The sequence below is a fragment of the Coregonus clupeaformis genome, chromosome 34, assembly GCF_020615455.1.
Source record: "Coregonus clupeaformis isolate EN_2021a chromosome 34, ASM2061545v1, whole genome shotgun sequence".
Lineage (NCBI taxonomy): Eukaryota > Metazoa > Chordata > Actinopteri > Salmoniformes > Salmonidae > Coregonus > Coregonus clupeaformis.
Window position 1 is genome coordinate 29,011,745 of NC_059225.1, and position 72,089 is coordinate 29,083,833.

General features: G+C 42.4%; 2 protein-coding genes across 2 annotated transcripts; both read right to left on the reverse strand.

Moving 5' to 3' along the window:
• Window positions 1–5,245: 5,245 nt before the first annotated feature.
• On the reverse strand, window positions 5,246–40,502 carry LOC121549551 (coagulation factor XIII A chain-like). Its single transcript, XM_041861351.2, has 14 exons — window positions 40,349–40,502; window positions 36,444–36,626; window positions 34,628–34,876; window positions 27,855–27,967; window positions 27,591–27,698; window positions 26,947–27,118; window positions 17,305–17,452; window positions 16,727–16,836; window positions 15,291–15,379; window positions 14,954–15,116; window positions 9,987–10,280; window positions 7,818–7,978; window positions 7,223–7,359; window positions 5,246–6,701 (listed from the first exon to the last, which is right to left on the reverse strand). Exons 1-14 carry the CDS (start codon window positions 40,500–40,502, stop codon window positions 6,560–6,562), a joined length of 2,223 nt encoding a protein of 740 aa, XP_041717285.2. The 3' UTR covers window positions 5,246–6,559.
• Window positions 13,199–14,342, reverse strand: LOC123482493 (nuclear apoptosis-inducing factor 1-like). Its single transcript, XM_045210536.1, has 2 exons — window positions 13,675–14,342; window positions 13,199–13,482 (listed from the first exon to the last, which is right to left on the reverse strand). Exons 1-2 carry the CDS (start codon window positions 14,078–14,080, stop codon window positions 13,349–13,351), a joined length of 540 nt encoding a protein of 179 aa, XP_045066471.1. The 5' UTR covers window positions 14,081–14,342; the 3' UTR covers window positions 13,199–13,348.
• Window positions 40,503–72,089: the final 31,587 nt, after the last annotated feature.

The following is a 72,089-nucleotide window of genomic DNA, read 5'->3' on the forward strand; positions in this document are numbered from 1 at the left end:
CTTGTCACGATAAAATAAAGGAGAAAATTGGTCTCCAAAAACAAGCTGACAGCAAACATACAAAATACTAACTACGACTGAAAACAACAATGAAACAGGGAGAACACTTCTCAAGTACCTGTACATACGTCTCGCGATCAGACACTGATTAGTACTGTTTGGCATCGAGAAACTAGCAGAGAAAACAGAGCAGGGGAACACAGGGAAGTGAGGGCATAAATACACAGGTGAACAGGTAGACACAGGTGACACCAATAGGATAATGATTAGTTCAGACTGTGAGTGAGGAGGTGCCTAAGGTTGTCGGAGGATGACACCTAGTGGGTCGCTCCTGAACTGCGACCCCCTCCTGTAACATAATATTGAGTTGGTTACCCCTTTGCTGCTATAGCAGCCTCCACTCTTCTGGGAAGGCTTCCACTGGATGTTGGAACATTGCTGCGTGGACATCCATTCAGCCACAACAGCATTAGTGAGGTCGGGCAATGATATTGGACGATTAGGCCTGGCTCACGGTCGGCGTTCCAATTCATTCCAATGGTGTTCGATGGGGTTGAGGTCAGGGCTCTGTGCAGGCCAGTCAAGATCTTCCACACTGATCTCGACAAACCATTTCTGTACAGACCTCGCTTTGAGCACGGGGGCATTGTCATGCTGAAACGGGAAAGGGCCTTCCCCAAACTGTTGCCACAAAGTTGGAAGCACAAAATCATCTAGAATGTCATTGTATGCTTTAGCGTTAAGATTTCCCTTGACTTTAACTAAGGGGCCTAGCCTAAACCATGAAAAACAACTTGACAGTTGGCAGTATGCATTGGGGCATGTAGCGTTCTCCTGGCATCCGCCAAACACAGATCCGTCCGTCGGACTGCCAGATGGTGAAGCATGATTCATCACTCCAGAGAACGCATTTCCACTGCTCCAGAGTCCAATGACGGCAAGCTTTACACCACTCCAGCCGACGCTTTGCATTGCGCATGGTGATTTTAGGCTTGTGTGCGGCTGCTCGGCCATGGAAATCCATTTCATGAAGCTCCCCTGACGAACAGTTCTTGTGCTGACATTGCTTCCAGAGCCAGTTCAGAACTTGGTCGTGAGTGTTGCAAACGAGGACAGATGATTTTTACGCGCTACGCGCTTCAGCACTCGCCGGTCCCATTCTGTGAGCTTATGTGGCCTACCACTTCACAGCTAAGCCGCTGTTGCTCCTAGACATATCCACTTCACAATAACAGTTGACCGGAGAAGCTCTAGCAGGGCAGACATTTGATGAACTGACTTGTTGGAAAGATGGCATCATATGACAGTGCCATGTTGAAATTCACTGAGCTCTTCAGTAAGGCCATTCAACTGCAAATGTTTGTCTATGGAGATTGCATGGCTGTGTGCTCGATTTTATACATCTGTCAGCAACGGGTGTGGCTGAAATAGCCGAATCCACTAATTTGAAGGGATGTCCACATACTTTTGTGTATATAGTTGAGTTAATCCAGAGATTCTTACCTTTGCCTCGATTTGGCAGTACCGTCCGGATCATCATGGCATTTGTAGTTCTTTAGGATAGCCACATTAGCAGCTAATTAGCATTTCATTTTTGGGTGCTAAATACAAGGGAATATATTGATAAACATCACCTTGTCCTAGAGAGATTTACACGGTTATCAAAATGTCACCCCATGGTAAGCCTACACGAAACAAAGCCCTTATTTTAAGGGTTTCTAAAATCCCTCATCGGAAAAATGAATGGTGGTAAAACGATTGGAATCATTTCCCCTTTTGACCGCTAGGTTTTATGGGTATTATGACTCATACTGTGGTACTCTATTCATTTTCAGTCCTGTGGCCTTCACCAAGTGAGATCCTAAGTGAATATGTTGTCATTCAAATTAAATTCTTTAAGACGATCCATATTTTATAACACCTTTTTAGGGTCTAGTTTAACCCTAATACAGTGGCCTGAATCTCATAGTTTACAGTCCACATCAGGCCTGCAAGTCACATTATGCTGGCTTGTAAAGTGATGCATAATTTCTATTGGAATCCAGCCAGAGTGGGGATATCCAACATTTAGAATTTGTATTCACCCGCAACCTGCATTCAGAATGACTGCCAGGGTTGGGAAGACTAGGATATGAGACTACCTTAAACATCTAAATTGAAACAACCACATCAGTTACGGGTGAAATAAGTCTAAGTAACGGATTGGAATAGTTTAGAAAGAGGTATTTTATTTATATTTGAGTAGCAAAATATGAATTAATCTATGTACAATATGCAAAAACATAGATATTGAAACAGACAATTACTTTTTTTTTTACCTGCAATAGAGCATGCTTGGAAATATGATAAAATATGACAATGATAGGTGTGGGTTTTGGTTCAACTCTGGTCATTAACACTAACACAGGGGTTATTTTGCACCACAGAGTGTTAATTTAACTCTTGAATCAACACTAGAAATTGTACACGGAAAAATCAACCCTAGTTAACACTAACCAATTTGTATGTGCTATGAAAGGGACACGTCTGCAGGCTTCCATACATTTCAAGAACCTTTTAGAATTTGGAAAAACCGTAGATGCCACGTCAAGAACTCCAAAGTTAACTCAAAGGTTCTTTATCGGGCTAGAGTTCTCGAAGGAACCTTAAGAGCTGAGGAAGAACCATTTAAGAACCTAATACAGTCACCGCAACAACCCAACCTGGCTCTTTTTTTTAAGAAAACGACCCAACTAAGTGACCCAGTACCTGCAACCCAACAATTGGGTCATCCAAACAACCCAGCATTTTTTTTGGGAGTATTTTACTGTATTTATATTTTAATGCAGTCATCTTGGTTTCATTTGAATGATCTTTTATCTTTCTCCTGTTTTTAACAATTGCAAAGACATTGGCAACTATGTATTTGTAGTCTTCTGTGTATAAAGTGATGTGGAAGGGCAAAAAACGTGGCTGTTCTATGAGTAGTCTGAGGAAGTCGGTAAATAACAAGTGTTTTCAAGTCCAACTTTAGTAACAATGGTTTTGGGAAACAGCTCTGAGATTTAACGATGCTCTTACAAAAAGTTACAAAAAGTTCTAACGATGAACTTCGCCTTAAGATGCTTTTGGGAACCTGGGCTCTGGTCATTTTCTGGTCAGTTTCTTCCCTGGTCCTACCTGGTTATGCTCCGGTCTTCAAGTCTCCAAGATTAAGATGACATTTACCATGTAAGAACATTTCAACGTTAAAACAGTGTTGATAAGTATTGCTTGCGGATTCCAATAATTTCATGAAAGTTTCCCAATGTGCTCTGAGGCCTTGGTTCTCTGCCTCTTTCCTAATGGATGAATTGAGCATTGCTTGGCCTACCCAAAGGAACAGTGTGGAGGAGTATGTATCATCATGTGACATCTGCCATGAAGAGCTCAGTAAACCTGACATGGATACTGTATCACCTGGAAACATAGATAAATTAACTGTGCCTGGAACATCCGAGACTGATGAGCACTGTCTAATAGGATCTCATCCCAGCCTGCTATAATGTTACTGATTTAAGACGGAAGTTAAAGTCAGCTATTATTTCACTTATTTTATAGAATAGTTGCATTTTTAGAGCTTCCTCAAATTCATTTACAGTGGTTAATATGGAACCAATGTCTTGTAGATGGTCTGAATGTTTTCTAGCACTATACGCAATACCGTTTTTTTTTTATAAAAAGGTTGGAGTGTTTGTAAGGTGTTTTAGAAATAATTTTTGAATGAATCGGGACCAGTGAACATAACAATGATATTGGCAGTTACAGTGGCCTGTTTACTTTAACCCACCCCATCCGGAAATGTTTTAAAATATTAAATGATTACAAAAAATGTAATGGTGTGACAACAGTATTGTTTTTGAAAATGATTTTATTGTTAATCAAAAGCAGTGCACAGCTGAAATGTTATAAACAGTTAATGGCAGTGAATTTAAATATTTGGTTTGACGCAAAGCCTAAAATTATGTTTTTCCAATATTACTGCTCATGCAAAAACAGTCAAACAAAATAACTGAGGAACAGTGCCCTAAGATAGCTTTTAAATTGTGAAATTATATACAGTGTACATTTTTTTATATTCTGCATTTCAATCTGATGACAAATGATTTACTTAAGGTTAATAGTTTTTTTTTTTTTCATGTTGTTTCCCAAATACGCATAGCTTCTTTAAATGCAGTACCTTTTCTGCTTGATTAAATCTACTGCACATAACACTGGACTGTTGATTAGATTGGAGGTCATGATTATGTGAGAAATCACAGTCAGCAAAGGTTTGTAAGATCGAACAACAGAAACTGAATCTGAGTCAGCTCATTCGAAACCAAATTCAATACCTGAGATAAGGTCTTTATTCATTTCATTAGAATGAATAAAAAACAATTTTGAAGTTTTCTATACATCATATTCATATGGATAGTAACTTTTGAACCTTTTTGTCCCTGAGAATCTTGAAGGGATAACTTTCATGAAATGCCTATGTCAATAACTGCAAGTTTACATGAGTCAACATATATGCAGATTTCTGTGACATAACAAAAACTTCAACTTGCAGTTCTACTGATTATGAATGTGCCATGTATAGCTAATTAATGTGTTATGAAGTCCTTATGTAGGGGCCTTCAACTTTAAGTGTTACCAATGCCTGAAAATAGATTGATTTAATAGATATTTGGCATTGCAAAAATACATTATAAGATAAACTAATGCGCTTGTTGTGGTTTGGCCCTCCGTCTTCTGTCCAATTCCAAATCAACTCCTAGCCCCTAGCCCTAGGCATTTCTGGAAAAAAATTTATCCGTGTAAGCAATCCCTTACATGGGCACGTGATCTTATGTGAACTTAATGTGATAACAAGTGACAACATGCAAAAGCAACATGTGAAAACATAAAACTACACGTGAAAACATGATCTCATGTGAAATGTGACAACACAGGGATTCAAAATTTCAACAAATGATACCATGAAACTACAAATTTGAACACAATTTGCAGTATTTATGCATAGTCACTTTAACTCTACCCACATGTACATATTACTTCAACTACCTCAACTAGCCGGTGCCCCCGCACATTGACTCTGCACCAGTACCCCCCTGTATATATAGCTTCCCTACTGTTATTTTATTTTACTTCTGCTCTTTTTTTCTCAACACTTTTTTTGTTGTTGTTTTATTTTTACTTTTTTTGTTAAAAAGAAATACACTGTTGGTTAAGGGCTGTAAATAAGCATTTCACTGTAATGTCTGCACCTGTTGTATTCGGCGCATGTGGCCAATAAAATTTGATTTGATTTGACTTGATTTCCACGCCACAAAATGTCACATGTGAAACAGAAAATTTTATTTTCAGATGTGAAGGTTTTTCACATGTGAAAATGCAATTCCACATGTGCGAGTTAGATTTTCATGTGAACGTTTTTCACAAGTGAAAGTGAAAATTAGATTTTCACATGAGAAAGTTTTTCATGTGAAAAATAAATTCCACGTGAGAGTTAGATTTTGCAAATTTCAAATGTGAATCTGCAAATCACATGTGAGGTGAAAACATATGAACATGATTACATTTGACATGATTACTAAGAACTGACTTTTCAATATGACCTCAACTTGGATTAGAATTCACAACCTCTGGATTTGGGCTACACTGACTTTTCTGCTGCTCGGCAAAGTCTGTAGAGTTCCTCTACTCATTCATTACCTATAATACATCTCTCCATTTAGCAAAAGAGTGCCATCTGCACTTCTAGATTAGTTAATCCGACTATTCTTTCCTCATTTATTTCATATACTTATTTCAGCAATTTGAGAACTTTTCTGTATAGTTGTCTAATGTTGTCGGGGCATTTTATTCTGTTTTAATGTTACTCCTGAATCAATATGATGAATATAAAAGTTTTTCTTGAGTGTATTTTTAACAAAGCTTGAATTTACTTTACTTAAACCCAAAGCGTAGGTTAAATCTGTCATTGACACAGACATGGTGGAGTAGCAGGAAAGTCGGGATGTCGTGAACCAGGAGGTTGTGGGTTCAAATTCCAGATGAGGACATGTTGAATAATACTTACTGTATAAATAAACATACACAATGTAATCATGTATGTCAAAGTGATTCAAATATATATGTTGAAAACAATATAGTATGTTAAAAGTACTGTTTGTGTATCTATTTAAACAACTTAATTTTGTTTGTAGGGCATCACCTGTGAAATCTCTTTAGAATATTCACATGTGAAATATCATCACATGTGAAGTGTTCCAAAAACACATGGTTTCACATGATTTCACAAGTGAAAATCCACATGTGAATCTTCATGTGAAATATAATCAGATCTGAAGTGTGATCATGTGATTTTCCACGTGAAATCAAGTGTTTTTTCCGTAAGGGATATGGTATTAGCTGAATCTAGCCCTCTCATAGGCTAGGTGGAATTTCTTATCCACCAATCAAATCCTTTCAGATCTACACAACAGCCTCTGTTTGTCCATGGTTTTCCAGTCGATGGCAGGTGATTAACAGGTGGGAGGGGTTCCCTGGACAATGATCAGGCCTGGATGCAGATGGCCCAATTGCCTTGCACATTCCCAAGGACCGAGCAGTCCAGGACAGCATAGATCATTGTATTCACAGACCTCGTAGGGACAAATGACTCCATCCAGGTGATGGAGGCGCCGGTAGCGATCTCACTACAAACACACACAAACACACACACACACACACACACACACACAGATTGGCATTTTTTTTATTATTTTTTTTACCTTTATTTAACCAGGTAAGCCAGTTGCGACCTGGCCAAGATAAAGCAAAGCAGTGTAATAAAAACAACACAGAGTTACATATGGGGTAAAAAACATAAAGTCAAAAATACAACAGAAAATATATATACAGTGTGTGCAAATGTAGCAAGTTATGGAGGTAAGGCAATAAATAGGCTATAGTGCAGAATAATTACAATAGTATTAACACTGGAATGCTAGATGTGCAAGAGATTATGTGCAAATAGAGATACTGGGGTGCAAAAGAGCAAAATAAATAACAATATAGGGATGAGGTAGTTGGGTGGGCTAATTTCAGATGGGCTGTGTACAGGTGCAGTGATCGGTAAGGTGCTCTGACAACTGACAACTACACTAAATACTAAATATACTAATGTAAGTGTGAGCATCATCATGATGTGAGATCTTGGAGTTGTAAATCCTGTTACCTGTACAACTTTTCCCGGTATGCCATAAAATTAGGCCCTTGCATGGCCATCCTCACGTCACGCAGGCTGAATGGGAGCGGGTTGGTGAACTCCACCTTGACAACTACCTCCTGGTTCACCTGCGCTGGTCCACTCATCTGTTCAAATAGAGATAGTCCATTCACAACAATCAAATGTCATATAATAAATGATAATAATCTAGGGATGATCAACTTTTTGGAATGTCTGCTTGATCAAAGGCGAGGAGAGATGCAGCTTTCTAGCAACACAAGTAAGGCTTTAATTGGGTACACTACTACATTGGCTCTTGGACCATCACAATATATTTCAGAACACTTTTACAGAACACTTCAAGGGATAGTTCACCCAAATCACAAAATTACATATTGTTTTCCTTACAATGTCAGCAGTATATGGACAACGTAAAAGAGCAATTTATGCTTTGGTTTTGTTTAAATGGCCACTGTCACCAATTTACTGCTGACAGGGTAAGGAAACCAAAAGGTAATTTTTTTTTTATTTGGGCGAACTATCCCTTTAAGAGAATAAGGAAATACATCCTTATAAAGAGGACTAATGGAACTTCCAGACCCACCGAAAAGACCAGCTCGGGGCCTTCCAGGTTCACTATCTGCATGGCCGTCATGTCCTGGTTGTTCTCCATGCTCTTGGCCGTCACCACGAAGCGCAGATTGGACAAGCAACCCAGCTGGGGCATGTACTTCTGGGCAAGCACACCCACCTGTACTCTCGACGCTGTGGGTCACAGGGAGAAAGAGTTTTGACAATAAACCCGAACCGGACAAATTCAATCAACAACAGGCGTACATGTTTGGCAGCACATAACTTTTATAATAATTACCTGATAATTAATATTTTGATTATTTGGGATTCACCGTTGTTTACCATTTGGTACCAGGTTGTTACCTGTAAAGTCTTTTGAAGTACGTACTACAGAGTATGCCATCGTTGCCTCACAATCTCTTACAATACAATACATACAGTGGCTTGCGAAAGTATTCACCCCCCTTGGCATTTTTCCTATTTGGTTGCCTGGTACTAAATATGATTAAAATTGATTTTGGGGGGGATTGTATCATTTGATTTACGCAACATGCCTACCACTTTGAAGATGCAATTTTTTTTTCTTGTGACTCTACAAAGTCAAAACTTTGTAGAGACACCTTTTGCAGCAATTAGAGCTGCAAGTCTCTTGGGGTATGTCTTTATAAGCTTGGCACATCTAGCCACTGGGATTTCTGCCCATTCTTCAAGGCAAAACTGCTCCAGCTCCTTCAAGTTGGATGTGTTCCGCTGGTGTACAGAAATCTTTAAGTCATACCACGGTTCCTCTATTTGATTGAAGTCTGGACTTTGACTAGGCCATTCCAAGACATTTAAGTATTTCCCCTTAAACCACTTGAGTGTTGCTTTAAAAGTATGCTTAGGGTCATTTTCCTGCTGGAAGGTGAACCTCCGTCCCAGTCTCAAATCTCTGGAAGACTGAAACAGGTTTCCCTCAAGAATTTCCCTGTATTTAGCGCCATCCATCATTCCTTCAATTCTGACCAGTTTCCCAGTCACTGCCGATGAAAAACATCCCCACAGCATGATGCTGCCACCACCATGCTTCACTGTGGGGATGGTGTTCTCAGGGTGATGAGAGGTGTTGGGTTTGCGCCAGACATAGCATTTTCCTTGATGGCCAAAAAGCTCAATTTTAGTCTCATCTGACCAGAGTACCTTCTTCCATATGTTTGGGGAGTCTCCCACATGCCTTTCGGCGAACACCAAACATGTTTGCTTATTTCTTTCTTTAAGTGATGGCTTTTTCTAGCCACAATTCCGTAAAACCCAGATCTGTGGAGTGTACGGCCTAAAGTGGTCTTATGGACAGATACTCCAATCTCCGCTGTGGTTATCATTGGTCTCTTTGTTGCCTCTCTGCCTGGTCCGTGAGTTTTGGTGAGTTTTGGTGGGCGGCCCTCTCTTGGCAGGTTTGTTGTGGTGCCGTATTCTTTCCATTTTTTTATAATGGATTTAATGGTGCTCCGTGGGATATTCAAAGTTTTGTATATTTGTTTATAACCCAACCCTGATCTGTACTTCTCCACAACTTTGTCCCTGACTTGTTTGGAAAGCTCCTTGGTCTTCATGGTGCCGCTTGCTTGGTGGTGCCCCTTGCTTAATGGTGTTGCAGACTCTGGGGCCTTTCAGAACAGATCATGTGACACTTAGATTGCACACAGGTGGACTTTATTTAACTAATTATGTGACTTCTGAAGGTAATTGGTTGCACCAGATCTTATTTAGGGGCTTCATAGCAAAGGGGGTGAATACATATGCACGCACCACTTTTCCGTTATTTATTTTTTAGACTTTTTTGAAACAAGTAATTTTTTTCATTTCACTTCACCAATTTCTACTATTTTGTGTATGTGCATTACATGATATACAAATAAAAATCCATTTAAATTACAGGTTGTGATGCAAAAAAATAGGAAAAACGCCAAGGGGGATGAATACTTTTGCAAGGCACTGTACACACATACTGTACCTGCTGAAACAGGACGGTACCATAAAGCTGTAAAAGGACTGTAAAGTAAAGCATTTTCTATAAGCAGTTGAGTATTTTATTTCAGAGGAGTGGTCTGAAAGCTTTGCAGGACTATCGTACAAAGTTGTGATACATGGAGACATTCTCAAGCCTATAAAGACATACAGTACAGTACGTATGTAAAGAGTCACCCCGGTTTCCACTCACTATCCATGGGGTTCAGAGTGACGTCAAAGCTCTCCTGCTTGAACTGAGCTCTTTGGATGTTGGTGTAGTACACCGTGGAGCCCACCAGGAAGCCATGGATGGTGCGTGTGTCTTCACTAAGGTTCCTGAAGACCACAGCCATCTGGAAGTCATGGCCAATCATCACCGGCTCCACTGGTGTCTCCAGCGTCATCTCCACGTTAGCCTCTGGGATCTCCTGCTCGTCGTCGTCTTGCATACGTAGCTTGTAGGTTCTCTCGGCTTTCTTCATGGTCTCTTTATCCTTATCGCTGCCTGTGCATGTGTGGGGAGTTGGAGGGGAATAGAGTTAACATGGGACTGGTGGCCTAGGGTGGTCTAGTGATCTAAACCGCTCTCTTCGGAACACATATATCGCTGCAGCAACGGTTTGAATCCGGCCCACTGCTAATTTAGCAACTATCTCTTCTATCTTTTCTCTCTCTCTATTACATAAAATAGACAGAAGATTACGAGAGTGGGACTGCCCCACTCCTTAAAAAAACAACCATGGGACTGATATTTAACTTCACCTATAGGAAAACATATATACAGTGGGGAGAACAAGTTTTTGATACACTGCCGATTTTGCAGGTCTTCCTACTTACAAAGCATGTAGAGGTCTGTAATTTTTATCATAGGTACACTTCAACTGTGGGAGACGGAATCTAAAACAAAAATCCAGAAAATCACATTGTATGATTTTTAAGTAATTAATTTACATTTTATTGCATGACATAAGTATTTGATCACCTACCAACCAGTAAGAATTCCGGCTCTCACAGACCTGTTAGTTTTTCTTTAAGAAGCCCTCCTGTTCTCCACTCATTACCTGTATTAACTGCACCTGTTTGAACTCGTTACCTGTATAAAAGACACCTGTCCACACACTCAATCAAACAGACTCCAACCTCTCCACAATGGCCAAGACAAGAGAGCTGTGTAAGGACATCAGGGATAAAATTGTAGACCTGCACAAGGCTGGGATGGGCTACAGCACAATAGGCAAGCAGCTTGGTGAGAAGGCAACAACTGTTGGCGCAATTATTAGAAAATGGAAGAAGTTCAAGATGACGGTCAATCACCCTCAGTCTGGGGCTCCACGCAAGATCTCACCTCGTGGGGCATCAATGATCATGAGGAAGGTGAGGGATCAGCCCAGAACTACACGGCAGGACCTGGTCAATGACTTGAAGTGAGCTGGGACCACAGTCTCAAAGAAAACCATTAGTAACACACTACGCCGTCATGGATTAAAATCCTGCAGCGCACGCAAGGTCCCCCTGCTCAAGCCAGCGCATGTCCAGGCCCGTCTGAAGTTTGCCAATGACCATCTGGATGATCCAGAGGAGGAATGGGAGAAGGTCATGTGGTCTGATGAGACAAAAATAGAGCTTTTTGGTCTAAACTCCACTCGCCGAGTTTGGAGGAAGAAGAAGGATGAGTACAACCCCAAGAACACCATCCCAACCGTGAAGCATGGAGGTGGAAATATCATTCTTTGGGGATGCTTTTGTGCAAAGGGGACAGGACGACTGCACCGTATTGAGGGGAGGATGGATGGGGCCATGTATTGCGAGATCTTGACCAACAACCTCGTTCCCTCAGTAAGAGCATTGAAGATGGGTCGTGGCTGGGTCTTCCAGCATGACAACGCCCGAAACACACAGCCAGGGCAACTAAGGAGTGGCTCCGTAAGAAGCATCTCAAGGTCCTGGGGCCTCATGTATCAATCTTGCGTACGCACGAAAACACGGCGTACGCCAGCTTTCACGTTCACGGTCAGATGTACTAACAGTGAAATTAACGTAAGAATGTGCGTTCTTCCACGTAAACTTCAGGCCTGGCGTACGTACATTTTTGTGATGTTTGTCCGTTGGCGACTCATAGAGGCAATAAAGTGAAGTGGCAAACATTACACTACGAACTGTTCTATCGCACCTGCCAGATATTGCTTATAATTTGTAATTGATAAATGATTTGCCATATTATTGTCACACGAGTCTTATTAGAATATTCTATTAATTATGCAATTAAGTAAGAACATATATAAAGGATGTGAAAATTGATACAACCCGTCTAGCAATGGCAGCTTTGGCTTTATTAGAAGACATTTTCAATGGACAAATCCGGAGAGAACGAGTTTTTAGGGACCACGGTGATTTTCTGGCCCACGACGATGACTGGCTCATCAGCCGTTTCAGATTTCCAAGGGCTATACTCTTGGAGCTCTGCGCTGAGTTGGGTCCGAATTTGGAAAGAGAGACAGTGAGGAGCCACGCATTACCCGTTCCTTTACAGGTGCTTACTACACTTGGTTTCCTAGCAACCGGTTCTTTCCAAAGAGAACTGGCAGACCGCTCAGGAATAAGCCAGTCGTGTTTGAGCCGTGCAATGCCACCTGTATGGGACGGCATCATCCGCTTGTCTACCAGGTATATAACGTTCCCATACGATGCAGGTGACCAGCCAAACATCAAAGCGCAATTTGCAGCGATTGCCGGTTTTCCTAATGTAATCGGAGCGATCGACTGCACACATATTGCTATAAAGGCGCCATCTGAAGACACATTTGCATATGTGAATCGGAAACATTTCCATTCAATAAATGTGCAGATTATATGTGATGCACAAATGTGCCTAACAAATATTGTGGCAAGGTGGCCTGGGTCAACCCATGATTCATATATCCTTACAAACAGCATGGTTGGGATGAGACTCCAAGCTGGCAGGGTGCGCGATGGGTGGCTACTTGGTAAGTTATGCATTTAAATGTATGGTTCTATCTAAAAGTAAAATGTTTGTGTCTGTAATTATTATTACTGCCCATCAGGAGACAGTGGTTATCCACTAAAGACGTGGCTGTTAACCCCCCTCACCAACCCACAAACTGACCGAGAGCGCAGATACAATGATGCCCATTCCCGCACTCGGTCAGTTGTGGAGCGGGCGATTGGGCAGCTGAAATGTCGGTGGCGCTGCCTTGACAGGACCGGGGGGATGCTGTTATACCACCCTGACAAGGTTTGCCGCATCATACTGGCCTGTGGAGTGCTGCACAATGTCGCGCACAGGCATGGCATACCCCTTGGTGAGGTGGGGGCACCGCCAGATGACCCTGACCCAGGACCAGTATATGTGCAGCACAATCAACAAGCCATTCAGGCCCGTCAACGTGTAATTGCGACAATATAAATGGTACTCAGACACAAAGTTCATTTTTTTGACCAATTCTTTTAATGAATGGCTTATTTCTGTGAGTGCGTCAGTGACATTTTTAAGGTGACTGTTCATTTCTTCAATGGCCCTAACAATTTGTTGTTGTGACTCCAGAACAGCATGCGTCAAGACACGGCCAGATGGACGGGCTTCAGCACTGGGGGAACATTAGAGACACGGGAGACGCTGGACTGAATGGGCTCTGGCTGCTCAGGTGGTGCGGACTCTGAGTGCGTGCCAGTGGACGTTCCTGCGGTTCCTAAGTCCAATTAAACACAGGCACATCTTAACAGTAATTTGAGTCTGTTCCTTATTAATGGGTACACGCATTTGCAATAAAAGCAGTGGATACGTGAAATCTCTGGTGTACCTTTTGCTATATTGCATGCATTTTAAAATTAAACGGTGGCTGGCTATGTATATCAAAGTTAAGGAAATAAATCTGAGTCACCTTGCTGGCAGTCCTGTAGTATATCCGAGTCTCCTACATCAGCGGATACGATTCCAGAGATTAACGTGTCTCCTACAATAGAGGCAACTCTCTGATCAAAGGGTGCAAGTTCATCGGTCCCTGTACCACCGCCTGTTCTGCCCACACTTTGTCGGTGCGCAGCAGTTCTCCGCTTAACTTCCACCTTTATGTCTGACCATTTCTTCTTCAGTTCATTTACGGTGCGACTCTCAGATCCCACCGCGTTGACGGCATCAGACAAACTCGCCCACTCTTTTTTCTTTCTTTTGTTATTAATTCCAGAGGACAGATTTCCAAATAAAATATTTTTTCTTGTTTCTACCTCTGATAGTAGCACCTCTAATTCGTTTTCAGTGAAATTTCGTTTCTTGCTTGCTTTAGCCATGTTCTTGCAGGTTTCTTTTGCCAAATTGGACTAATTACCATATTTAAATTGATTTAATTGAGGGAGGAGACAGGGTGTGGTGTGGTGCTCGTGCATGTGCGCTCAATTTCGCGTTGATTGGGATGTACAAAGAGAATGTATGTGGAATGCTGCGTACGCAGAGATTCATACATCAGATTTTTTTGGTGCGTACGCACATTTATGGCTTTGTCCGTACGCAATGTTTTAGTATGAATTCAACGCAAGTCTTTGTACATGAGGCCCCAGGAGTGGCCTAGCCAGTCTCCAGACCTGAACCCAATAGAACATCTTTGGAGGGAGCTGAAAGTCCATATTGCCCAGCGACAGCCCCGAAACCTGAAGGATCTGGAGAAGGTCTGTATGGAGGAGTGGGCCAAAATCCCTGCTGCAGTGTGTGCAAACCTGGTCAAGACCTACAGGAAACGTATGATCTCTGTAATTGCAAACAAAGGTTTCTCTACCAAATATTAAGTTCTGCTTTTCTGATAAATAATCAAATGCAAATTAATTACTTAAAAATCATACAATGGGATTTTCTGGATTTTTGTTTTAGATTCTGTCTCTCACAGTTGAAGTGTACCTATGATAAAAATTACAGACCTCTACATGCTTTGTAAGTATGAATACTTGTTCTCCCCACTGTATACAGTGTTACTGCATCGATACAGCAGTAATTGAAAAGTAATTTCAAAAACAGTAATAGCATAGTCATTTCTATACTTAATTCTTGTTGCATTAGTTTAATGAGAAAATGTACAAACTGCCAATAACAAACACATTTTTATGAAAATGTAACTTTAAATGTGCAGTTGCACCTTTGCCAGCCCCCTCCCTTGTCCAGGTGCCACATACCTTCTGGGTATTTGTATGTCTGTGTAATGTCCATTGGCTCATAATTGTTTCCACCAACGGACTTCGTCACTACTTTCTTGCCGATATAGGTTGTGTCCACTTGTTGTAACTCGGTTCTCCCAGTTCGTGTGTCTAGCTTGTGGTGGTGAACGTTGCTATTCACCTGAGGTTAAAATAAAATTAATAAATGCGAATATTGTGATTGATTCTAAATAAATAAAATGTATTGCGAGTGTGCGTAATAAAAAAGTTATAAAGCATAAGTGTGCATACACCATGAAGGCATTATGGTGTAACAGTGTTACTGGTTAAGCTCAACGAAATCATATTGTTTTACCTCAGCAAACACAAACGGGGCATCAAATTGATAGCCGAGCATTCCTTTCTTGATGGCTTTGACAGAGCAAGGTCCACAGCGGTAATATCCTGCAAAAACAATGTCAACAACCCATGCATGACACTGTCTGTTTGACGTTTAAAGGGATAGTTCATTTTTTTTTTTATATAATAGCTTATTTTCGAATTCCCTAGGGTGCTGTTGTTTCATCCAACTCGTTTTTTTATTCGTTAGCTGGTTATTTAGCATTATCTACAATGTATTGAGTGGCATTTTTGTAGAATATAGCAATGCTATTGGAAACGGATTTTATTAGTTATAAGGCCATTGCTACATTCTCCAAAAAGCCAGGAGATTCTGGACGTTATTAAATAACCTAACAAACATTTTCAAGATGCAATCAATGCTTTTCAGAGCCATTTTCTTCATTTTATTAATTTTAAGAAACGGCTATACAGTTACGGTAAATATATTGGCACCCTTGCACTTTTATAAATAATATCCAATTTCCTCTAAAATAAGTTGAAATTGAAAAAAACTTTTGCTGAAATGGCATGGAAAAAAAGTATTAGCAAACAAGAGCTAATATTGCACAGCTTTTGGCCAAGATAACTGCCTATCAAAAGCGTATTGTAGCTATCAATGAGCTTGCTGCACCTTTTACTGGAAGTATGACCCACTTTTCAGCTGCAAGCTATTCAAATTCTGCAATGTTTAACGGGTGCCTTTGACCAACTGCTGTTTTCAGATCTCGCCATAGGTTTGATGGGTTCAGACTCAACTCCACTCCAGAACAGTCCAGCGTTTCTTCTTGAACCATTTCTGGGTGCTTTGTGATGTGTTTGGGGTTGTTGTCCTGCTGAAAGACCCACAACCTTCGACGGAGACTCAGTTTTTGGACACTGGGTTGAAGAGGGCAGTCCATAAGGAAATCAAGGATCTGGTAAGATTCTGTATGGAGGAATGGTCTAAGATCCCTCCCAATCTGTACTCCAATCTCATAAAACATTTCAGAAAAAGGCTCAGTGTTGTTATCCTAACAAGGGTAGGATGCTGGACTACTGAAAACAGTGGTTTAATCATTTTGACCCCTATGTTTTTTATTTATTTGTATTACTAAATAAAATAAAATCTCTTTCTCTGAGCAACTGTATTTGTATAAAATAATATAATTTCCCAATTTTTGGAGTATACAATATACCTCTGTATTTTTATTATTTATTTTATACAGACTTTTTTGCTCATCTTTATCAAGGGTGCCAATAATTATGGACCCCACTGTATCTTAAATGGATGCGTTTTCATAAATGTGACAATGCAATTTTGAAGCCCATTCTACAAAATGTGCATAAAGAAGTGAAAATGATGTCTCCCTCTCCCATCGTATAGCTATAATGTGTGTGGGCCCTACTTAATTATCTTATTTTCTCTCTTACCATCACTGGTTTCCTGAGGGGTGGCATCCACCACCTGCCAGCCACCTAAGTCATGGATTGCGGGGAGGTCAGGTCTGGACATGTAAGCCTCGTTCCAGCAGTGGTAGTTCCTGTGGAGAAAATGCCCACCTCTCACAAACACTATCTGGCATCCTGCACCCATCAGGAACAATATCTGGCATACTGCACCGCTCAGGTACACTATTTGGTGTCCTGCACCACTCAGGAACAATATCTGGCATCCTGAACCACTCAAGTACACAATCTTTCACCCTGCACCACTCAGGAACACTATCTGGCCTCCTGCACTACTCATTCACATTATCTGGCATCCTGTACCACTCAAGTGTACTATCTGGCATCCTGCACCACTCAGGTACACTATCTGGCATCCTGCACAACCATTTTCTTCCATTTGGAACACGACCCACCATGCTACATGACTAACACGACCCACCATGCTACTTGACTAAACTGTTTTTACAGTAGGTACAGTGAAAGATATACTGTAAATATGGAAGATATAGAAACCTACATTCTGGGATTCAATACAAATGAATAAGCAGAAATATAAATACCAGATAGAGTCCCTGGTAAGGCGTTCGTTCAGTTCAAGTCGATTTCCCACAGAGTTGAAGATGAGATCCGTGATTATGTTCCCTGTGTTGTCGTGGGCGGAGTTGAAGTTGGTGATCACCCTGGCAGGGATGCCCAGACACCTCAGCACTGGGGCAGGGGAGGGGAAACCATTAAAGAGTCTAGGCAATACTTAAAAATAAGCATACACTACTGGTAGTGTATATCAATTAACATGCAGTCGTTAACTGGAATACATTTGTAAGTAATACATTCAATGTATTCAATCAATTGATGATAGTAGATTTCCGGATATCACTTTCAGAAGTGTGTTTGATTTGCACAGCAGCGGGCCTTGTGTGAGGAAACTGCTTCCTATTTTTTTCTGTCAGTGGGAAATGGGCTTTGGGGTTTGTTCACCTTAATTGCACATTTTCCACATCTTATGCATACCTAGAAAGTGGCCTATGTGCCAGACTAGTCAGAAAGCAGTATTGAGCTACGGCTTAGCATTAGCATCTATGGGTGCAAAACAGTGGAGATGGTAGGACTCCTGTTAGCATGTTCTAATCTAGATAGCACACATGCTAATCATCTCAAAATAACTAATATCCCTCTAAGGGACTGACTCCAAGAAAACAAATGGCCTCTATAGGATGCAAACATAGCACTATTGTAATCAGTTAGTTTGTATTAAGGAATTTACATCTTCTTTAATATTTATCTGTGTCCATTCACACAGTCAGCTAGATGAGATTTGAGATTGGGAGTGCTCAGCTGTGGTGTGATAGTCACGTATGGTGCGAGATCTGACACACATTCTAAGTTGAAGCTAGCATAGCCCGAGGCAAGGTTTTTGCTCTCTGTGCATTATGTAAGCAGTTGCATCTCAACTATTATTTTCCTTTTGAGGAATCACGTGCCTATACAAAGGGGACTTATACGCCTTTGTCTACCTCCGTTCAAGGAATGATGCAACCAGGGATGCAGTGGAGGGTAAACGCACGTAAATGCCATTTACGCACCTTTTTATTAGTGAAATAGCGTTTACTCACCTTTATAGTTTGTTAATAATCGTTTACCCACTTATTATTGCGTTGCCAGCATTGATCAATGCCCAGAACGCTAATATTCTTTGAGTTCTAATTGCACCTGCCTCTCTGCGAACGAGTGGAATCATGTTTCAGGTATCCTCGTTATGTTCACCTGCTCCCCCCTGCCGTGTCAACTAACATCCTTTAAACAAAAAAACCTGACTCTCGGAGAGTGAGTGTACAACTGGTCTGGTAAATAGTCGCTGGTATTTCAGTCAGGTGGCTAGCTAGCTAGCTATACTGAACAAAAATGTAAACGCAACAGGAAACAATTTCAACGATTTTACAGTTACAGTTCATATAAGGAAATCAGTCAATTGAAATAAATAAATTAGGCCCAAATCTATGGATTTCACATGACAGGGGCGCAGCCATGGGTGGGCCTGGTAGGGCATAGGCCCACCCACTCCACTCGGGCTGGGCCTCAACCACTGGTGAGCCAGGCCCAGCCAATCAGAATGACTTTTTCCCCACAAAAGGGCTTTATTGCATACAGAAATACTCCTCAGTTTCCTCAGCTGTCTGGGTGGCTGATCTCAGACGATCCCACAGGGAAAGAAGGCAGATGTGGAGGTCCTGGACTGGCAGGGTTACACGTGGTCTGCAATTGTGAGGCCGGTTGGACGTTTTGCCAAATTCTCTAAAACGATGATGGCTTATGGTAGAGAAATTAACATTAAATTCTCTAGCAACAGCTCTGGTGGACATTTCTGCAGTCAGCATGCCAATTGCACACTCTCCTCAAAACTTGTAGACTTCTGTAACATTGTATTGTGTGACAAAACTGCACATTTTAGAGTGGTCTTTTATTGCCCCCAGCACAAGGTGCACCTGTGTAATGATCATGCTGTTTAATCAGCTTCTAGATATGCCACACCTGTCAGGTGGATGGATTATCTTTGCAAAGGAGAAATGCTCACTAAGAGGGATGCAAACAAATGTGTGCATCAAATTTGCGAGAAATAAGCTTTTTGTGCATATGGAACATTTCTGGGATCTTTTACTAGACTTTACATGTTGTGTTTATATTTTTGCTCAGTATAGTTCGCTCAAGGCTCTGGCTACTGTTAGCCAGCTAGCTAGCTATAACTAGCTGGCTAGAAAGATGGAGTTAGAAGCTAACGTTCAATGGAGCCTGACCTCAGCAGGAGCAGTTGACTGAAATTAAGCTAGCTATAATCTTAGCAAAAGATAGGATACTATAAATTCTGATAGCAAAATAACTTTGCTTTACAGAGAGTAGTGAGACAGAGAGTGGTGAGGCAGGCTGCAATACAGGAAGAAAAGGAGACACAGAGAGAGACGACGCAAGAAGAGAGAGGTTAGTAGTACAGTTGTTCCAAACCTGGGGTCAACTGCAATTTAAATGAGTCCCCTGAAAGAATCTGTAATCTTATCAAACACATGAATAACTTGTTTCTCTTCAAATGGGTATAGATTATGGAATACAACATTTTGGAGTCAACTAAGGGCCTTTTACACTGTTAGAATGCACTTTAATATTATTATGTGTTGGGAGTGGGACAGCCTGTGGGACCTAACATTTTGTGAAATATAAAGACAATTTAAATATAAATACAATGTAATATTATTCTGTATATAAAAATCTATTTTTAAAACTGAGAGTAGTGAGACAGACAGTGGTGAGGCAGACAGTGGTGAGTCTGAAGCAGGCTGCAATGGAGGAGGAGGCAGAGGAGACAGCGAGAGAGAGAGGAAGCAAGGAGAGAGAGAGTTAATACTTAGGTAGTACACTTAATATATAGAATATAGCAAGTGTACAAAGAGGCACTCTGGGCACTGTTGTATTAATAGTTTGACAGCTGACTAGACATTATCTTGGACAGTTCTGCACTACAGAAAGACCAGACAGACAAAGAAACAGACAGACAGAGAAAGACATTGTTGCCTAGCCTACTGGCTTCATCTACTTTCAATTATTTATATGCTTAAAAAAATTAAGCATGCACAATTAATTGAGCAAACAAATGTGATATTGTTATAAGATTATGAAATTAAAATGCAAATATTGATCGTTGATGGTTTCATGTGTGAAAATTACTTATAATTATAAATGGTTTATTCCCTTTTCTATAGACCTGTATTAAAAATGCTATCAAACAATACAATTCTAAAAATGTCACATTTTGGTTTATATCGGTGGTTGTTGGTCTTATCTCGATTGCCCACTGGAGTTTATACTAGGATGTTAAACGGTTCTTTGATGATTCTTTGGAAGGCTAGAAGGATTATACATAGAACCATATACGGTGCCTTCAGAAAGTGTTCACACCCTTGACTTTTTCCACATTTTGTTGTGTTATAGCCAAAATTTAAAATGGATTATATTGAGAATGTTTTTGTCACTTGCCTAAACACAATACCCCATAATGTAAAAGTTGTATGAACTGTTTACAAATTAGTAAAAAACTGAAAAGCTGAAATGTCTTGAGTCAATAAGTCTTCAACCCTTTTGTTATGGTAAAATCACTGGTGAAGCCAAGCCTATAACAAGGCATATTACAACCTTTGTGTTGTGATAATTGTGTTGTTTGCGCTATAACCTGTTAATTCAAATGCCTTGGCCGAGACATTAAGAAGACACAGTGGCAGAAAAAATTCAACCACACCTTTGTTTTATCACAAAACCAGATAGCACCCTCTGTCCAGTGAAGTCCACAAAGCATATTGCATGTACAGGAACAGAGAGTTAAATTACTTACGCGAGCAAGTTAATGTTTCCGACATTTTCGGACCACTAAACAACTATTGATTTAGAACCACAGAGAGTTACCGCAAGTTGCAAAGAAAACAGGAGCTGCCTCCACTATTCCAGCACCATTTCAACTTCAACATTTCAACATCATCAAATCACCTCTGCTTAGTCTAATACAGTGACAACTAAAAGATACCAAAAACAATTTAGTCCAATCAACGTAAGCTAACTATGATGTGGCTGTCCATGGTTCTGATTTCTGTGTGTGTGCGTGCACGTTCTTGCAAGTAGAAAAACATGTTGACTCACCCTACTTGTAGAGAAAGGCCAATGCCATCCTCCTCTCTTTCATGTTGACAAAACGGTCTATCACTCTATCATACAGTACAGGCTTACATTTTTTGTGGTCCTAGGCAACCTGGCTGAAATGCTTGCTCGCTAGCCTAACTTCCATTCATGGGCAACGTTAGCTAGTTAACATTATCCTTCTACATCTAGCTACATATTGAACTTCCATTCTCTCAGGCCAGGGGCACAACAATGTATGACTTAATGGTTAGATCAGAATCGTCATTATAATCATAGGCCAGTACGGAGAAATAAGTAAAACCACAAATCCAAATCCCTATTTCCATCCATGGCAAATTTAGGAAAGGGCCAATTTTAGCTAGCTGGCTAGCTAGCCACCGGAGGACAACACCACAACGAGATGCAAAAATTCAAGTTTTTCTGTCAATGAGGTATGCTCTCAATGGGATTTGATAGGAGTGATGCCAAATTCAAGCTGGTTTCCCTTGACACTTTTTTTTGGGTGCGCCAGGACCATTCACAGTTGAGCTCGCTCAGTTTAGCTCAACGCTGATTGGCAAATGTTTTATACTTTTTTTGTCAAGGGAGCCAGATGCTCACTGGCTTCCCTTTCCTTCGATGCTATGGGCAGCAACAATGTCATACTTGTTTGAACCAGAAAGCATCAGATAGATGGCCTACACGTATGTCACGCCCTGGCTCTGGGGACTCTTGTATGTTGAGCCAGGGTGTTAGTTTCTTTGTGTAGTGTCTATGTTTCGTTTTCTATGTTCTGTTCTAGGTTATGTGTTTCTATGTTGGCCGGGGTGGTTCTCAATCAGAGGCAACGAGAATCAGCTGTTGCTTGTTGTCTCTGATTGGGAACCATACTTAGGCAGCCTGTTGTGCACTTGTGTTTTGTGGGATCTTGTTCCGTGTTGGTTTGTGTTGTTAACCGAGGACTTCACGTTTCATTTGGTTGTTTTGTATTTTGTATCGTGTTGCCAGTACACTATTAAAAAGATGTACGCATATCACGTTGCGCCTTGGTCCAATCATTATGACGATCGTGACAGAAGAGCCCACCTTAACAGGACCAAGCAGCGTGTCCAGGAGCAAACGCCGGAGGTAACGTTAGTGGATGTCCTCCTCGGTTGGGGGCAGATCACGGAGGAGGAGGCCGTCCGTTACCGGAGGGCGATGAAGGGGGAGACCCAGGCAGGAGAGGAGAAGCGGCGCCAACCGGGCCGTCGTCGGACAGGCGAGAGGCAACCCCAATACATTTTTTGGGGGGGGCACACGGCATGGACGACGGGGCTGCTGGAGGCAGCTACTGGGCGAGTTTGTGGATTAGGAGAGGAGACCACCGGGTTTGGGGGGCTGGAAGGGAGGTTGGCGGAGCCTAAAGGTAGAGCAGAGCCAACTCCCCGTACTCAGGCTAGGCAGCGTGAGACTGGGCAGGTTCCGAGGTATGCGGAGCTGCGTACTGTGCCGCGAGTGGTCCGGCACAGTCCGGTACGTCCTGTGCGAGCACCACGCACGTGTCGTGCTAAGGTGGGCATGCAGCCAGGACGCTCGTCCTGGCTGCTAAGGTGGGCATGCAGCCAGGACACTCGTCCTCAACGCTCGTGGCCTCCAGTACCCCTCCTCGGTCCCGGATATCCTGCGCCAGTGTCACGTGCTGTAGTGCCAGTACGAGTACACAGCCCTGTACGTCCTGTGCTGAAGCCTCACACAGAGTGTGTAAAAGTAGGCATTCAGCCAGGACGGGTTGTGTCAGCTCTTCGCTCCAGACCTCCAGTCCGTCTCCACAGCCCAGTCCGGCCTGTTCCTGTTCCCCGCACCAAGCCTATGGTGCGTGTCGCCAGCCCGGCCCGGCCTAATCCTGCTCCCCGCACCAAGCCTATGGTACGCGTCGCCAGCCCGGCCCGGCCTGTTCCTGCTCCCCGCACCAAGCCTATGGTGCTGGTCGCCAGCCCGGCCCGGCCTGTTCCTGCTCCCCGCACCAAGCCTTTGGTGCGCGTCGCCAGCCCGGCCCGGCCTGTTCCTGCCCCCTCGCACCAAGCCAATGGTGCGCGTCGCCAGCCCGGTCCGACCTGTTCCTGCCCCTCGCACCAAGCCTATGGTGCGCGTCGCCAGCCCGGCCCAGCCTGTTCCTGCCCCTCGCACCAAGCCAATGGTGCGCGTCGCCAGCCCGGCCCGGCCTGTTCCTGCTCCCTGTACCAAGCCTATGGTGCGCGTCGCCAGCCCGGCCCGGCCTGTTCCTGCTCCCTGTACCAAGCCTATGGTGCGCGTCGCCAGCCCGGCCCGGCCTGTTCCTTCCCCTCGCACCAAGCCAATGGTGCGCGTCGCCAGCCCGGCCCGGCCTCTACCTGCTCCCCGCACCAAGCCAATGGTGCGCGTCGCCAGCCCGGCCCGGCCTCTACCTGCTCCCCGCACCAAGCCAATGGTGCGCGTCGCCAGCCCGGCCCGGCCTGTTCCTGCTCCCCGCACCAAGCCTGTGGTGCGCGTCGTCAGCCCGGTCCGGCCCGTTCCTGCTCCCCGCACCAAGCCAGTTGTGCGCGACGTCAGCCCGGTCCGGCCCGTTCCTGCTCCCCGTACCAAGCCAGTGGTGCGCAACGTCAGCCCGGTCCGGCCCGTTCCTGCTCCCCGCACCAAGCCTGTGGTGCGCGTCGCCAGCCCGGTCTGGCCTGTTCCTGCCCCTCGCACCAAGCCAATGGTGCGCGTCGCCAGCCCGGCCCGGCCTGTTCCTGCTCCCCGCACCAAGCCAATGGTGCGGGTCGCCAGCCCGGCCCGGCCTGTTCCTGCTCCCCGCACCAAGCCTTTGGTGCGCGTCGCCAGCCCGGCCCGGCCTGTTCCTGCCCCTCGCACCAAGCCAATGGTGCGCGTCGCCAGCCCGGTCCGACCTGTTCCTGCCCCTCGCACCAAGCCTATGGTGCGCGTCGCCAGCCCGGCCCAGCCTGTTCCTGCCCCTCGCACCAAGCCAATGGTGCGCGTCGCCAGCCCGGCCCGGCCTCTACCTGCTCCCCGCACCAAGCCAATGGTGCGCGTCGCCAGCCCGGCCCGGCCTGTTCCTGCTCCCCGCACCAAGCCTGTGGTGCGCATCGCCAGCCCGGTCCGGCCCGTACCTGCTCCCCGCACCAAGCCTGTGGTGCGCGTCGTCAGTCCGGCACAGCCCGTGCCTGCTTCACTGGTGCCTGGTCAGGTACCGGTCAGCTGCTCCACACCGGAGCCTAAGCAATCCGCTCCACCGATGTCCAGTCCAGCTCCAGCCAGCGGAGCCAGACCAGACCAGGGGCGCTACTGGGGGGTTGTTAGAGGGTGGTGGTCACGCCCGGAGCCTGATCTGCCTCCGAGGTGGAATGCCCACCCGGCCCCTCCCCTGTTGGGTTTATGTTGGCGCGGTCGCAGTCCGCGCCTTAGGGGGGGGTACTGTCACGCCCTGGCTCTGGGGACTCTTGTATGTTGAGCCAGGGTGTTAGTTTCTTTGTGTAGTGTCTATGTTTCGTTTTCTATGTTCTATTCTAGGTTATGTGTTTCTATGTTGGCCGGGGTGGTTCTCAATCAGAGGCAACGAGAATCAGCTGTTGCTTGTTGTCTCTGATTGGGAACTATACTTAGGCAGCCTGTTGTGCACTTGTGTTTTGTGGGATCTTGTTCCGTGTTGGTTTGTGTTGTTAACCGAGGACTTCACGTTGCGTTTGGTTGTTTTGTATTTTGTATCGTGTTGCCAGTACACTATTAAAAAGATGTACGCATATCACGCTGCGCCTTGGTCCAATCATTATGACGATCGTGACAACGTAGAGAGACAGAGGGGCGCTATTTCGCTCGCCCGGATGCCTTTCTCCTGTGAGATACATTCAGCCTCTTGCGAATTAAAAGGAAAATTATGAAACACAGAGACGAAAGATACCTTATTTTTTATTTTTTATAAATTTTTAGCAGAAGCCTGGCTTCCCTTGGCATCCATGAATACACGCCACTGCTCCTAAATAAGTTCATCAGTAAAGATGTACTTGACAAGTCACATAATAAGTTGCATGGACTCACTCTGTGTGCAATAATAGTGTTTAACATGATTTTTGAATGAATACCTCTCTGTACCCCATACATTCAATTATCTGTAAGGTCCCTCAGTCAAGCAGTGGATTTCAAACACAGATTCAACCACAAAGATCAGGGAGGTTTTCCAATGCCTCGCAAAGAAGGGACCTATTGGTAGATAGGTAAAAAATGAATGAATATCCCTTTGAGTATGGTGGAGTTATTAATTACACTTTGGATGGGGTGTCAATGCACCCAGTCACTGCAAAGATACAGGCGTCCTTCCTAACTCAGTTGCCGGAGAGGAAGGAAACCGCACAGGGATTTCACCATGAGGCCAATGGCTGTGATAGGAGAAAACTGAGGATGGCTCAATAACATTGTAGTTACTCCTCAATACTAACCTAATGTGAAAAGAAGGAAGCCTGTACGATTACCTTTTTGTCCTGAATAAAAATGTTATGTTAAGTGAAAATCCAATACAACACATTACTGGGTACCTCTCTCCATATTTAAAGGCATAGTTGTGGCTGCATCATGTTATGGGTTTGCTTGTAATCGTTAAGGACTGGGGAGTTTTTCAGGATAAAAAATAAACAGAATGGAGCTAAGCACAGGCAAAATCCTAGAGGAAAACCTGATACAGTCTGCTTTCTACCAGACACTGGGAGATGAATTCACCTTTCAGCAGGACAATAACCTAAAACACAAGGCCAAATCTACACTGGAGTTGCTTACCAAGAATACAATGAATGTTCCTGAGTGGCCGAGTTAAAGTTTTGACTTAAATCTGCTTGAAAATCTATAGCAAGACTTGAAAATGGTTGTCTAGCAATGATCAACAACGAATTTGACAGAGCCTGAATAATTTTTTTAAGAATAATGGGCAAATATACAGAAAGACTCACAGCTATAATCGCTGCCAAATGTGATTCTGACATGTATTAACTCAGGGGTGTGAATACCTCTGTAAATGCGATATTTGCAAACATTTCTAAAAACATGTTTTCACTTTGTCATTATGGGGTATTGTGTGTAGATGGGTGAAAAATATATAATATTTAATCCATTTTGAATTCAGGCTGTAACACAACAAAATGTGGAATAAGTCAAGGATCATGAATACCTTTCTGAAGGCACTGTATAATATTTCCCAGCATGATCTATTGCAGGGAGAAATGTTGGACAGGTAACTAGTAATTGTAACTGATTACATTTAGAAAGTAAGTAAATAAGTATTTTACATTTACATTTTAGTCATTTAAGTGCATTGTAAGTGATAAATGCGCTGCAGATTGATTTATCTCCACTGAACATAAAGGCAACCTTTCTTTGTTGAAAACCGCGGTTTATAACCGGATAGGCCTGTGTTCTATTGACCATCAATCCCTCAGTGCAAAACACAGGTGATTTGGGAGACACATTACTTTTATTGTGGGGTTGGCATATTAAGGTTAACTGAAATTGAAAATTTAAAGGGTATTTGATGGGGCACTCACAGGTGTTCAATGTCCCGGCGTAGACCCAGCACTGGGCATAGCTGACAGGCCCTTGGTTGGCGTACTGGAGCAGGATCTGGTCGCTGCCAATCCAGAAGGTTGGTGCAGTGCCAAGGGAGTAGTCATCACTCCAGTTGCCCACCAAGACCCCTTGGTCATCTTGGGAATTCATCTGGTTCCACAAGGAATGGAAAGATATTGACCAAAAAACCCCAAAGAGATCAGTACTCCAGGCATAAGGATATGTTAGTTTGGAATTAAATGTTCAGAGTAAGTTGATAAAAGCACGCAAACGGATATTGAGTGCTTAAATAAGCCCAGATACCACATCCCAAACAGGTAATATTTTCCTAACTTCATATCACTATCAACTTTTACCAGTTGAATGTAGACACAACTATACCTTTTTATTTTTCTGAAATATTATATAAATATATGCAAATGAGGCAATATCTCATTAAATACGCATATGTACCGTATCTACTGCAAATCACATTCTGTGAATGCAGACTGAAGTACAGGTTAAATGCTTGGTATGTCTTGTGGTTGTGAAAAGCACTTGGCTCTTCTTAGTGCTTATAATATACTAGGGCTCGTTTTGGAATTTGTGTAGTGTGCTTATGTTATCTGCAAATATCACTCACCATTGCAGCTCCTATCCTGCAGACTTTGACAACATCGCCTCTGTTTACTAGAGGCATGTGTGAGTTATCCAAGATTTGGAAACAAGCATCGAGAATCCCTTCCCCAAACTACAAGAGAGAAATAGAGTCTCCAGCCTCAAAAAAAGGAACAATAAAGACACAACTGTAAATGTGTGTGTAAAGTATACAGTATATTACAGTATCGGATCAGTGTGTGTGTGTGTGTGTGTGTGTGGGGCATGTGTATGTAGTCTTTTACTGTACCTGACCATAAAACCATTGCCTTCCACCACCTGATTCCACCTGGTATATGCAGCCATTTTCGTTCATCACATACTCCTGCCTGTCTTGCTCGTTGGGAATGTACACTTCATCTTCTACAGAAAACAGAAATCAATTGCAGCCTCATTACCAGAATCTGGTCATCTGTTGCTTTAGATGTGACTTTATTCTTCAATCGTCCAAAGAATTTACCTGAAGCATTGTAAATATGAGCATTGAATGTTCATCATTGATTATTTAATGCCAAACATGTGTCTATAAATTCGTCTGTGTCACGTGATCTAATTGAGATGGTGGTCACATGTCCTGGAATAAAGTCTAGTCCTGTTGAACACCGTATACTGTCTTGTTTCCAAGTCTAAGCTACAGTAGCTGATGTTCCACTATCCGAACCCTCCAAACAGTGCGTTAGATTGGGAGCAGCTGTGTTTTTTTGCGTTTTTAACATCTGTGGAACCTATGTCTTCTGAAGTTATTGCTGGACTTAAGTGACGTGACCGCACTAGCAAAGATTTTTATAACTAACCCAATATAGACCAGAGCCTGTCGTTTCCAATGGGAGCAAATTAATCATAGTGGGCAGAACAAGCAAGGAGGTGGGTAGAGCCAAGCATGAGCTAGTGAGATCCTACCGGCGCAGTCTAGCATTTATTTGCATATTTCCGTTAGAAAACGCCGACTCTGTGAAGTGCGCGTGTGCAATAACTCAATCCGCCCTTGCACTCCTTCCAAACAACTCAATTCTTAGAAACTTTTGCGAAGTGTCAATCTACAAAACACAGTCCACTCGGTTTCTTACAGATTCTAGTTTTGGAATCAGAAAACAGTATGGAGATCAAATGTTTCATCAATGAGAAAATTAGCAGAATGTCGGCCAAAATCCATCTCTCTCCATCTTCTCCCACTGCCGGCCACAGGGCTTCCGCTCATCACCATATTTGGTAGTGAGTGGAAACGCCAACCGGATGCTTCACATTTATACATCTGGTGAACTATCTGGCTCATTGTTCTATCTGTGGCTCTAGGCTGCATTCAAGCTAGCCAGGCCCACTACTAGCACTGTGGAGCTAGCATACGAAGATGAGCGTGGGCAGCTTTCTCTGCACTATCATCTCCCTCACTGCTAGCTGTCGGACGGGCACACAGTGAGTACTAGACTGTCCACATCTCTGAAACATCATTACCAACTAAGTACATTTTACCCAGACTTTTACACATATTGGACCTTTCATTTGCTTTGTGGACGTAATGGGAATGGGGATTCTCCCGACATTCTGGACGGGCTCGAGCCTTGGAATCTACAACTTGGATGCGACAACAATTCTAACTACGTGGCTGCATGGAGGCGCGCTCAAGTGGGAGAACTCTGCGATTACAGATGGCGCCGGAGAAGATGGCTGCCGTTTTACAGCCCTCTAACCAATTGTACTATTATGTGTGTTTTTCGCGTTATTTGTAATTTATTCTGTACATAATATTTCTGCCACCGTCTCTTATAACCAAAAAGAGCTTCTGGATATCAGGACAGCGATTACTCACCTCGTATTGGACAAAGATTATTTCTTCAACGAGTCAGACGCTAAAGATATCCTACAGACACCCAACAAGGCCCATATCCCCGTCATTCGCATGAGAAAGAGACTGAGATATCGTGGATGTAGGTCGGGGTGCCTTGTAAGGATCCGACGGTGAGCGAGTAAAATGCCTCTTCCATCAATCCTATTAGCCAATGTTCAATCATTTGAAAACAAATTGGATGACCTAAGATTAAGGTTATCCTACCAACGGGACATTAAAAACTGTAATATCTTATGTTTCACCGAGTCGTGGCTGAACGACGACAGGGATAACATACAGCTGGCGGGATATACGCTACATCGGCAGGATGGAACAGCTGACTCCGGTAAGACAAGGGGTGGCGGTCTGTGTATATTTGTAAACAACAGCTGGTGCATAAAATCTAATACTAAGGAAGTCTCAAGGTTTTGCTCGCCGGAGGCAGAGAATCTCATGATAAGCTGTAGACCACACTATTTACCAAGAGAGTTTTCATCTGTAGTTTTCGTAGCTGTCCATTTACCATCACAAACCGATGCTGGCACTAAGATTGCACTCAATGAGCTGTATAAGGCCATAAGTGAACAGGAAAACGCTCATCCAGAGGCAGCGCTCCTAGTGGCCGGGGACTTTAATGCAGAGAAACTTAAATCTGTTCTACCTCATTTCTACCAGCATGTTAAATGTGCAACCAGAGGGAAAAAAAACTCTAGACCACCTTTACTCCACACACAGAGACGCATACAAAGCTCTCCCTCGCCCTCCATTTGGCAAATCTGACCATAACTCTATCCTCCTGATTCCTGCTTATAAGCAAAAACTAAAGCAGGAAGCACCAGTGACTCGGTTAATAAAAAAGTGGTATGATGACGCAGATGCTAAGCTACAGGACTGTTTTGCTAGCACAGACTGGAATATGTTCCAGGATTCTTCAGATAGCATTGAGGAGTACACCACATCGGTCACTGGCTTCATCAATAAGTGCATCGATGACGTCGTCCCCACAGTGACCGTACATACATACCCCAACCAGAAGCCATGGATTCCAGGCAACATCCGCGCTTTCAAGGAGCGGGACTCTAACCCGGACGCTTATAAGAAATCCCGCTATGCCCTCCGACGAACCATCAAACAGGCAAAGAGTCAATACAGGACTAAGATTGAATCGTACTACACCGGCTCTGACACTCGTCGGATGTGGCAGGGCTTGAAAACTATTGCAGACTACAAAGGGAAGCACAGCCGCGAGCTGCCCAGTGACACAAGCCTACCAGACGAGCTAAATCACTTCTATGCTCGCTTCGAGGCAAGCAAAACTGAAGCATGCATGAGAGCATCAGCTGTTCCAGATGACTATGTGATCACGCTCTCCGTAGCCGACGTGAGTAAGACTTTTAAGCAGGTCAACATTCACAAGACCGCAGGGCCATACGGATTACCAGGATGTGTACTCCGAGCATGCGCTGACCAACTGGCAAGTGTCTTCACTGACATTTTCAACATGTCCCTGACTGAGTCTGTAATACCAACATGTTTCAAGCAGACCACCATAGTCCCTGTGCTCAAGGACACTAAGATAACCTGCCTTAATGACGACCGACCCGTAGCACTCACGTCTGTAGCCATGAAATGCTTCGAAAGGTTGGTCATGGCTCACATCAACACCATTGTCCCAGAAACCCTAGACCCACTCCAATATGCATACCGCCCCAACAGATCCACAGAAGATGCAATCTCTATTGCACTCCACATTGCCCTTTTCCACCTGGACAAGAGGAACACCTTCGTGAGAATGCTAAAATTTTGACTACAGCTCAGCGTTCAACTCCATAGTGCCCGCAAAGCTCATCACTAAGCTAAGGATCCTGGGACTATACACATCCCTCTGCAACTGGATCCTGGACTTCCTGAAGGGCCGCCCCCAGGTGGTGCTCAACACAGGGGCCCCTCAGTGGTGCTTGCTCAGTCCCCTCCTGTACCTGTTCACCCATGACTGCATGGACAGGCACGACTCCAACACCATCATTAAGTTTGCCGACGACACAACAGTGGTAGGCCTGATCACTGACAACGATGAGACAGCCTATAGGGAGGAGGTCAGAGACCTGGCCGTGAGGTGCCAGGATAACAACCTCTCCCTCAATGTGATCAAGACAAAGGAGATGATTGTGGACTACAGGAAAAAAGAGAGGACTGAGCATGCCCCCATTCTCATTGACGGGGCTGTAGTGGAACAGGTTGAGAGACTGAAAAGATTTGGCATGGGTCCTCAGATCCTCAAAAAGTTATACAGCTGCACCATCGAGAGCATCCTGACTGGTTGCATCACCACCTGGTATGATAACTGCTCGGCCTCCGACCGCAAGGCACTACAGAGGGTAGTGCGTACGGCCCAGTACATCACTGGGGCCAAGCTTCCTGCTATCCAGGACCTCTACACCAGGCGGTGTCAGAGGAAGGCCCTAAAAATTGTCAAGGACTCCAGCCACCCTAGTCATAGACTGTTCTCTCTGATACCGCACTGCAAGCGGAGCGCCAAGTCTAGGTCCAAAAGGCTTCTTAACAGCTTCTATCCCCAAGCTGTAAGACTCCTGAACAGCTAATCATGGCTACCCAGACTATTTGCACATGCTTCACAGTAGGTATGGTGTTCTTTGGATGCAACTCAGCATTCTTTGTCCTCCAAACACGACGAGTTGAGTTTTTACCTAAATGTTATATTTTGGTTTAATCTGACCATATGACATTCTCCCAATCCTCTTCTGGATCATCCAAATGCACTCTAGCAAACTTCAGACGGGCCTGGACATGTACTGGCTTAAGCAGGGGGACACGTCTCGCACTGCAGGATTTGAGTCCCTGGCGGCGTAGTGTGTTACTGATGGTAGGCTTTGTTACTTTGGTCCCAGCTCTCTGCAGGTCATTCACTAGGTCCCCCGTGTGGTTCTGGGATTTTTGCTCACCGTTCTTGTGATCATTTTGACCCCACGGGGTGAGATCTTGCGTGGAGCCCCAGATCGAGGGAGATTATCAGTGTTCTTGAATGTCTTCCATTTCCTAATAATTGCTCCCACAGTTGATTTCTTCAAACCAAGCTGCTTACCTATTGCAGATTCAGTCTTCCCAGCCTGGTGCAGGTCTACAATTTTGTTTCTTTAATCTTGGCCATAGTGGAGTTTGGAGTGTGACTGTTTGAGGTTGTGGACAGGTGTCTTTTATACTGATAACAAGTTCAAACAGGTGCCATTAATACAGGTAATGAGTGGAGGACAGAGGAGCCTCTTAAAGAAGAAGTTACAGGTCTGTGAGAGCCAGAAATCTTGCTTGTTTGTAGGTGACCAAATACTTATTTTCCACCATAATTTGCAAATAAATTCATTAAAAATCCTACAATGTGATTTTCTGGAATTTTTTCTCTCAATTTGTCTGTCATAGTTGACGTGTACCTATGATGAAAATTACAGGCCTCTCTCATCTTTTTAATTGGGAGAACATGCTCAATTGGTGGCTGACTAAATACTTTTTTCCCCCACTGTAGTCAGTGTTCATTTTAATAATGTCCCTTACACAAAAACCACATTAATTTTTTCGTGATTGCATGTGAAGTTAATGTGATAACATTTGACAACATATAAAATATTTCCTATTTGATTTATTAGGATCCCCATTAGCCGACGCCAATGGCGACAGATAGTCTTACTGGGGTCTGACACATAACGGCAAATACATTAACTTGTAGTGTGTGTGTGCATGTATCAGAAGAAACGTGATAAAATGAAACTACATGTGAAAACATGATCTCATGTGAAATAAATAAACAAAATTTCAACACAGTTTTTCACATGCGAAATTGAAAAACAAAAGTGCAAATTCGATTTTCACATGTGAGGTGAAAACATGTTATTCTCCACACATATGAGAAGATGGTGTTAACACGTGAACTCTAAATTGAATAAATGTGAACATATGGTTAAAAAAAACTGAAAATGTTGCATAAAAAAAAGAGATACCATATGTGAAACTGCAAATGAAAAACCTACACATTTTTACATGTGAATTCTCCTTATGTGAAAAGGTGGTGCATTTTTTTTTTTTTTTTTTGCAGTTTCACATATGGTCTTTTTTTACATGTGAAAAGTTCAGCTAAGTAAAAATGTGATTTCTCCTGTAGAAATACGATTTTCAAATGTGAAACTGCACATTTCACAAGTAGTTTTTATAAGGGATTGAAATTATATGGGGGTTTTAAAGTAAGTGGTACGCTGTTCTGCTAAAATAGTATAAAACATATAATTCCATTTGACATGATCACTTAGTACTGACTTTTCAATATGACCCCACCTGGAATTTGAACTCAATCTCTGGATTTGGGATATGCTGATCGTTCTGCTGCAACACAAAGTCTGTAGCATTCCTCTACACATTTATTACCTATAATACTGTACATCTCTCCACTTGGCAAAAGAGTGCCATCTGCACTTCTATTTTAGTTAACTGTTAATCTGACTATTCTCTCATCATTTATTTCATTTACTTATTTCAGCAAGCTAAGGGGTTTTCTGTATAGTTGTCTAATGTTGGTGGGGCATATTACTCTGTTTTAATGTTACTCCTGAATCACTATGATAAATGTACTCATTTTTCTTGAGCGTATTTTTAACAAAGCTTAGGTTTACTTTACTTAAGTCCAAAGTGTAGGAATACAGGTGAAATCATTAATTGACATAGACATGTTGGCGTAGCAGGAAGATCGGACTACTGTGAACCAAAAGGTTGTGAATTCAAACCCCAAGCGAGGATGTGGTGAATTACAATTAATGTATAAACATACAGAATGGAATGATGTCTGTCAAAGTGTGTCAAATACACTATATATACAAAAGTATGTGGACACTCCTTCAAAATGTTAAACTACATGTGAAAGGTTATGTGATCGTATGAAAATTCACATGTGAAACTTTATGTGAAATATCATCATATGTGAAGTGTTCCAAAAACACATGGTTTCACATGATTTCACATTTGAAAATCCACACGTGAAACTTCATGTGAAATATCATCACATGCTTCATGTGAAATATCATCACATGTGAAGTATTCCAAAAACACATGGTTTGACATGATTTACCTTAAGCCATCCTCAGAGGAGAACCAACTTGGTCCTGGGTAAAAAAATAACAACAAAAAATTCCACTCACTGAACGCCCAGGCGTTGAACAGGAGGTAGAAGTCAGTTCTGGGGTCCTTTGGTGTCCTGGAGATTCCATTGGAACCGATGACCGCCACATTCGTGTAGTACTTTCCGATGATGGCGCTCGCGGAAGGGGTGATGCCCACCACGCACTTGTCCCCTAGTTTCTGTATCATGCGGCCGGTCCACTTCCCATTTCTTGAGCTATCAAAGGATATGATGATCTTTGTACCATTCAACACGTTGGTATCGATACCTGAGGGAGAAGGTGACATGACAGGGGAAACGTCAACACATGCAGACACTCATGTTTCCACTGGTATTATCTTAGTATTTAATATGACGTTATGTGTTAACAATTTATACTTTCTGGTACTTTCTTAAAATAATTAACCCCAGTCGGTAACAAATGGTACCAAGTCGTTACTTGTTTTAATGAGTCTTGAAGAAACAAAGCAAGTAAATCATAAGTTATTACTCTGTTATTATTATGTTACCGTGTTTAAAAAAAGAATAATACCTGGTAATTTTCTGTACTGTAAACTAAAGTGCTACCAAAAAAACAGTTTAGATGTTGAGTGAACAGTTCTGCTCAATATCACAACAACATTACAGAAGATAGGCGCTAGTTTGTGCACCACGACTGCAATAAAGATTACCTGGAATGCAACAAACCATCAGCCATCACCAAAAAGTACTACATTGTTATATTTGAGTAAAAGTAAAGGTACCTTAATAGAAAAGGACTCAAGTAAAAGTGAAAGTCACCCAGTAAAATACTACTTGAATAAAAGTCTAAAAGTATCTGGTTTTAAATGTACTTAAGTACAGCCAGTGGCACACGTCCAACACTCAGACATAATTTACAAAAGTACAGATACCTGAAAAAGTAGTACTTCAAAGTATTTTTACTTAGTTACTTCACACCACTGCAAACCATTAACTGCAGATGGATTGCTAGGCTGCTTCTAGTAAGCTGCTGTAGATGCACATACAGTCCTTAGTGGGCATATTTCAGTTTTGTAACTGACACTAAAACCTAGGGCTCGATTCAATCCGTATCGCAGAAGTTCCGCGGTATAGCGCCTTCGCGGTGAGTGCATTCACAGTAAACGCTGCATATGTCGGCTCAATCGGAAATTATCTTTACATTTCAATCGCGCTATACCATGGAACTTCCGCCATATGGATTGAATCGAGCACATAGAGCGGCAACTCTTTTCATCAATTCCCCTCTGAGTATGATGTAAGCATACAGTATAATGTGTGTGTCTTCTAACACTGGTAATTACATGCGGCTAATGATCTGATGGTAAACCGTCAATGGACTATTTGGTTTCCAGCGCTTGATCATGCTAATTGGAAGTATTTGATTTGCTGTTTGACACATGGGCTGACACTCATCAAAGAGCACTCTGTCATTGTACGCCCCCTCCTCAGAGAGAGAGATCCTGGACACGTCCATATTTTACACCCTTCTTCCGAAGTGTGATTACTATCAATAGATGTTACAGACATTTAGATGGAACACGTCAATTGTCTGTTTTCGTTTCAACCTGGCACTTTTATCAATTAGTGGTTCTAATTGGCTACAGAGGCTAAACACAGATGACGGAGAGGAGACTAGGGGAGGAACAATTGTATTATTGAGATGCACCTTCGCCTCTGAAACACCAACTCCTCTCATTAAAACTATTACCAAATGGTGAACACTGTAATTCATAGATCACCCTCAGTGAATTCAAACAATACATGTAATGCCATTTTTACCCAGCAGAAAGGAATTTATAGTACATTGGTGGAAATGTGTAAAAACTTCTTACCAATGTAAAACTCAATCTGGAATTTGTCGCTGGGTTTTACAGGCTGGTTGAAATGGAGGTTCATCTTAAACTCCTGGGCCCTACGGATGATTAGAATGTTGTTTTTGCCTTCGTACAAGTGACAGTGGTGGTCCCTCTTGTTCTCATTTTGCATCATGTCCACACTCACACATTTTAAGGCGGCTGCAAATAAGGAGATCACAGACAAAACAATTATGTTTAAATATCCAGGTAGTAAATTAAAAAATGGTTTGGATGAAACGACAACACAAAGATGAAAATGTTTTAAAAAACATCAAAGAAGTGAACTATCCCTTTAAATCTCACAGCAATTTACTTTGTATGGGTAACTCACTCCCATCCATCACTATTGTGTAGCAGCCCACCTGGTTGAGGCATGGCAGCCATTTTGCTCTAGAGCACTCTCCACACATGAGCTGTGATTGGACCAATTTAAGGGATGATAAGATTGCTTTGAATCTTAAAGCTGGTATACATTGTCATCAATGAATAGCGTCTGAGTCATTGTTCATTTTCTGAAATAATTCTATGCAACCAACCACACTTTCCCCAGGGTAATCAAATGGAAGCCTCACTGTACCAGCGACTTTGTTTTGGACAGAGATGGACGTGTCCTGAGACGCGCTTTTGCTTTAGCAGAGACCTAGGGGGAGTGTGTCTGAGGGGAATGTCTCCATTGGATTGGCAGCGGCATGCCCAGCCATGTTGGTGCCCAGGTTGAGCAGACAAACAACCGGTCGTTGTGTATTTCAAACTCCTGGCCTCAGCAAGACTGAACGTTCAAAAGTTCCATTATTTCCCTCAGGAGAAACAGTGCCGTTTCTCACAGCAACAGGGCCAACGTTCAGGCACACCACATTGTGCCAAAATGGACAGCTGCGTTTTAAATATTTATTTAACACAGAGAAATTAAATGTTTTGCTTTTGGGGACGTCAGGTCTGAGTGTGAAGTCAAAATGGGAACAAGGATTTCTGCTGACCTCGACCGAGCAGAGTTGGCACACAACAAACCTGTGGGCCTACACAGCAAATTCTCCAGTGTAATTTTTTAAATAATTGAACACTGGGAGTGTTAAATCAACACAGAAAGTGTTGAGTCTGTGGACCCATATTGACACCGGAGCAGTGTTAAATGAACACACTGCTTAGTCTAAAGCCTTATTCAAATATTTCCCAGAGTGCCTTGCCTTTTGAGTAAATTGTACAGTTACCACCCATGACTGTATTTGTTAGTGACAGAGACATTGTTGTTGCGTTCATCCAGTTTCAGTCATGTGGGTGTTATAAGTGAGATTCCAAGAGAATATGTTATCATTAAAAAATATATATATAAACTGAACAAAAATATAAACACAACATGTTTCATGAGCTGAAATAAAATATTTCAGAAATGTTCCATACACACAAAAAGTGTATTTCTCTCAGATTTTGTTCACAAATTTGTTTACATCCCTGTTAGTGAGCATTTCCTTCGCCAAGATAATCCATCCACCTGACAGGTGTGGCATATCAAAAAGCTGATTAAATAGCAGGATCATTACACAGGTGCACCTTATGCTGGGGACAATAAAAGTGCACTTTTGTCACACAACACAATGCCACAGATGTCTCAAGTTTTGAGGAAGCATGCAATTGGCATGCTGACTGCAGGTATGTCCACCAGAGCTGTTGTCAGAATATTGAATGTTCATTTCTCTACCATAAATCACCTCCAACATCATTTTAGAGTTTTTTCCAAAGTCAACTGAATTTTGCAAACCTGAGGTATGAGCTGGGGTACAATTCCATTTTTTATTTAAGTCATTTAGCAGACGCTCTTATCCAGAGCAATTAGGGTGAAGTGCCTTGCTCAACAGCACATTTTTCACTTAGTTGGCTCAGGGATTCAAACCAGCAACCTTTTGGTTACTGGCCCAACGCTCTTAACCGCTAGGCTACCTGCCTCCCAATTATGGACTTATAACTGAATGTACACAGGATGACCTTACAGCGCATGTCAAATTCATTCCACGGCAGGCCAAGAATCTGTGGGCTTTGCTTTTCCCTTGTACTTGATTGATGAAGTAAGGTCACTAATTAGTAAGGAACTCCCCTCACCTGGTTGTCTAGGTCTTAATTGAAAGGAAAAACCAAAGACCAGCAGGCACTAGGCCCTCCATGGAATGAGTTTGACACCCCTGCCTTACAGGGTACCACTACAGCAGGGTTCTTCAATTCCGGTCCTGGAGGGCCGAAACACCTCTGTTTTTCATCCTCTCCTTCTAATCAGGGGCTAATTCAGACCTGGGACACCAGGTGAGTGCAATTAACTACCAGGTACAAATAAAAAACAGAAGTGTTTCGGCCCTCCAGGACCGGAATTGAAGAACCCTGCACTACAGTGACAAGCGTTTGTAACCTTTTAGGACAGGACTGCCCAACCCTGTTCCTGTAGAGCTACCGTCCTGTAGGTTTTTGCTCCAACCCTAATCTAACACACCTGATTCTAATAATTAGCAGGTTGATAAGATGAATCAGGTTAGTAACACCTGGGGTTGGAGCGAAAACCTACAGGAGGGTAGCTCTCCAGGAACAGGGTTGGGCAACCCTGCTTTAGGAAATCTAATCCTGAAACTCATGGTTTACAGGCCACATCTGGGATGCAAGTCACATTATGCTGGCTTGCAAGGTGATGTACAATTCCTATTGGAATACAGCCACGGTGGGGATAACCAACTTTTGGAATTTAAAAAAAAGTATGAATTAATCAGTCAATCAATACACAAACATAGACATTGAAACAAACAATTCTAAAAATCCACCTGCAACAGAGCATGCTGAAAAACCTGATAACAATGTGATAGTGATGGGGAAACAAAGCTTCCTGAATCATTGAGGTTTTCCAGCCAATTGTGTCAAATGGGTTAATTACTCTAGGCTTCGATCAACATAGAGTACACTAGTGGCACCTGCTGGTCAAAATAATTTAGAGCAGCCAAATTATTATTGATGTGGGCAGCGTAGCCTTTTTGTCTTTCACCAAACCAATATCAAACCAATCAGGTCGTTGTTTGACAAAACGATTCTTCAGACGTCATTGATCAAGTGCTTCTGATAAAGTGATACAGGCATCGGCACACTACTTCAAAGTACAATGCTTAAAGATTACGGAGCATGCCTCGGAGCTCCGGCATCAAACGTAACATCAATAGTATTAGGGTAATACTAGGCCCTCAAAATATATATAACACAATACAATATGTTTTTCATAAGGTCTTATATATATATATAAATATATATATATATTATGATCTCAAGTGGTGAAGTCCCTAAGACCAAAAACGATTGAATGCAACAACCATGTCTCTGTCACTAACAAATGCAATCATGAGTGGTAACTCTACAATTTACTTGAAAGGCAAAGCACTCTGGGAAATATTTGAATAAGGTATTACACAAAGCAGTGTGTTAATTTATATGTGCCCACAGACTCAGCAGTTTCAGTGTTCATTAAACACTGTGTTCATATATATTTGCTGTGTAATTAATGTGTGTTGATGTTATTTATTATAGACGGCCAAGGACTTGGGTAAGAAGGGGTGCAGCAATTTTTTGTTGTTGTATTTTAATGTGATTACACAGATTTAATATGATCACTTACTTATGGCTTACACAGAATTCACTCGTTCACGCTCTCTTTCTCACTTACTCACTCACTCACTTACCACACACACACACACACACACACACACACACACACACACACACACACACACACACACACACACACACACACACACACACACACACACACACACACACACACACACACACACACACACACACACACACACACACACACACACACACACACACTCCCAACACTTATTCTATTTATCTTGTACCATCACTGGAGGGTCCACGGGGCACTGCCACAGCCTCCCCAAAGGGCTCAAACTTGGGCAGATGGTGGTCATCTTGCTCAGCATTGGAGCTACAGATGGGGCTTTTAAGGCGCCCAAGGAAGTTGGTCCCGAAACAATGTGCAGAGGAAGACATGTTGAAAGCAGGGGTCAACAGTTCTGTAGATCAAAAAAGAATGAAGTGGTCAAGGGAGAGATGCAGTGCATTCGGAAAGTACTCAGACCCCTTCCCCTTTTCCACATTTTGTTACGTTACAGCCTTATTCTAAAATGGATTAAATAAATGTTTTACCTCATATATCTACACACAATACCCCATAATGACAAAGCAAAAACAGGTTTTTAGAATTTTTTGCAAATGTATTAAAAATACAAAACTGAAAATACGTATTTACATAAGTATTCAGACCCTTTGTTATGAGACTCGAAATTGAGCTCAGGTGCATCCTGTTTGCATTGATCATCCTTGGGATGTTTCTACAACTTGATTGGAGTCCACCTGTGGTAAATTAAATTGATTGGACATGATTTGGAAACAAATCAAACACAGCAAACACCTGTCTATATAAGGTCCCACAGTTGACAGTGTATGTCAGAGCAAAAACCAAGCCATGAGGTTGAAGGAATTGTCCGTAGAGCTCCGAGACAGGATTGTGTCGAGGCACAGATCTGGGGAAGGGTACCAAAACATTTCTGCAGCATTGAAGGTCCCCAAGAACACAGTGGCCTTCATCATTCTTAAATAGAAGACGTTTGGAACCCCCAAAACTCTTCCTAAAGTATGCCGCCCGGCCAAACTGAGCAATCAGGGGAGAAGGGCCTTGGTCAGGGAGGGACTCTGACAGAGCTCCAGAGTTCCTCTGTGGAGATGGGAGAAACTTCCAAAAGGACAACCATATTTTTTATATATATTTTATATTTTAGTCATTTAGCAGACGCTCTTATCCAGAGCGACTTACAGGAGCAAGTAGGGTTAAGTGCCTTGCTCAAGGGCACATCGACAGCTTTTTCACCTAGTCGGCTCGGGGATTAGAACCAGCGACCTTTCGGTTACTGGCACAACGCTCTTAACCACTAAGCTACCTGCAGCACTCCACCAATCAGGCCTTTATGGTAGAGTGGCCAGACGGAAGCCACTCCTCAGTAAAAGGCACATGACAGCCTGTTTCGAGTTTGCCAAAAGGCACCTAAAGGACTCTCAGAATATCTGGTCTGATGAAACCAAAATTGAACTCTTTGGCCTGAATACCAAGCGTCACGTCTGGAGGAAACCTGGCACCATGTGCAGCGATGCTCCCCATCCAACCTGACAGAGCTTGAGAGGATCTGCAGAGAAGAATGGGATAAACTCCACAAATACAGGTGTGCAAAGCTTGTAGCATCATACCCAAGACTTGAGGCTGTAATCACTGCCAAAGGTGCTTCAACAAAGTACTGAGTAAAGGGTCTGAATACTTATGTAAATGTAATATTTCCGTTTTTTATTTGTAATAAATTTGCAAAATAAATTGTGTGTAGATTGATGAGGGGGAAAAAACAATTTAATCCATTTTAGAATAAGGCTGTAACGTCACAAAATGTGGAAAAAGTCAAGGGGTTTGAACACTTTCCGAATGCCCTTTATGTACAGTATTCACAAGCAGAAAATGCTATTCTATCTATGGGAATAGTATAACATATTGCTACCAGGGCTACATATGAGGACACAGAGGCCAGACCTATAAAATTTAATGTAAAAAAATGTAGGAACTCAGTTGGGGTCTCAACTTACTATTGACGTTAGAATAGCAAAATACAGAAGGTGCAACTTCGAAACTTGGTTGTGCATCAGCAGTTTCCCTCTTATATGCTATATGTCATTCACTCAATTAGCCCATGTCAGTTAACATTTTTAGATTGGTAAATTAGTCTAGTTAGTCTAGCCAGCTATCTAAACTTGTAGTAATCATGGCAAATTACTGACCGGGCACGTGCCCAGTGGCCCTGACATCCAGGGGGCCCCCATTGAGTTTGTTTGTCACTCTCACATTTAGATATCATATTAACATGGCATAAGTCATTGCAAAATGTGTAGAATTGCAGGAAATTAACTATAATAATGCAACAAACAAAAATAATCTGTAAAGCAAACAGATTTCTTTACCTTTTGTTAATAAAATACATTTACTGCTAACAGATCCCTCTGTATGTATTCAATTATAGTTCTTAATCCCGATGCTGAGGTAATGTTAGTTAATGTGTAGCATCTAATTGTATAGCTAATAGGTTATGTGTTTGTAGATCGACTACAGCAACCAATGTGATAATGGCTGGAGTAATTATTGCTTGTTTTTGCTGTTCTCTAAATAGTATTTTTGAGTTTTAAATAAAAAATTGTATCTGACATGTACAGTGAGGGAAAAAAGTATTTGATCCCCTGCTGATTTTGTACATTTGCCCACTGACAAAAAATGATCAGTCTATAATTTTGATGGTAAGTTTATTTGAACAGTGAGAGACAGAATAACAACAAAAAAATCCAGAAAAACGCATGTCAAACATTTTATACATTGATTTATATTTTAATGAGGGAATTACAGTGGGGAAAAAAAGTATTTAGTCAGCCACCAATTGTGCAAGTTCTCCCACTTAAAAAGATGAGAGAGGCCTGTAATTTTCATCATAGGTACACGTCAACTATGACAGACAAATTGAGAAAAAAAAATCCAGAAAATCCCATTGTAGGATTTTTAATGAATTTATTTGCAAATTATGGTGGAAAATAAGTATTTGGTCACCTACAAACAAGCAAGATTTCTGGCTCTCACAGACCTGTAACTTCTTCTTTAAGAGGCTCCTCTGTCCTCCACTCGTTACCTGTATTAATGGCACCTGTTTGAACTTGTTATCAGTATAAAAGACACCTGTCCACAACCTCAAACAGTCACACTCCAAACTCCACAATGGCCAAGACCAAAGAGCTGTCAAAGGACACCAAAAACAAAATTGTAGACCTGCACCAGGCTGGGAAGACTGAATCTGCAATAGGTAAGCAGCTTGGTTTGAAGAAATCAACTGTGGGAGCAATTATTAGGAAATGGAAGACATACAAGACCACTGATAATCTCCCTCGATCTGGGGCTCCACGCAAGATCTCACCCCGTGGGGTCAAAATGATCACAAGAACAGTGAGCAAAAATCCCAGAACCACACGGGGGGACCTAGTGAATGACCTGCAGAGTGCTGGGACCAAAGTAACAAAGCCTACCATAAGTAGCACACTACGCCGCCAGGGACTCAAATCCTGCAGTGTGAGACGTGTCCCCCTGCTTAAGCCAGTACATGTCCAGGCCCGTCTGAAGTGCATTTGGATAATCCAGAAGAGGATTGGGAGAATGTCATATGGTCAGATGAAACCAAAATATAATTTTTTGGTAAAAACTCAACTCGTCATGTTTGGAGGACAAAGAATGCTGAGTTGCATCCAAAGAACACCATACCTACTGTGAAGCATGGGGTTGGAAACATCATGCTTTGGGGCTGTTTTTCTGCAAAGGGACCAGGACGACTGATCTGTGTAAAGGAAAGAATGAATGGGGCCATGTATCGTGAGATTTTGAGTGAAACCCTCCTTCCATCAGCAAGGGCATTGAAGATGAAACGTGGCTGGGTCTTTCAGCATGACAATGATCCCAAACACACCGCCCGGGCAACGAAGGAGTGGCTTCGTAAGAAGCATTTCAAGGTCCTGGAGTGGCCTAGCCAGTCTCCAGATCTCAACCCCATAGAAAATCTTTGGAGGGAGTTGAAAGTCTGTGTTGCCCAGCGACAGCCCCCAAAACATCACTGCTCTAGAGGAGATCTGCATGGAGGAATGGGCCAAAATACCAGCAACAGTGTGTGAAAACCTTGTGAAGACTTACAGAAAACGTTTGACCTGTGTCATTGCCAACAAAGGGTATATAACAAAGTATTGAGAAACTTTTGTTATTGACCAAATACTTATTTTCCACCATCATATGCCAATAAATTCATTAAAAATCCTACAATGTGATTTTCTGGATTTTTTTTCCTCATTTTGTCTGTCATAGTTGACGTGTACCTATGATGAAAATTACAGGCCTCTCTCATCTTTTTAAGTGGGAGAACTTGCACAATTGGTGGCTGACTAAATACTTTTTTTCCCCACTGTAAGTATTTGACCCCCTCTCAATCAGATAGATTTCTGGCTCCCAGGTGTCTTTTATACAGGTAACGAGCTGAGATTAGGAGCACAATCTTAAAGGGAGTGCTCCTAATCTCAGTTTGTTAGCTGTATAAAAGACACCTGTCCACAGAAACAATCAATCAATCAGATTCCAAACTCTCCACCATGGCCAAGACCAAAGAGCTCTCCAATGATGTCAGGGACAAGATTGTAGACCTACACAAGGCTGGAATGGGCTACAAAACCATCGCCAAACAGCTTGGTGAGAAGGTGACAACAGTTGGTGCGATTATTCGCAAATGGAAGAAACACAAAAGAACTGTCAATCTCCCTCAGCCTGAGGCTCCATGCAAGATCTCCCCTCGTGGAGTTGCAATGATCATGGAACGGTGAGGAATCAGCCCAGAACTACACGGGAGGATCTTGTCAATTATCTCAAGGCAGCTGGGACCATAGTCACCAAGAAAACAATTGGTAACACACTACGCCGTGAAGGACTGAAATCCTGCAGCGCCCGCAAGGTCCCCCTGCTCAAGAAAGCACTTATACAGGGCCGTCTGAAGTTTGCCAATGAACATCTGAATGATTCAGAGGAGAACTGGGTGAAAGTGTTGTGGTCAGATGAGACCAAAATGGAGCTCTTTGGCATCAACTCAACTCGCCGTGTTTGGAGGAGGAGGAATGCTGCCTATGACCCCAAGAACACCATCCCCACCGTCAAACATGGAGGTGGAAACATTATGCTTTGGGGGTGTTTTTCTGCTAAGGGGACAGGACAACTTCACCGCATCAAAGGGACGATGGACGGCGCCAGATACCGTCAAATCTTGGGTGAGAACCTCCTACCCTCAGCCAGGGCATTGAAAATGGGTCGTGGATGGGTATTCCAGCATGACAATTACCCAGAATACATAGCCAAGGCAACAAAGGAGTGGCTCAAGAAGAAGCACATTAAGGTCCTGGGGTGGCCTAGCCAGTCTCCAGACCTTAATCCCATAGAAAATCTGTGGAGGGAGTTGAAGGTTCGAGTTGCCAAACGTCAGGCTCGAAACCTTAATGACTTGGAGAAGATCTGCAAAGAGGAGTGGGACAAAATCCCTCCTGAGATGTGTGCAAACCTGGTGGCCAACTACAAGAAACGTCTGACCTCTGTGATTGCCAACAAGGGTTTTGCCACCAAGTACTAAGTCATGTTTTGCAGAGGGGTCAAATACTTATTTCCCTCATTAAAATGCAAAATAATTTATAACATTATTGACATGCGTTTTTCTGTATTTTTTTGTTGTTATTCTGTCTCACTGTTCAAATAAACGTACCATTAAAATTATAGACTGATCATGTCTTTGTCAGTGGGCAAACGTACAAAATCAGCAGGGGATCAAATACTTTTTTCCCTCACTGTACATTACTTGCACAAAAAGGTTGGATGGAAACCTGGTTACTGAGATAATTATATTGCTCTATTGTTAAAGAATGGCACATAAACTACTAGTGCTGAGCGATTAACTGAAATGTTGGTTATTTTTTGTTTTTTAAACTATTATTTTTCAATTATTTGAATTCCATTGGTTCTTATTTTTTTTCTGTGAGCTCAATGTGCTCATTGCGCAGTTTCTGTAGAGATAAATCAGATCAAGCCTGAACTGTGCAATGTAGTAGGGAGTTGTAGTGTCTAACAGGCCAATATTCTACATAGTTTAGCACAGAAAACATGGTAATTAACTACAATGACCATAATCCATTGCACGCCTAGTTGTCCGTGTGTTTCTTTTACACCTGCTACATTAGGTTAGTGTGGGGCAGACAAGGAGAGAAGAGACAGAAGAATGCGTGATCGAGAGGGATAGAGACCAATTGCTTCACAAGGTATCTCTACTTTAAAAACAATACATGATCTCAGTGATTTATAGTTGGTATTCAGTAGTCATAAAAGTATGCTTTATTTTACTTTGAAGAACTACTAAAATTGTGATTTTGTCTGACAGCATAGGCAGCAGCTCTATAGAGATGATAAGATGACTGCGTATTAAATCATAAAGTAATCAAATAAAACAAATGTAACAAATGTGAATAAATAATGATGGTTAATAAGTGATTAGCAGTAATGGACAGTCACTACATCATGGGACTTTCACTAATTGTTTTATTCTGTGTTGTTACAGCATTCAACACACAATGCATAGTGCATTTCATGTTTTAAAGAATGTGCAAAACCGAAATCGAAAAAAACATGATTGTATTTGGTTAATCGAATCGAAACCAAACCGACCACTAATCGCTCAGCACTACACTCTTAGAAAATATGTAATTTTTTAACACATCCGTGTGTCTAGTTAGGGATGACACATGTTGTGTTACTTTTAACACAATCACTGTGTTGGCACAACATGATTTGTATAAATGTTTCGACACATTGTGTAAATTTCTGCAATTAATGTGTTAAAAGCTGAAAACCATACAACACACCCTAGATTTGTTAGACTTGTATAACGCGAACATCTAGCAATCCAAAGGTTGCCTGTTCGAATGTCCTCATGGGAAACTTTTCAACAACTTTCTTTGAATCTCATCACCGACAACTTTAGCTTTTCATTATTTACTACTTTTTAGCTACTTTGCAACTACTTAGCATGTTAGCTAACCCTAAACCTAACCCCCATCTTAACCCTTTTACTAAGCCCTTCCCCTAACCCTAACCTTAACCCTTTTAGCTAACCCTTCCTCTAATCCTAACCATAACCCTTTAACCTAACTCCTAAACTTAACCCTAACCTTAACCCCTAGCCCTAACCCCTAGCCTAGCTAATGTTAGGCAGCTAGCTAACGTTAGTCAGCTAGCCACTTAGCCAGAATGCGTAACATATCATACATTTATCAAATTCGTAACATATTGTACATTTTGCAAATTCTTAACATATAATACAAATTGTAATTCATAACATATCAAACGAAATGGGTGATGGATGTCCAAAAATGCATGTATACCATACGAATGTAACATATCATACTGAATGGAGTGTCTCGGATTTACGTACAGAATAATGCAAAATGCTCTGAAACCAGGTTGGGTATCAACATAGGATCAGCTAAATCACTGGTTTATTCATGTGGATTTTTTGTTGCAATCAAGCTCATTTTAGTGCGCAGGTGCATGTAAACTCCTGTTAGTATCGGTATAAGAAAAACAGCGCTAACACGGTGCTCCATGTAAAGTTCAGTGTCTTCCTTGCAATCCACCCTATATGACTGCAGTGTTACTGATTTATAACGTTATTATTATTATGTTATTATTGCCAGCCAGTGCAGCATAAACTCAGTATTCAGGAAACAAATAAATGACAAGCCCACAATTTCAAACAATGCGCTTTAACTGTTTGTTATATTTATAAACCTTGTTAGATCTATAAACTAATGCTTAACAGTTTATAAACTACTTATAAACCCTTTATACATCCTTTGAAACATAAACCTTAATGTAAAGTTTTACCCTTCTGAAAGACGATAGACTGTTATGGAAATCATGATGGAGAGCTTGAACGCAGCCTGTCAATATCATAAATGGCAAAACATTGATATTTCTCTCATTTTACATTTTAGTCATTTTAGCAGACGCTCTTATCCAGAGCGACTTACAGTTAGTGAGTGCGTACATTTTCATACTTTCCTTCAAGAATATGCCATCAAAGTTGTTCAAGTAAGCCATTATAGATACATTTTCAGTGCTATATGGACATCTCATTTTGATCAAGCTACATGACAAAAATACATATCCAGCCACACATCTTTTGTCACAAATGACATTTACAAGCAAATATCAGTCACAATATAGGGCCAGTTTCCCAGACACTGATTAATCCTAGTCGTGGACTAAAAAGCATGCTCAATGGGGAATTTCCATTTAAATATATTTTTTGTCCAGGATTAGGCTAAATCTGTGTCCAGGACACAAAGTATTGGCACACAACGTATTGAGAAGATCATTTCCACTCACCTTAAGAGGTCAAAATCTCAGGTAGAGATACAAGCCAATAGATGCCAAGTGAAAGTCGCCTAAGCGTTTATATAGACCATATAGTTCCCCTTCCAAAACCTGCCCCTGTCAGTGCCCACTCTCACCCCGTGTCATTTAGGGGAAGTCCAAGACAAAAGTTGCTGACAGAATATTTTTGAGATGAGGTTGTTCTGACAATGAAAACTGCTTTGAAATCATAATTCTGTGTTTCATAAAATGTATTTTTCTCTGTAAATATGAAGAGATCAATAGTTCTGTAGGTCACAAAGGACATTAATTGAATTGAATAAACCTTATTAGGTTGCACTTTATTTGGATAGTCCCCTAAAGATGATCTACAGATAGTTTGTTGATACTCAAACTATCAACTGCAACTGATATACAACGGCTTGCTCTGGTTATGTTTAGGTTTAGGGATAAAGTTAGCAGTGTTATGGTAAGGGTTAAGGTTAGGGTTAGTGGATAGTTAGTTGAAATGTTGTTGACAATTAGTTGAACACCTACTAAACATCTACAAACCATCTATTTGGGGCTATTTAAATAAAAGTGTTTCCAATTATTAATCTCCACAGGGGACATTTAGATTTTTCACCATTATAGAGGACCCATACAATAACAACATACTTAAAGGTCCCAAACAGTCATTCTGATTCCCATGTAAAATAACATTTTGAGTGACTAAAATATCACCTAGAATATTTTAGGAGGATACAAAATGTGAAAAAAACTAATTTGAGAAAGACCCTTTTTCTTCTCATGGATAATTACCAGGAAGTTTGAAAAGACAGGCTGAGTGGGCGGGGAGATTATATTCATTAGCTCACATTGACTGACAGCTCTTCGAAACGCCTATGTCGAGAAACTTCTGCAGTAAAATCATCTTAAGCAAATTTTATGATACAAAAAGTAACATTGTTTCAAATTGCATCAATGATTTTTTTTATACTTCTCCCATTTGACATGTCGGTTGTGATGCAGCGCTGATGGATGTGTTGACATGACAACTGCGTCAGAGTTTTGAACGACCCTTCCCCCCTTTCGTTCCATGCTAACTGAAGACCTAGCTAAGTAACTAGCTAACACCAGACACAGATGAAGGGGGAAACATATAAATATCTTTGCCATAGATGAATAGTGTAAATGTTTAATTATTTTTGCTGTCACCCTACAGTCAGATTTTGGCACCAGTAGAGTAGCTATCTAGCTATGTAAACCACGCCCCTCCCCAAACACGCCTTCTCCCATGTTGGTTACAAGGCGGTATTTATTAAAATTAGATTTAGTGTGATGTCACCCTATCCCCTTAATAATTCCGTCTCCTGAATCCAAATGTTTGACATGGGGAGGAGACCAGTAACTTTATGATTAAACTTTATCAATACAGAAGCAACAGTTGTTTTTCATACTTTGGTCATCATACTTTGATCTGTTTTCATCCAAATATGATCAAATTTAATAAAAAACATGATTTTGACTGTTCATGACCTTTAACACACTGCTTAGTGTTAAACGTTATTCAAATATTTTCCAAAGTGCCTTTCGCGTGAATTGTAAAGTTACTAATCATGACTATATTTCTTAGTGACAGAGACATGGTTGTTGCATTCATCCATTTATGGTCCTATGGACTTCACCAAGTGAGATCCTAAGTGAATATTTTATATACACTACCGTTCAAAAGTTTGGGGTCACTTAGAAATGTCCTTGTTTTTGAAAGAAAAAAAATTTGTCCATTAAAATAACATCAAATTGATCAGAAATACAGTGTAGACATTGTTAATGTTATAAATGGCTATTGTAGCTGGAAATGGCTGATTTTTAATGGAATATCTACATAGGCGTACAGAGGCCCATTATCAGCAACCATCAGTCCAGTGTTCCAATGGCACGTTGTGTTTGCTAATCCAAGTTTATCATTTTAAAAGGCTAATTGATCATTAGAAAACCCTTTTGCAATTATGTTAGCACAGCGGAAAACTGTTGTGCTGATTAAAGAAGCAATAAAACTGGCCTTCTTGAGACTAGTTGAGTATCTGGAGCATCAGCAATTGTGGGTTCGATTACAGGCTCAAAATGGCCAGAAACAAATAACTTTCTTCTGAAACTCGTCAGTCTATTCTTGTTCTGAGAAATGAAGGCTATTCCATGTGAGAAATTGCCAAGGAACTGAAGGAACTGATCTCATATTACGCTGTGTACTATTCCCTTCACAGAACAGCGCAAATTGTCTCTAACCAGAATAGAAAGAGGAGTGGGAGGCCCCCGAGTGGTGCAGTGGTCTAAGGCACTGCATCGCAGTGCTAGCTGTGCCACTAGAGATCCTGGTTCGAATCCAGGCTCTGTCGTAGCCGGCCGTGACCGGGAGACCCATGGGGCGGCGCGCAATTGGCCCAGCGTCGTCCAGGGTAGGGGAGGGAATGGCCAGCAGGGATGTAGCTCAGATGATAGATGCATGGCGTTTGCAACGCCAGGGTTGTGGGTTCGATTCCCACGGGGGGGCAGTATGAAATATGTATGCACTCACTAACTGTAAGTCGCTCTGGATAAGAGCGTCTGCTAAATGACTAAAATGTAAATGCACAACTGAGCAAGGGGACAAATACATTAGAGTGTCTAGTTTGAGAAACAGGCGCCTCACAGGTCCTCAACTGGCAGCTTCATTAAATAGTACCCGCAAAACACCAGTCTCAACGTCAACAGTGAAGAGGTGACTCTGGGATGCTGACCTTCTAGGCAGAGTTGCAAAGAAAAAGCCATATCTCAGACTGCCCATCTTTTCTTTTTATTGGCCAGTCTGAGATATGGCTTTTTCTTTGCAACTCTGCCTAGAAGGTCAGCATCCTTACTTATCTGCAGCTGCCACCACAACATCTATTTTCTGTGAATTACGTTCCATTTCTACAGTACAGTTGATAACCATTGCTATGAACGCTAACAAACCAACCTTACTTAACCTAGAGTCGATGTCTGGGCCACTGTGGAAATCTAATTAGCATACGGAAAAAGTCCCCATCAAAACCTGTTAGTTTAAGCTAGAGATATCTGTTTTTTTGCATTGGATCAATCCACGGCATCCACTTCTGCATCCCGAAAAATCAGTCTTCTGACAGAGTTGTCTGTAGCGTCCGAACGGTTATGACCCCACACGATGGTGTTCTCTGATGATGTTCTCTTGTCATCAAAGAAGGAGTCTTAAAATTCTAAATCAAATAGCTAAATGATCCTTGTTATGACCTAAATAAAATAATTCCATATAGCACCCCTACCCTCCCAAGCTTAGACAGAGTCGCAGCTGAACGACGGCACGGATAATATAGAGTTGGCTGGGTTTTCCATGCATCGGCAGGACAGAGCAGCCACGTCTGGTAAGACGAGGGGCGGGGTTCTATTTGTCAATAACAGCTGGTGCGCAATGTCTAATGTTAAAGAAGTCTCGGGGTATTGCTCGCCTGAGCTAGAGTACCTTATGATAAGCTGTAGACCACACTATCTACCAAGAGAGTTCTCATCTATATTATTCGTAGCTGTCCATTTACCACCACAAACCGATGCTGGCACTAAGACCGCACTCAACGAGCTGTATAAGGCCATAAGCAAACAAGAAAATGCTCATCCAGAAGCGGCGCTCCTAGTGGCCGGGGACTTTAATGCAGGGAAACTTAAATCCGTTTTACCTCATTTCTACCAGCATGTCACATGTGCAACCAGAGGAAAAAAAACTCTAGAGCACCTTTACTCCACACACAGAGACGCATTCAAAGCTCTCCCTATCCTTCCATTTGGCAAATTTGACCATATTTCTATCCTCCTGATTCCTGCTTACAAGCAAAAACTAAAGCAGGATGTACCAGTGACTCGCTCAATATGGAAGTGGTCAGATGACACGGATGTTACGCTACAGGACTGTTTTGCTAGCACAGACTGGAATATGTTCCAGGATTAATGCAATGGCATTGAGGAGTTAACCACCACAGTCACCGGCTTCATCAATAAGTGCATCGACGACGTCGTCCCCACAGTGACCGTACGTACATATCCCAACCAGAAGCCATGGATAACAGGCAACATCTGCACCGAGCTAAAGGGTAGAGCTGCCGCTTTCAAGGAGCAGGACACTTATCTGGATGCTTATAAGAAATCCCGCTATGCCCTCAGACGTTCCATCAAACAGGCAAAGCGTCAATACAGGACTAAGATTGAATCCTACTACACCGGCTCTGTGAATCCTACTAAATCGTCGGATGTGGAAGGGCTTGCAAACTATTACGGACAACAAAGGGAAACCCAGCCGTGAGCTGCCCGTTGACGCGAGCCTACCAGATGAGCTAAATGCCTTTTATGCTCGCTTCGAGGCAAGCAACACTGAAGCATGCGTGAGAGCACCAGCTGTTCTGGATGACTGTGTGATCACGCTCTCCGTAGCCGATGTGAGCAAGACCTTTAAACAGGTCAACATTCACAAGGCCGCGGGCCAGATGGATTACCAGGACGTGTACTCAGAGCATGCGCGGAGCAACTGGCAAGTGTCTTCACTGACATTTTCAACCTCTCCATGACCGAGTCTATAATACCTACAGTCATGGTCAAAAGTTTTGAGAATGACACAAATACTAATTTTCACAAAGTCTGCTGCCTCAGTTTTGATGATGGCAATTTGCATATACTCCAGAATGTCATGAAGAGTGATCAGATTAATTGCAATTAATTGTCCCTCTTTGCCATGAAAATGAACTTAATCCCCCCAAAAAACATTTCCACTGCATTTCAGCCCTGCCACAAAAGGATCAGCTGCCATCATGTCAGTGATTCTCTCGTTAACACAGGTGAGAGTGTTGACGAGGACAAGGCTGGAGATCACTCTGTCATGCTGATTGAGTTAGAATAACAGACTGGAAGCTTTAAAAGGAGGGTGGTGCTTGAAATCATTGTTCTTCTTCTGTTAACCATGGTAACCTGCAAGGAAACATGTGCCGTCATCATTGCTTTGCACAAAAAGGGCTTCACAGGCAAGGATATTGCTGCTAGTAAGATTGCACCTAAATCAACCATTTATCGGATCATCAAGAACTTCAAGGAGAGAGGTTCAATTGTTGTGAAGAAGGCGTCAGGACGCCCAAGAAAGTCCAGCAAGCGCCAGGACCGTCTCCTAAAGTTGATTCAGCTGCGGGATCGGGGCACCACCAGTGCAGAGCTTGCTCAGGAATGGCAGCAGGCAGGTGTGAGTGCATCTGCACGCACAGTGAGGCGAAGACTTTTGGAGGATGGACTGGTGTCAAGAAGGGCAGCAAATAAGCCACTTCTCTCCAGGAAAAACATCAGGGACAGACTGATATTCTGCAAAAGGTACAGGGATTGTACTGCTGAGGATTGGGGTAAAGTCATTTCCTCTGATGAATCCCCTTTCCAATTGTTTGGGGCATCCGGAAAACACCTTGTCCGGAGAAGACAAGGTGAGCGCTACCATCAGTCCTGTGTCATGCCAACAGTAAAGCATCCTGAGACCATTCATGTGTGGGGTTGCTTCTCAGCCAAGGGAGTGGGCTCACTCACAATTTTGCCTAAGAACACAGCCATGAATAAAGAATGGTACCAACACATCCTCTAAGAGCAACTTCTCCCAACCATTCCAGCATGATGGAGCACCTATCAACTTGTGGTTGATCCTCAAGAGGCGAGTGGACAAACAAATACCCACAAATGCTGACAAACTCCAAGCATTGATTATGCAAGATTGGGCTGCCATCAGTCAGGATGTGGCCCAGAAGTTAATTGACAGCATGCCAGGGCGGATTACAGAGGTCTTGAAAAAGAAGGGTCAACACTGCAAAAATTGACTCTTTGCATAAACTTAATGTAATTGTCAATAAAAGCCTTTGACACTTATGGAATGCTTGTAATTATACTTCAGTATACCATAGTAACATCTGACAAAAATATCTCATAACACTGAAGCAGCGAACTTTGTGAAGACCAATACTTGTGTCATTCTCAAAACTTTTGACCACGACTGCACATGTTTCAAGCAGACCGACATAGTCCCAGTGTCCAAGAAAGCGAAGGTAACCTGCGTAAATGACTACCGCCCCGCAGCACTCACGTCAGTAGCCATGAAGTGCTTTGAAAGACTGGTCATGGCTCACATCAACACCATTGTCCCAGAAACCCTAGACCCACTCCAATATGCATACCGCCCCAACAGATCCACAGAAGATGCAATCTCTATTGCACTCCACATTGCCCTTTTCCACCTGTACAAGAGGAACACCTATGTGAGAATGCTGTTCAATGATTACAGCTCAGCGTTCAACACCATAGTGCCCACAAAGCTCATCACTAAGCTAAGGACCCTGGGACTAAACACCTCCCTCTGCAACTGGATCCTAGACTTCCTGACGGGCCACCCCCAGGTGGTAAAGGTTGGCAACAACATATCTGCCATGCTGATCCTCAACACTGGGACCCCTCAGGGGTGCGTGCTTAGTCCCCTCCTGTACTCCCTGTTCACCCACGACTGTGTGGCCAACACCATCATTACGTTTGCTGATGACACAACAGTGGTAGGCCTGATCACCGACAACGATGAGACAGCCTATAGGGAGGAGGTCAGAGACCTGGCAGTGTGGTGCCAGGACAACAACCTCTCCCTCAACATGAGCAAGACAAAGGAGCTGATCGTGAACTACAGGAAAAGGAGGGCCGAACAGGCCCCCATTAACATTGACGGAGCTGTAGTGGAGCGGATTGAGAGTTTCAAGTTCATTGGTGTCCACATCACCAACGAACTATCATGGTCCAAACACCCCTGAGGGGTCCCAGTGTTGAGGATCAGCATGGCAGATATGTTGTTGCCAACCTTTACCACCTGGGGGTGGCCCGTCAGGAAGTCTAGGATCCAGTTGCAGAGGGAGGTGTTTAGTCCCAGGGTCCTTAGCTTAGTGATGAGCTTTGTGGGCACTATGGTGTGGTCCTCTGTAGCTCAGCTGGTAGAGCACGGCGTTTGTAACGCCAAGGTAGTGGGTTCGATCCCCGGGACCACCCATACACAAAAACAAAAAAATTTATGCACGCATGACTGTAAGTCGCTTTGGATAAAAGCGTCTGCTAAATGGCATATTATATATTATATTATACACCAAGACAGTCGTGAATAGGGCATGACAACACCTTTTCCCCCTCAGGAGACTGAAAAGTTCTACAGCTGCACCATCGAGATCATCCTGATCGGTTGCATCACCACCTGGTATGGCAACTGCTCGGCATCCGATCGTAAGGCGCTACAGAGGGTAGTGTGTACAGCCCAGTACATCACTGGGGCCAAGCTTCCTGCCATCCAGGACCTATATACTAGGCGGTGTCAGAGGAAGAACCCAAAAATTGTCAAAGACTCCAGTCACCCAAGTCACTGACTGTTCTCTCTGCTACAGCACAGCAAGTGGCACTGGAGTGCCAAGTCTAGATCCAAAAGGCTCCTTAACAGCTTCTACCCCCAAGCCGTAAGACTGCTGAACAATTAATCAAATGGCCACCCGGACTATTTACATTGACAACCCCCACCCCCCTTTGTTTTTACACTGCTGCTACTCGCTGTTTATTATACTGTATATGCATAGTCACTTTACCCCTACCTACAGTGAGGGGAAAAAGTATTTGATCCCCTGCTGATTTGGTACGTTTGCCCACTGACAAAGAAATGATCAGTCTATAATTTTATTGGTAGGTTTATTTGAACAGTGAGAGACAGAATAACAACAAAAAAATCCAGAAAAACGCATGTCAAAATTTTTATAAATTGATTTGCATTTTAATGAGGGAAATAAGTATTTGACCCCCTCTCAATCAGGAAGATTTCTGGCTCCCAGTTGTCTTTTATGCAGGTTACGAGCTGAGATTAGGAGCACACTCTTAAAGGGAGTGATCTTAATCTCATCTTGTTACCTGTATAAAAGACACCTGTCCACAGAAGCAATCACTCAATCGGATTCCAAACTCTCCACCATGGCCAAGACCAAAGAGCTCTCCAAGGATGTCGGGGACAAGATTGTAGACCTACACAAGGCTGGAATGGGCTACAAGACCATCGCCAAGCAGCTTGGTGAGAAGGTGACAACAGTTGGTGCGATTATTCGCAAATGGAAGAAACACAAAAGACCTGTCAATCTCCCTCAGCCTGGGGCTCCATGCAAGATCTCACCTCGTGGAGTTGCAATGATCATGAGAACGGTGAGGAATCAGGCCAGAACTACACGGGAGGATCTTGTCAATGATCTCAAGGCAGCTGGGACCATAGTCACCAAGAAAACAATTGGTAACACACTACGTCGTGAAGGACTGAAATCCTGCAGCGCCCGCAAGGTCCCCCTGCTCAAGAAAGCACATATACATGCCCGTCTGAAGTTTGCCAATGAACATCTGAATGATTCAGAGGAGAACTGGGTGAAAGTGTTGTGGTCAGATGAGACCAAAATGGAGCTCTTTGGCATCAACTTAACTCGCCATGTTTGGAGGTGGAGGAATGCTGCCTATGACCCCAAGAACACCATCCCCACCGTCAAACATGGAGGTGGAAACATTATGCTTTGGGGGTGTTTTTCTGTTAAGGGGACAGGACAACTTCACAGCATCAAAGGGACGATGGACGGAGCCATGTACCGTCAAATCTTGGGTGAAAACCTCATTCCCTCAGCCAGGGCATTGAAAATGGGTCGTGGATGGGTATTCCAGCATGACAATGACCCAAAATACACGGCCAAGGCAACAAAGGAGTGGCTCAAGAAGAAGCACATTAAGGTCCTGGAGTGGCCTAGCCAGTCTCCAGACCTTAATCCCATAGAAAATCTGTGGAGGGAGCTGAAGGTTCGAGTTGCCAAACGTCAGCCTCGAAACCTTAATGACTTGGAGAAGATCTGCAAAGAGGAGTGGGACAAAATCCCTCCTGAGATGTGTGCAAACCTGGTGGCCAACTACAAGAAATGTCTGACCTCTGTGATTGCCAACAAGGGTTTTCCACCAAGTACTAAGTCATGTTTTGCAGAGGGGTCAAATACTTATTTCCCTCATAAAATGCAAATCAATTTATAACATTTTTGACATGTGTTTTTCTGGATTTTATTGTTGTTATTCTGTCTCTCACTGTTCAAATAAACCTACCATTAAAATTATAGACTGATAATTTCTTTGTCTGTGGGCAAACGTACAAAATCAGCAGGGGATCAAATACTTTTCTCCCTCACTGTATGCTGGTTTACAGAGTGATGTGTACGTCCTATTGAAATCCACCCAGTGTTAGGATAGCCAACAATTTGAATTTTTACCCACCTGTAACTAGCATTCAGAATGACTGCCAGTGTTAAAACCATTGTGAGGAGACTATGTAAGCAATTCAAACTGGAAGAACCATTTTCAGTAGCGGGTGCAAAAAATTGCACTAACTGATTGGAAATATGATAATGATGTGCATGGTTTTGGTTCAAAGTGATGTGTATGACTTCCAGGCCCCTGTATTAGCGTAAAACTAGGATCTCAAAATAAGGCCTTATGAAATACATATGGTACTGTGATAATAAGGCCTTATTTTGAGGGCCCAGTTGTATAAACTGTAGTTCTAATACTGTGGCCTAAAACTCAAGGTTTTCAGGCCTGCAAGTCACATTATGATGGCTTGCAAAGCGATGTGTATTTCCTATTGGAATCCAGCCAGAGTGGTGATATCCAACATTTGGAATTTGTATTCACTTGCAACTTGCATTCAGAATGACTGCCCCTGTTGGGAAGACAAAGACATGAAACCATCTAAACTGTAACAACCATTTCAGTAACAGGTGCAATAAATCCAAGTAAGAGAATGGATTAGAAAAATGTATGTTATATTTGAATAGCATAAGATTAATGAATCAACAAATGTACATGCAAAAACAGATATTGAAACAATTTTAAAAATGCAATATGTTTGGAAATATGTTTAACACTCGTTAGTGACCTCATACAAGTACTTGGGAGTATGGCTAGACAGTACACTATCCTTCTCTCAGCACATATCAAAGCTGCAGGCTAAGGCTAAATCTAGACTTGGTTTCCTCTATTGTAATCGCTCCTCTTTCAACCCAGCTGCCAAACTAACCCTGATTCAGATGACCATCCTACCCATGCTAGATTACGGAGACGTAATCGATAGATTGGCAGGTAAGGGTGCTCTCGAGCGGCTAGATGTTCTTTACCATTCAGCCATCAGATTTGCCACCAATACTCCTTCTAGGACACATAACTGCGCTCTATACTCCTCTGTAAACTGGTCATCTCTGTATACCCATCGCAAGACCCACTGTTTGATGCTTATTTACAAAACCCTCTTAGGCCTCACTCCCCCCTATCTGAGATACCTACTGCAGCCCTCATCCTCCACATACAACACCCGTTCTGCCAGTCACATTCAGTCAAAGGTCCCCAAAGCACACACATCCCTGGGTCGCTCCTCTTTCCAGTTTGCTGCAGCTAGCGACTGGAACGAGCTGCAAAAAACACTCAAACTGGACAGTTTTATCTCCATCTCCTCATTCAAAGACTCAATCACGGACAGTCTTACTGACAGTTGTGGCTGCTTCACATTATGTATTGTTGTCTCTACCTTCTTGCCCTTTGTGCTGTTGTCTGTGCCCAATAATGTTTGTACCATGTCTTGTGCTGCTACCATGTTGTGCTGCTGCCATGCTGTGTTGCTACCATGTTGTTTTCATGTTGGGTTGCTACCTTGCTGTGTTGTCGTGTGTTGCTGCCATGCTATGTTGTTGTCTTAGGTCTCTCTTTATGTAGTGTTGTGTTGTCTCTCTTGTTGTGATGTATGTTTGGTCCTATATATATATATATATTTATATATATATATATATATATATATATATATATATTGTTTTTTTTTATCACAGCCCCCGTCCCCGCAGGAGGCCTTTTGCCTTTTGGTAGGCCATCATTGTAAATAAGAATTTATTCTTAACCGACTTGCGTAGTTAAATAAAAAATAAAATAAATAAATATTAACACCAACAATGGGGTCCTTTTACACCAATGAGTGTTTATTTAACACTTACATAGTTAATATAACACCTAATCAACAGTAGAAATTGTACACAATCAATATTAGGTAACACTGGTCAATTTGCTGTGTACGCATACATTTAAGATATACAATATATCACACCCCCATTCCATGAATTGAACATTGACCTACCAGCACGATCACCCACTTACCCCAAGGTGGCTCAATTTACCCTGTCCCTATGCGCAATTGACCCCATACAAGGGGTAAGTTGTGCCAAGAGACCCCTTTTATTGGACAAGCTATGTTTTCAAAAATGTTATGTTTACATGAATTCTGACTATTTCCAGGGATTCACAAAATCTTGAAATACAGTGCATTCGGAAAGTATTTAGACCCCTTGACTTTTTCCACATTTTGTTACGCTACAGACTTATTCTAAAACTGATTAAATGAATTGAAAATCCTCATCAATCTACACACAACACCCCATAATGACAAAGTGAAAACAGGTTTTTAGTTTTTTTGCAAATGTATTAAAAATAAAAAACTGAAATACCTTATTTATATAAGTATTCAGACCTTAGAAATTGAGCTCAGGTGCATCCTGTTTCCATTGATCATCCTTGAGATGTTTCGACAACTTGATTGGAGTCCACCTGTGGAAAATTCAATTGATTGGACATGATTTGAAAAGGCACACACCTGTCTATATAAAAGGTCCCACAGATGACAGTGCATGTCAGAGCAACAACCAAGCCATGAGGTTGAAGGAATTGTCTGTAGAGCGCCGAGACAGGATTGTGTCGAGGCACAGATCTGGGGAAGGGTACCAAAACATTTCTGCAGCATTGAAGGTCCCCAAGAATATGAAAACCTGTTCCAGAGCGCTCAAGACCTCAGACTGGGGCAAAGGTTCACCTTCCAACAGGATAACGACCCTAAGCACACAGCCAAGACAACGCAGGAGTGGCTTCAGTACAAGTCTCTGAATGTCCTTGAGGGCCCAGCCAGAGCCCGGAATTGAACCCGAACGAACATCTCCGGAGAGACCTGAAAATAGCTGTGCATCGATGCTCCCCATACAAGCTTGAGAGGATCTGCAGAGAAGAATGGGAGAAACTCCCAAAATACAGGTGTGCCAAGCTTGTACCATCATACCCAAGAAGACTCGAGGCTGTAATCGCTGCCAAAGGTGCTTCAACAAAGTACTGAGTAAAGGGTCTGAATACATATGTCAATATGATATTAACGTTTTTTTTTTTTATACATTTGCAAAAAAATCTAAAACCTGTTTTTGCTTTGTCATTATGGAGTATTGTTTGTAGATTGGGGGGGGATGGGGGGACAATTTAATCCATGTTAAAATAAGGCTGTAACGTAACAAAATGTGGTAAAAGTCAAGGGGTCTGAATACTTTCAGAATGCACTGTACATGCAGATATCTTTGTTAGAAATAACACTATATTTCTCTTGATGTAGTGATGCTGACTAAAAACAATGTCTCAACATACCCCAGTTGAAGAACTTCTAAATAGAGCATAATTTTACTATTTATTTTTATAAATATGGGTTTTTGGTTTCTACTCGACTCTAGAGTCATTTCTACTTGGGAAGTGTACAGGGAAGAAAGTTAACAGGGTACTCTGCAGTGGCTTATTACTTCAAAGTAGGCCTACTGTAATGAAAACCCTAGTGTAGCAACTTAATACACTTATTAGATCACTCACACAGAGCACAAGAACAACCATTCGTAATACACTTGCCATTATTATATCTTTATGCATACTGAACTCATTTAGAGCAGCATACACTGAATTGTTTGACCTCTTCCTCTCTACATGTCAGATATTAAAACATGACAGTGCAATTTCTGCGGCTAGTTGAAGTTCCTCATTTGAACACTTCCTATAATCCAGATTGAGCAGAAAGCATCCCAGATGGGTCATTCAGACCCTTTCTCAGGAGGTCACTGGCTGCTGACAGTGCTTTGACATTTACTTTTTAGTCATTTAGCAGACGCTCTTATCCAGTGCATACATTATTTTGTTTATTTTTCATACATTCATCGAACCCACAACCCTGGCGTTGCAAACGCCATGCGCTACCAACTGAGCTACATCCCTGACATGACTCGCTCATACTACTCAGCATGACCTGCGTTGAGATTCCTCAAACATCTCCTGTTGATGACTCTCTGCAAGCGATGGCCATCATGGCTCATGTTCCCATTGAGACTCATAGAGTCAATAAATAGTTTTTTTGTAACAATAGATTTAAAATCTATGTTTTAAGTGAAATATTAGCTTTGTCTTTAGACGGAACATTTCAAATCTTATTTGATCTATGCGCTAACAAGGCCTTTCAGCATATGCAGCTTGACACCTGCTAGATTACTGTAAATGTATTGATATACTGTACTTCAACAACAGATACACTCACAGGCAACCTTATATTTTGGGTTAATATATGGTAAGACAGTTGCGCTATGCTCTTAATACATAAGTTAAATTATTTAAAGGGTCAATCTGCGATTGATACATAATTTTTTTTACTTTTAAATTATTTGGAAAAGCACACACCTGTCTATATAAGGTCCCACAGTTGACGGAAGAAGTTTGGAAACACCAAGACTCTTCCTAGAGCTGGCCGCCCGGCCAAACTGAGCAATCGGGGTAGAAGGGCGTTGGTCAGGGATGTGACCAAGAACCCGATGTTCACAGACAGAGCTCCAGAGTTCGTCTGTGGAGATGGGAGAACCTTCCAGAAGGACAACCATCTCTGCAGCACTCCACCAATCAAGCCTTTATGGTAGAGTGGCCAGACGGAAGCCACTCCTCAGTAAAAGGCACATGACAGCCCGCTTGGAGTTTGCCAAAAGGTACCTAAAGGACTCAGACCACAAGAAACAAGATTCTCTGGTCTGAAATAACCAAGATTGAACTCTTTGGCCTGAATGCCAAGCGTCACGTCTGGAGGAAACCTGGCACCATCCCTACGGTGAAGCATAGTGGTGGCAGCATCATGCTGTGGGGATGTTTTTCAGCAGCAGGGACTGGGAGACTAGTCAGGATTGAGGGAAAGATGAACGGCGCAAAGTACAGAGAGATCCTTGATGAAAACCTGTTCCAGCGTGCTCAGGACCTCAGAATGGGGCGAAGGTTCACCTTCCAACAGGACAATGACACTAAGCACAAAGCTAAGACAACACAGGAGTGTCTTACCAAGTGAATCCTCTCTGGAATGAGCTGAGAAAAGGAAGAGATGGGAGTAGTGCGGCGGCAGCTATTTAAAGGGGTCAGCGGCAGCACTACACGGGACTAATTGGAAATTCTTACTCTGAATGTATCCTGCCGAGCGGAAGGATACCATATTTGTCACGTTCATTTAATGACGGGTCGGACCAAGGCGCAGCATGATATGCGTACATGTTTATTTCACTAAATAAACACACGACCAAACAACAAAGGAAACAAACCGTGAAGTCCAAAGGTACAACACCACTAACCTTACACAGAACAAGAACCCACAACTAGACAGTGCCAAAAGGCTGCCTAAGTATGATTCCCAATCAGAGACAACGAGCGACAGCTGCCTCTGATTGGGAACCACACCGGCCAACATAGAAATACAAATCTAGAATATTCACACCCTGACCAAACTAGCTAGAGTTCTGTAGGCCAGGGCGTGACAATATTGGAATGATCCAATATAGCTCTTCATAACACAACCGTGGGATGAACGAGTGCCGAATTTTCGGGCAAGGGCGGTCCATTTAAAATTAATTCATCAGAAGTTTCCACTTAATTTGAGGGGAGAGGGTGTGTCTTTTACGTGTTTGGAATGCAGGCTTTGTATAGGCCTCTAGGAATGCAAGTGATATGAAACACCTAGTTTTCATTTAAGGTGCACTATGCAGAAATCGCTCCGCCATTTTCTTTTCCTAATTCACATTTTATGTGACAAAACAAGCAAGTATAGTGTAGAGAATCATTGTACCATATAAACCTTATATATAAAATATATAAATATATTTTCCATAACCCAAAATATTGTATTTTCAGCTGTTTGAACCTGGTGTACAAAACCGAAAGTAAAAGAAGCAAAAACAAAACATAAGAAATGGAAACATAGCAATAGTGCACATAGAACAGCTCTACTGCTTCTTAGATGTTTTAAATGAGAATGACAGATCTATAACTCACATTTCTTTGTGAATTTGGTCGGATCACCCAAAAAGTTACATATTGCAGCTTTAATATGCTGTACTATGCAAATGCCTACAGCCAACCTGCTTGCTCTAATCCCTTGTAATTACAGTAAAATCCTGTAGAAATCATTTGCTTACAGTTTAATAGTCACTTTTACTGTATTGTACTGTATTTCATTGCTCTGGCATCAATTTACGTGAATATCACAGTATTGAATTGTCACTATCCAGAGATAGTCAGAGATATGAAAAATAAAAAAATAAAAATAAATGTATGCACTCACTAACTGTAAGTCGCTCTGGATAAGAGCGTCTGCTAAATGACTAAAATGTAAATGTAAAATATATAATAAGATATCTTCTTGTTGTAATTGCAATTATTTTGAAAACCAATGTATCCTTAACTACAAAAACATTTTCAGTAACGGTTAAAGAATCGTTTTGCTTGCTATGACTGTGATGTGCGTATTTTTTTATGCACCGACTAAGTTGGTAAGGACAACAGCGCCTGTTAAATGACCAAAATGTAAAAGTTAAAATGAAAACTTGCAAAGAACACTGGGTAATATGGCGCTCCATGGGTAATTCCAGTAATAATAATAATATATATATATATATATATATATATATATATATATATATATACTGTAAATTAGATTACAGTAAAATTTTTGGTAACGTAAAATGGATTACCATAAAATTGATTACAGTAGCTGTACTGTAAAATAAATTATGGTAAATTAATGGCCAATTGCTGCCAGTAAGTTACTGTACATTTTACAGGAAATGTTTACAGTGTAGAATCAGGTGTGCTAAATTAGGTTTCAACTGAAAACCTACTGGATGGTAGATCTTTAGGAAGAGGGTTGGGTAGTCCTTAGAAATCTATTCAGCGCTCACTGACAGTGTAATGTACAGTGGGGAAAAAAAGTATTTAGTCAGCCACCAATTGTGCAAGTTCTCCCACTTAAAAAGATGAGAGAGGCCTGTAATTTTCATCATAGGTACACGTCAACTATGACAGACAAAATGAGGAAAAAAAATCCAGAAAATCACATTGTATGATTTTTAATGAATTTATTTGCAAATTATGGTGGAAAATAAGTATTTGGTCAATAACAAAAGTTTCTCAATACTTTGTTATATACCCTTTGTTGGCAATGACACAGGTCAAACGTTTTCTGTAAGTCTTCACAAGGTTTTCACACACTGTTGCTGGTATTTTGGCCCATTCCTCCATGCAGATCTCCTCTAGAGCAGTGATGTTTTGGGGCTGTCGCTGGCCAACACGGACTTTCAACTCCCTCCAAAGATTTTCTATGGGGTTGAGATCTGGAGACTGGCTAGGCCATTCCAGGACCTTGAAATGCTTCTTACGAAGCCACTCCTTCGTTGCCGGGCGGTGTGTTTGGGATCATTGTCATACTGAAAGACCCAGCCACGTTTCATCTTCAATGCCCTTGCTGATGGAAGGAGGTTTTCACTCAAAATCTCACGATACATGGCCCCATTCATTCTTTCCTTTAACGAATCAGTCGTCCTGGTCCCTTTGCAGAAAAACAGCCCCAAAGCATGATGTTTCCACCCCCATGCTTCACAGTAGGTATGGTGTTCTTTGGATGCAACTCAGCATTCTTTGTCCTCCAAACACGACGAGTTGAGTTTTTACCAAAAAGTTATATTTTGGTTTCATCTGACCATATGACATTCTCCCAATCCTCTTCTGGATCATCCAAATGCACTCTAGCACGGGCCTGGACATGTACTGGCTTAAGCAGGGGGACACGTCTGGCACTGCAGGATTTAAGTCCCTGGCGGCATAGTGTGTTACTGATGGTAGGCTTTGTTACTTTGGTCCCAGCTCTCTGCAGGTCATTCACTAGGTCCCCCGTGTGGTTCTGGGATTTTTGCTCACCGGTCTTGTGATAATTTTGACCCCACGGGGTGAGATCTTTCGTGGAGCCCCAGATCGAGGGAGATTATCAGTGGTCTTGTATGCCTTCCATTTCCTAATAATTGCTCCCACAGTTGATTTCTTCAAACCAAGCTGCTTACCTATTGCAGATTCAGTCTTCCCAGCCTGGTGCAGATCTACAATATTGTTTCTGGTGTCCTTTGACAGCTCTTTGGTCTTGGCCATAGTGGAGTTTGGAGTGTGACTGTTTGAGCTTGTGGGCAGGTGTCTTTTATACTGATAACAAGTTCAAACAGGTGCCATTAATACAGGTAACGAGTGGAGGACAGAGGAGCCTCTTAAAGAAGAAGTTAAAGGTCTGTGAGAGCCAGAAATCTTGCTTGTTTGTAGGTGACCAAATACTTATTTTCCACCATAATTTGCAAATAAATTCATTAAAAATCCTACTATGTGATTTTCTGGAATTTTTTTCCTCAATTTGTCTGTCATAGTTGACGTGTACCTATGATGAAAATTACAGGCCTCTCTCATCTTTTTAAGTGGGAGAACTTGCACAATTGGTGGCTGACTAAATACTTTTTTTCCCCACTGTAGGCTCCACAAAATATGAACTGCATAATGAAGAAAATCGTGTAGGCCTACTGTTGCCTACATGAAAAAAGGGCCTTTCTGACAACAGTGCATCGGAATCCCAAAGTATTAAGTGAAAACAAGCATAGAAAACAGTATTGGCATTAATACAAATAAATAGAAAAAACATAAGGCTACTATTATAATTATTTTTGTGACAACCTGGTTGATTAACAATATTGGGTTGTTAACACGTTTGTTATTTTATATAAATAAAGTTGAGATACAAAAAAAGGCAGTGTAGAACACCATTGCCCATCATGCATTGCTCTAATAACTTGAATAATTGATGTGCTAGCTGAAATATATAGCAGTCTACTAAAGTAATCAGACCTATTCTTACTATAATGAACTGCTTCAGCTTCTATCCAGCTTGAATTCTACCAGTGTTGTAGTACTCGAGACCGGTTTTGAGTCCGGTCTCGAGAGACCACATATTGAGTGTCTCGGTCTTGTCTCCAAGTCGGATAAATTTGTATTCGGTTTTGACTCGGTCTCGGACAGTGAGGACTACTAATTTCTTCCCGAGACCAGCGGAGTAAAAAAATCATAATTATCAGCTTCCATTCAGTCAGCGCATAAAACTGCTTCGCCAGTCCAAATATATACAGTGGGGGAAAAAAGTATTTAGTCAGCCACCAATTGTGCAAGTTCTCCCACTTAAAAAGATGAGAGAGGCCTGTAATTTTCATCATAGGTACACGTCAACTATGACAGACAAAATGAGAAAAAAAAATCCAGAACATCCAGATTTTTTATGAATTTATTTGCAAATTATGGTGGAAAATAAGTATTTGGTCACCTACAAACAAGCAAGATTTCTGGCTCTCACAGACCTGTAACTTCTTCTTTAAGAGGCTCCTCTGTCCTCCACTCGTTACCTGTATTAATGGCACCTGTTTGAACTTGTTATCAGTATAAAAGACACCTGTCCACAACCTCAAACAGTCACATTCCAAACTCCACTATAGCCAAGACCAAAGAGCTGTCAAAGGACACCAGAAACAAAATTGTAGACCTGCACCAGGCTGGGAAGACTGAATCTGCAATAGGTAAGCAGCTTGGTTTGAAGAAATCAACTGTGGGAGCAATTATTAGGAAATGGAAGACATACAAGACCACTGATAATCTCCCTCGATCTGGGGCTCCACGCAAGATCTCACCCCGTGGGGTCAAAATGATCACAAGAACGGTGAGCAAAAATCCCAGAACCACACGGGGGGACCTAGTGAATGACCTGCAGAGAGCTGGGACCAAAGTAACAAAGCCTACCATCAGTAACACACTACGCCGCCAGGGACTCAAATCCTGCAGTACCAGACGTGTCCCCCCTGCTTAAGCCAGTACATGTCCAGGCCCGTCTGAAGTTTGCTAGAGTGCATTTGGATGATCCAGAAGAGGATTGGGAGAATGTCATATGGTCAGATGAAACCAAAATACAACTTTTTGGTAAAAACTCACCTCGTCGTGTTTGGAGGACAAAGAATGCTGAGTTGCATCCAAAGAACACCATACCTACTGTGAAGCATGGGGGTGGAAACATCATGCTTTGGGGCTGTTTTTCTGCAAAGGGACCAGGACGACTGATCCGTGTAAAGGAAAGAATGAATGGGTCCATGTATCGTGAGATTTTGAGTGAAAACCTCCTTCCATCAGCGAGGGCATTGAAGATGAAACGTGGCTGGGTCTTTCAGCATGACAATGATCCCAAACACACCGCCCGGGCAACGAAGGAGTGGCTTCGTAAGAAGCATTTCAAGGTCCTGGAGTGGCCTAGCCAGTCTCCAGATCTCAACCCCATAGAAAATCTTTGGAGGGAGTTGAAAGTCCGTGTTGCCCAGCGACAGCCCCAAAACATCACTGCTCTAGAGGAGATCTGCATGCAGGAATGGGCCAAAATACCAGCAACAGTGTGTGAAAACCTTGTGAAGACTTACAGAAAACGTTTGACCTGTGTCATTGCCAACAAAGGATATATAACAAAGTATTGAAAAACTTTTGTTATTGACCAAATACTTATTTTCCACCATAATTTGCAAATAAATTCATTAAAAATCCTACAATGTGATTTTCTGGATTTTTTTTTCTCATTTTGTCTGTCATAGTTGACGTGTACCTATGATGAAAATTACAGGCCTCTCTCATCTTTTTAAGTGGGAGAACTTGCACAATTGGTGGCTGACTAAATCCTTTTTTTCCCCACTGTATATGACTTATCAATTATGTAGTACAATAGAGAAATCATGCCCAAAGTAGCCCACACAATCACAAAACCCGTGAAATATATTCACATGTGCGCCGAACACAGCCTAGTTTCAGCGGGCCGTTTGGGAACTTTTGGGCAAAATGTGTGTATACCCACTTCTCCAGGCAGCACTACACCACTACATTGGGCCGATGGAAAGACAGAAGTCACACACAGCATGATGTTAAAGGGTAAGCAGTCCATAAACTCTGACACGATAAGCCAGTAGGTACCAATCATAAGAATTCAAAAACACAACCATTAAGCATTTCCCAATCGAAATGTACAACTATTACTTCCCATTGCAAAAAAACATTTCACATTTACAACACAAAGTAACCAGTGACCTAAAGTTTAAAGTGGAACTGACAGCGTTGTAACTACTTTGCAGATATGAAACAAACAGACAATCATAATATCAGTCAAAAATATAAAATTCCTATTTGACTCAACGTTCCATGATGTACACTAAGGCATTGTTGGCAGAATAGATAGATGCAGTTCAATGCATGATTAATATAATTCACCAATGCATTTCTTGGTAGTCCCAAAAATATTGCTATCAAGTTGTAAATCACAGCTGGCCTGGTACATTATTTGCTGCCTCCATTCGGGATGCACTGTTTCAATTTCAATGACTCAATATTCTGGACAAAAAGAGACGAATGTAACTAAGGCTGGGAATGTCAATACAATCAAACTAGCAAGGGCAATGATCACAAGTCAGTTAAAACGTAGCTAATAGGATAGCGTATATATTTATGTAGAAGCTAAAACACAGAGCCTAACGTTAGCTAGATAGCTAGCTGTTAGGAGGATGTCATATCATGCCACTGGAGGATCGCACCCACACTGCCCTTTCCCACCTGGACAAAAGGAACACCTATGTGAGAATGCTGTTCATTGACTACAGCTGAGCGTTCAACACCATAGTGCCCACATCACTAAGCTAAGGACCCTGGGACTAAACACCTCCCTCTACAATTGGATCCTGGACTTCCTGACGGGCCACCCCCAGGTGGTAAGGTAGGCATCATCTGCCACGCTGATCCTCAACACTGGGGCCCCTCAGGGGTGCGTGCTTAGTCCCCTCCTGTACTCCCTGTTCACCCACGACTGCGTGGCCAAACACGACTCCAACACCATCATTAAGTTTGCTGACGACACAACAGTGGTAGGCCTGATCACCGACAACGATGAGACAGCCTATAGGGAGGTCAGAGACCTGGCCGTGTGGTGCCAGGACAACAACCTCTTCCTCAACGTGATCAAGACAAAGGAGAGGATTGTGGACGACAGGAAAAAGAAGAGGACCGAGAATGCCCCCATTCTCATCGACGGGGCTGTAGTGGAGCAGGTTGCAGAGGGAGGTGTTTAGTCCCAGGGTCCTTAGCTTAGTGATAAGCTTTGAGGGCACTATGGTGTTGAACGCTGAGCTGTAGTCAATGAATAGCATTCTCACATAGGTGCTCCTTTTGTCCAGGTGTGAAAGGGCAGTGTGGAGCGCAATAGAGATTGCATCATATGTGGATCTGTTGGGGCAGTATGCAAATTGGAGTGGGTCTAGGGTTTCTGGGATAATGCTGTTGATGTGAGCCATGACCAGCCTTTCAAGTCTACAGATGTGAGTACTACGGGTCTGTCGTCATTTAGGCAGGTTACCTTAGTGTTCTTGGGCACAAGGACTATGGTGGTCTGCTTGAAACATGTTGGTATTACAGACTCAGACAGGTTGAAAATGTCAGTGAACACATTTGCCAGCGCATGCTCGGAGTACACGTCCTGGTATTCCGTCTGGCCCTGCGGCCTTTTGAATGTTGACCTGTTTAAAGGTCTTACTCACATCGGCTACAGAGAGTGTGATCAAACAGTCATCCAGAACAGCTGATGCTCTCATGCATGTTTCACCGGCTGTCTCACTGCCCTGTAGACAGCGCTATCACCACCTGCTGGCCGCTACTGCACCTTATTATTCCTGCTCTCACTCTCCCATACACAGATGAGGTGGAAGTCAGTTTTGTTACATTTTTAGTCATTTAGCAGACGCTCTTATCCAGAGCGACTTACAGGAGCAATTAGGGTTAAGTGCCTTGCTCAAGGGCACATCGACAGATTTTTCATCTAGTCTGCTCGGAGATTAGAACCAGCAACCTTTCGGTTACTGGCACAACGCTCTTAACCACTAAGCTACCTACACACACACACAGTCAGTGTTACACAAACATACACACTCACGCGTTTTACGGTCTCACACACACATTATGCAGTAACTCAGACACATGCACACCTACAATCCCCGACTCCTGTCCCTCCTGGTCTCTGTTTGAAAAACAAAACCTGTTCAACCAGGAAGAGAACATTAGCCTGTGTTTTCCTTCCCTTACAGGGTTCTTACTAGTGAACCCATTTGTCTATTAAAAGCTTTTTGAACACTTTGTGGTTCTTAAAGTGAGATTTCGATGCTGCTGCGGGACTTGTAAATAAATATGATCACCACTAGTAGTGTACGGTCGTGGTCGGGGGTTTTGAGAATGACACAAGTATTGGACTTGACAAAGTTCGCTGCTTCAGTGTTATGAGATATTTTTGTCAGATGTTACTATGGTATACTGAAGTATAATTACAAGCATTCCATAAGTGTCAAAGGCTTTTATTGACAATTACATTAAGTGTATGCAAAGAGTAAATATTTGCAGTGTTGACCCTTCTTTTTCAAGAGCTCTGCAATCCACCCTGGCATGCTGTCAATTAACTTCTGGGCCACATCCTGACTGATGGTAGCCCATTCTTGCATAATCAATGCTTGGAGTTTTCAGAATTTGTGGGTTTTTGTTTGTCCACCCGCCTCTTGAGGATCGACCACAAGTTCTCAATGGGAATGCGAGTCTCAGTGGCGCAGTGGTCTAAGGCTGTGCCACTAGAGATCCTGGTTAGAATCCAGGCTCTTTCGTAGCCGGCTGTGACCCATGGGGTGGTGCACAATTGGCCCAGGGTAGGGGAGGGAATGGCCGGCAGGGATGTAGCTCGGTTGGTAGAGCATGGTGTTTGCAACGCCAAGGTTGTGGGTTCGTTTCCCATGGGGGGCCAGTATAAAAAAAATAAAAAATAATTTGCACTCACTAACTGTAAGTCACTCTGGATAAGAGCGTCTGCTAAATGACTAAATGTAATGTTTCAGTGTTACTTGCATAGAAGTAAGCTGGTAGGCTTGTGTCACTGGGCAGCTCGCAGCTGTGTTTCCCCTTGTAATCTGTAATAGTTTGCAAGCCCTGCCACATCTGACAAGCATCGGAGCCGGTGTAGTACGATTCGATCTTAGTCCTGTATTGACGCTTTGCCTGTTTGATGGCCTTCTTCAGTGTTAAACCTTTCCTTTCCAACACAAACTGATTATATGAAATCAGAACATCATTGAAAATAATTATATTTTCATATTATTATAATAATTATTTTATAAATCCTTAGCCCTTCTCTGAAGGCATAGAAGGCCCATTGTTCC

What these genes read in the sequence shown, in the direction of transcription:
- LOC123482493 (XM_045210536.1), bottom strand. Translation starts at nt 14,080, where the DNA reads ATGGCTAAAGCAAGCAAGAAACGAAATTTCACTGAAAACGAATTAGAG. An exon ending in ACTACAGGACTGCCAGCAAG is followed by an intron (nt 13,483 to 13,674) that starts GTGACTCAGATT and finishes AATTGGACTTAG; the next exon opens with GAACCGCAGGAACGTCCACT.
- LOC121549551 (XM_041861351.2), bottom strand. Translation starts at nt 40,502, where the DNA reads ATGTCTTCCTCTGCACATTGTTTCGGGACCAACTTCCTTGGGCGCCTT. An exon ending in CCCCGTTTGTGTTTGCTGAG is followed by an intron (nt 15,117 to 15,290) that starts GTAAAACAATAT and finishes TTTTAACCTCAG; the next exon opens with GTGAATAGCAACGTTCACCA. An exon ending in GCCCCGAGCTGGTCTTTTCG is followed by an intron (nt 7,360 to 7,817) that starts GTGGGTCTGGAA and finishes CTATTTGAACAG; the next exon opens with ATGAGTGGACCAGCGCAGGT.